The following is a 72089-nucleotide window of genomic DNA, read 5'->3' on the forward strand; positions in this document are numbered from 1 at the left end:
TTCCTTGGAGCTAAGTTTGAAGGTCTATTACGTAGCAAGCAAAAAAGGAAAATCAAACAAAATAGTCTCCCTACAATAAATGAGGATAAAAAAAATGTCATTAAATGCGCGAATGACTTTTAAATTAAGAAAAGTGATGTGGAGTGGTTAAGGAGGAAAATAAGAAGAACAAAAATTAAAAAATAAAAATCTCTTATTTAGATGATTGGCTCCCAATGTGTGAAAAATTTCCTTTGAACTCATTATTGTGGAAAGTAGAAAGCAAAAATTAAGATGAAAAATCACAAATTGATTGGAAAGGTTTAAGAGTCATTATTGGGGAATAAAAATTAAAAATTAAATAAAAAATCAGATAGAACCTATAAATAAGAGAGTAAGGGTTAAAGAAAGACAAATATTTTTTTTTTTGGGAAGAACGGAGGGAAAGAGAGAAAGATAGATAGGCATAATTTGAGTTTTATTATCTCATTTTCCAAAATAATTTCTTGTGGGAAAGGACAGTTCACCGAAGAGAGACCCTCTTACTTTTGCTTTGTTCAAAAGATCAAGCTTAGGATTCTTGCCTAGGCAATGAAAACTGTAGTTAGAGATGGAAGCATGGATCATTTAAAAACATTCGGCAAATCCTTTATTTATCGTTTGCTTATAGATTGCACTTGCCCATATTCACATTGTGTAAAGGGTATGTATTTTAGCATAGTGATTGCTATCTTGATTTAATGAGTGTTTCCTCTTCTATTTCATGAAAGGCTTGGACATCAAAGGCATGTGCTAATGATTGTGTTATATCAACAATTTTCCATGCAATACTTGTTGCATTTTTTTAAAAAAATTAATGTAGGGTGATATGATGGATTCCTAATTTCCTTTTTGTCTACGGAATGCTATGGTAATCTCATGGTAGGATTTTCTGTTTGCCTTGCCTTGTCTTGCCTTTTTCGAATAAATTGATTTTGGGCTTGTCTTCATTCATTTTTGCTTGTGATGTGTTAATATTTTTCTGCACACCTCATCTTTACTTCTTTTCTAATTTGCTTTTTTATTTAGTTGCTTGTGCAATACATGAGGTGATGCTCCAAGAGGTATGCGCTTGCTCCTCATCATCTCCTAGAATTATTCTGTGTTTATGCTGTAGTGAATTTTATTAGATATATAATAAGCATGCAATTGCTTCTTCTTTTGTTGGTTGGCTTCAAGGTTTGCATAAAGTTTCATTTCTGTTGATCTACCTTTTTGCCAACAAATAATTTTGGAAAAAGCTAAAAGCTTCTTCTTTTAAAAGAAAATTAATTAAAAAAAACTGTTTTCAAAATGATTTTATGTTGTGTGATGTTTTTAGAACTTATTTAGGAAAAATTTAGGGTTAATATGATTTTTTGGCCTTTTAAGTTTGTCTTCATTTTGTTTTTGTTTTCTCAAGTTTTTTGGTCCCTTAAGTTTCTTTTTATTTATAACATTAGTCCCTATAATCTAATAAAAACATGGACCATTTTACTCTTTGAGAAACCAAAACCTATGGTTTGAAACTTGAGAGATCAAAACCAAAAGAAAGTAAACTTAAAGGACCAAATATTATATTAACCAAAAATTAATTATTTTTTCTTGTAAGGTTATTGCAAATCTCTTTTCAGGAAGTTAATTAAAATTGTTTTAAAAAAATAAAATAGGATTTCAAAATAAATTTATGCCATATGAGGTTTTTAGAACCTCTTTAAGCAAAATTAATTATTTTTCCGTGTAAGATTATCAAAATCTCCTTGTGAAGTTTAATTCACAAATATTTCAAAAAAAAAACTTCTTTTTCAAAAGATAAAAGAACTTTTTATCAATTAAAAAAACAAACTAGTAAAAATGTTTTCCGTAAATAAATTAAATATATCTTTCTTTTAAAAGACAACACCAAGCCAAATGTATTTATATCATCAAACTATGTGGGTTTTGATCCTTTTAAAGAGTGTGTAGGTCCTAAGTTTTTATCTTAAGTCAAATTTAGCTTTGAAAATAAATAATTTTTCCCTTTTCATGAATAAACTTTATTGTTTTTAGGCTAAGTATAATATAATTTAAGGCCAGGTTAATTTGGGTACTCGACTTAGGGGCGCGTTACAAGGGATGCTGTGGGGTGTCTAAAATTTCAGTGATGACTTCTTCTTTTTTTCTTTTGTTAGACGATCGGGATTGGGACTTGACAGAAAGGAACATCAAAACATTCCATACTCCATAAGTGTCTCTTATAAAAAGGAATAGATGGAGTATAAACTTCAACTAATTACTTTAAAAATAACAAAATATCAGCCAAACTTAGTTAAAAGTAATAAATAGCTAAAAAAAAATATTTTCTGAATATACATTAATAATAAATGAGAAAAAAGATGAAAGAGAATACATGAAAAAATAGAATGAGAGGGCGCGAGGAAAAGAGGATAGAACAAATAATTAAGGATGAAATTGACAAAAAAAAAAGTATTGAATGTTAACATAAATCCAAATTAAAACCTATAAAATAAATCAGACCTCTCTCCAAATTTAAAGCTCTTAAATAGGACAATTTCGGAGCTAATTAACGAAACTCTTCTAACTAGCTAATATTTGTATTGAAGGTAATTTTGATATTTTACAATAAATAACCGATTTTAATTAACTTTATTAATTTATATAAATTTGTTAGTCGTGTTTTTAATAAGGATAAGAGGGAGAAAAATTCATAATACGTTTTTTTGACTGCTCTAAATATGGCCTAAATTGTGGATGATCATTAAGATTTGGTGCATGAAAGTTCATGAAACTATTCAAAAAAATTCATGGAGTCCTATTAATTGATAGCTCCTCCATAGTTTAATTTTCTATTCATATACTGATTTTTTTTTCTACTGCTTGATCCTTTCATTTTAAAACAAGTAAATGAACTTTTTAATATGTGTGTTTGTGTATATTATAAGTTTAGTTATAAATGGATAACTCTTCCCAAGAAAAAAAAATTATTGCACTAAATGCACCTGATTACATATAGATTTCATTTATTGAAATTATTGAAACTATATCAATATTTAATACTTTTTATTATATCTCGCTTCTTTTAATTTATATTTAATTTAATTTAATTCTAAGTATCTTGCCTTACTTTATTTTTAGATTCACCTCGAAATATAAAATTTGATAAAATTTTCTGTCACATTTTTATCACGTAAATAAAGAAAAATAATCGTCAAAAAGTTAATTACATTTTTACATACTTTAGGGAAAAAAACGAAGGAAGAACTACCACGTCACGTACCGATTTCTTATTTACATATATTATTTTCTCGTATTATTATTATAATTATTTTATAAAACAGGCATTACGTCCTGAATCAAATAAAAAAAGATTTAGTCAGATATAAATTTGTTAATGATTAAATCTTAATAATTAAAAAAATTTCAAACTTAAGTAAATGTTTCCACCTTAATCCCAGATTCTGCTAATTTGATATGATAATTAGACGAGAAATCTACAATCAATCTTCAAAACGGATATTTTTCCTATCCACCGCCTTTCTTACTTTCCAAATTTTTTTTTAACCAAATTACTTTCCTAAAATTGGCACTCGGCGGATTATAAATACAAATCGACAGATTTCATAATTAGATTTTGAGAGTTTATTTGATAGATTTGTATCCTTCTTCTCTCCTTCCCACGATGTATCATTCAGAGCTTCTATCAATTTGTTCTGAAATTTCAGAGTTCTTCAACAAAGTCAACATCGCCGCCGCTTCATACTCCAGAGCCGCTCCATTGTGGTGGTGCCCTCCCATGGAATCCGTCGCCGTCGCCGTCGTCGTCCCTTTGCAGAACCAAGACGACGTCGTTCCCAGCCGCAAGAAGCGACGCTTGAATCAGAGTCAGAGATGTCACAGAGGCTTCTCATCATCCCTTGGCGGGAATGCCGCAGTGACGACCGGTGACGTGGCACAAACAAGTGATGACACTGACAACGTGGGTGGTCCCTCCCGCCACGTAATGACCTGCAGGCGCTCCAACAGAATTAAGAGTATGCCACGTTGGATGGTTGATTACTATATATAGTTGAACTCCTGAATGGATTTACATTTTCAATCTTGTTTACAAATTGTTTTATTAGACAAATGGGTTAGGGCAAATATTGCTCTTTGCCCTCCTCAAGTAGCTCCTTCTGTATATCTCTCTCTATCTTGAACTTTTTTTTTTTTTTGGAGCAAAATCTCTCCATCTTGATTTGTACCCATAATTTTACTCCTATTACTGGAAGTTAGCTAGCTGCGGTATCATTTATAACAATTGTTATTAGCATTTTTTTTTTTAATTTGGTCGATATAGTTAGGATAGTTATAATAATGTATTGTGCCTGAACTTATTATATTCTCTCTAGTCAACTTTCTTACTAGTTGATAAGTTGGTGTTTTATCTTTTAAATTGTTAGACGTCCTTAATTTATTCATTAGTGAAATTATTATATGATATGAGTTAATACAATTTCTTGGCTCTCAAGTTTATACTCATTTTTGTTTTGATCCGTCAAATTTCAAACTCTAAGTTTTTATCCCTTATATTTCTTTTTATTTAAAATATTAGTCTATATAATTCAATAAAAACTTGAATCATTTTATTTCTTGAAAGACCAAAGCCTAAGATTTAAAACTTGCGGAATTAAAACTAAAATGATGACTGTTATTAAAAAAAAAACTAAAATGATGACAAATTTAAAAATCCAGAGATTATATTAACCTTATTAATATATTCTCCCTCGTGAACTTTCTTCTAAGTTGGTAAATAATTGGTGTATGTTGCATGGTGTGTGCTATTTATGCATCTCCTTATTAATTTTCATATAATATATTTGACTTTTTATTTACAAAAAAACTAATGGACCTGAGAATATATAAAAAAAATTTTCAAATTTTTATTTAAAACCAATAATATGCGGTACACATATATTATATAATTAAGCTAGTCCAGTGAAACTGAAAATGTGAAATTACTGGAGAATATTTTCACCATTAACAAAAAATTAATTTGGTTTAATTAGAATTAGATAATAGTTTAATATTCATAACTTTTTTTTTTATCGAATTAAATAATGAGAAAAATCGCAATATGACAAGTAGCGTTTTGCTTGGGTAAGAAGCATCCTATTCAAAACAAGTGGCCGATGAATAACAACGGGGAAAAATTTTGAATTTTGAAATAGGAAACAAGCATCATATCTATTAAATAATCACAGAAATTTGAAACAGGAAACAGTTAAGCATCATATCTATTAATCAAGGCTAAATAATTAAAGGAATCAATAATCAATGCTCGTTTCAACTTTCAAGGAGACTATTGAATGTTGATCCTCAGCGCGAATTCTGCCTATGTGCCCCTTGGACTCACGATTTCAGACATTTTTGGTTTTTTTTTTTCAGTTTTCAATTAGAACTTTATTTTTTTAATAAAAAAGATAGTTAGATAATTTATCATTATTTTATTACACATCCATATATATATATATATATATTATATATAAGGCTATGCTTACCCATTCTAAATATAAGATTTACTTCATTGTGTAATTTGCAATACAAAGTGAATATTATATTTATAGTTAGAAGTTAATAACTGAAGGTTATAATTAATCAATTTTGTTGTGCATGTTTTCTCAGAGACATTTAAATATGATATATTTATAATCTTCTCATAAATTTTTATTGAGAGCATTTTTAAAATAAATTAAAATTAAATTAAATTAAATTTTTCTCCTATATATAAATATATATGCTTTTAATAAAATTTAAAAAATATGTAATTTACTCTATTCTTATATGTAATGTGGATAAAGGCAAGTTGTCTAATTGTTTTCAATTTTGTACATCAAAATTAATCGATGAATGACAATTAAACATTTTGACTTTTCCCCGCAAATCATCCATATAAAAGAATTTCACAAGTAGGTCGCAACATTCTTACGCTATAAATGGTGCAACTTATTTTCTAAACTCCATACAAAGCATATGATTTATATCTACTTATAAATTAAAAATATGATTTTTTTTTCATATTAGTTATTCTAGCATTTATGAGTGAAAAAAATTAATTATAGGTATTTAACACACTATATATATTGAATGAGAAGCGAAATAAATTCATAACAATGAATTTTATTTCTGAGGGACCCACATTTTAAATAAACGTCTGTCTCTTTCAAATTGAGGATTTTAGGAAAGTTTAGGATTTATGGAAACTAAATTATGGGCAAATATCCTGTATAAGATTCATGCATTTAAGGGAGCGCCTCTTGATTTCTTCCAAACAACACTTCATAAAAAAGGATTACTAATATGAATCGATCACTCGGATCGGTCCAATGAAGCTGGCGAGAGAGGAAAATCCATGAAAATGGCTCTTTTGGTTTACTCTTGAGCGTTTTCCTTCTCACAAAGATCGATGATGAATCACTCACAGTTAGAGACAGTTTCATTTGGTGAAATCTCAGAGTTCTTCCATAAAGCTGCCATGGCAGATGCTTCTTATCAAGAAGCTGAAGTTTCATGGTGGTGCCCACCATTGGAATCCATCGTCACTGATTCAGAGAGCCCAACACACTTATTCCCCGCTGATGTGTTGACCCCATCTCCAACCTTTGATGATCTTCCTCAGAATATTTCTGAAAGTACTGATGAACCTTGTTTGGAGAATTACCAGCAGAATCTCTTTTACTCTGTCCTCACACCAATGTCTGTTAAACCTGTTTATGTTTTCAGTACTAGTACTGCAACCAAATCTGAGTCTTCTTCTTCTTCTTCCTCTTCAAGCCCAGATAATTGTTTTCTGGAACCAAGAGAATATTTACTGACTGCTCATGGTTTTTCCGATGGAAGTTACGAATCCTTCATCGGTTTCAGCCCCGTTCAGGTTTTCGATGCGGGCTTTCACGCAGAATCACATATATCAGTATCGTCCGTTGATGAGGAAACTAAACCCATAATTATGTCTTCTACATGGATAAACCAGCAGAATGAGAATTTTGTTGCAGGTATTCCATGGTACTCTCCGCATCAGCATGCCTCTTCCCGGCAGCATATAGAACAAGTTTCAGAAGGGTGTTCCTCATCATATTGGTTCTGAATTCTAATTACTGTTATATATATATAGAGAGAGGGCGGGGGGGGGGGGGGGGAAGGAGAGAGGGAGGTAGAGGGAGAGGGAGAGGGAGACCTTTTCTTTTCAATGCTTGTGTGTAATGTAATGCTGTAATGGGCAATGGACAAGCTGGAGTCAGTGAAATCATTTGTTCTGTTGAATGAAGAATCAGCTGTTTAAATGCTTAGCTAGACCGATCCTTTTAGCTTTCTGACTCGAACCGGTCCGGCCGCCCAACGAGCCACACCGTTTCATAAATCGAACACCCAAAAAACGTTTTAAAAAAAAAAAAAACAGAGAGAGAGAGAACAGAGAAAATTCCCATATATATGTGTGTGCATTATAAGGCGAAGCCTCTCGATCCACAGTCTCACTAATTTGGCTCTTTTCCAGTTTCCGAATTGGTGCCTCTTGATACAACCGACAGGTGGCTTTTATTCTTTCTCCTCTCATGTTCCGTATTTGATTCTCTGCTTCTCATTACTGGTTGGTTGTTGTTGTTATAAGTTAGCATTAATGCCTTTCATTTCTTAGACAAAATGTCTCTTGAGAAATTTTCTTTTTAAAGCAACAATTTCCCCCCTCTTGGGCTTGTTTAGTAGGCGATGCGTCATGAAAGAAGCTTCCATTTTCACTTCATAGTTGCTGGATTGCATGTAATGCCATCCTACTGTTTGATGAAATTCTTATACGAGAAACTCAAGCTGTTGTCACCCCCCATTTTCTTTCGATTTTAATATACTCCCTCCTGTCCTAAATATAAGATTTATTTTATAATATAATTTATACTATAAAATGAGTCTTATATTTAGGATCAGAGGAGTGTATTGCTTTTCTATTGGTCTAAAGTAATTCTGCAATGTTTCTGGTTCTATTGGTATATGTAATATCCTGATATTGATGAAACTAATATATGAAGTTTATATGGTTGATATTTTGTTGCTTGTTAAACTGTATTTTTTTCGTGGGTACAATAGTTCAGACCAATCCTTCTCCCTTTTTGAGTGGAATGGGATGGGGGGAAAAATTGACAAACTTGAAGTTATTTATTTGCAATCTCCAAGTGCCAATTATGCTGATGCGCGTCAATTATTTAGTGTAAAAAAGTTCAATGCGTCTAAATTTCAGCAACATTGACATCGCCTTCTTAACTTTAAACTTCGCGGTTGGTCTCCAATCAAATTGCTCTTGATGTAGATAGTGAATTTTATTATATTTTGTTGTGATTTTACTTAATTAAGAACTAATTCTTTCATTCTCCATAGGGCGTTTTTGTTTAGTGTACTAACCTGTAGAGAAAGCTATGGATTAATTAGCTTGTTCTAAATAAGTTTTTTTTTCATATGCAAGTATTAGTAATTAGGAGACATGTATAAGTATTCACATAGAGTTGCCTGAACTAAGAAGCTTTAATGTCAAGTCAACGGCAAATTGTTGTAATGGCAGTGTCACCCATCACGTTTAGGGTTTCAGATTCAAGCATGACATTAATATGTTTATATGCATAAGTGTGCTTGATTGCATAAAATTATTAAAAGAAAAAGAAAAGGCTTTGTCATTATATCACTGTTATGTTGGATCAAGAACTAGTCATTTAAAACAATGAGGATTGGATTTAGTTAAAAGGATTAGTTCCTCACAATGTAATGAGTCAATGTTCGAATCCCTACTAAGAAAGATATCCACATTTAGTGCCAAATAGTGTCTCAAATAGGATTGTTTTTACTAAGATGATACCTAAACATAGGAAAAAAAAAACCAATTGTTTAGGCTGAACGTAGGTCGATTCCAATATGGTCCTCATTAAACGATCCGTTTAATTGGCTGAATACAAATGCCGGTGGGTGGTTCACGATCTGGCCCGTTTTATAAACAAGTGAAGAACGAGAAAGAAATCAAAGAAATGAGTGAACCAAACGCAGGTATAAAATGATTTGCATTCCGATACTTAGTCTCATGAATCTTATCTTTTGCATATTTTTGAGGTTAGAAAAAAGAAGTTAAATACTTTTATTTCTGCAACATTTATATAGTTTCTTAGAGCCTGTCTGTTTCTGTTTATTGTTTTTTTTGTCTTCAGAATAATTTTGTAAAATTGTTTTTAATTAAAACAAGTTTTTTAAAAAAATCTGTTTGGATAATTGTTCTAAAAATTTAAATTTGACAATAAATATACTAAGATATGAGGGTGAAGCTTTGATGATAACTTAAATCCTCAAGCAGAGAAATAGCCTTTGAGTAAACAAAAAAATGTTCTCAATTTTTTTCAAACACAAAATAAAAAAAAAACGAAAAAAACAACAAAAAATTGTTTTGGTTTTTTTAGTTTTTAAGAACAGATTTCTGTTTTATTTTGTTTTAAAAACATTTGACTAAAAACAACTTGTCAAACATGTTTTTCTGTTTTTCAAAAAAAAGAAAAAAACCAAACAAGCCTGAACTTTCGTTGGTTTCCGATCTGGTTGCTGGAGATGTGTAAGAGTGAACTTTATTTTATTTCATGAAGCATTGAAATAAATTAAAAGAAAAATCACATGCCCCATTCCTGTTTCGTGCTCTCTATTTATTAAGCATTGTCCTGACGATTTTACTTGGATTCATTTATAAGTTGAAATCCATGCACTTATTTGTAAGTCAGAAAGAAAGAGAAAATAGTTTTTGGTTTTATTTATAAGTCACATAATTAAATTTTATATGAATATACAGTTTTATTCCCTCCCCTCTCTCTCTATATATATAGGTATCAATTCAATCAGAATGAAGGTCAACATTTTTTTGAGCCTTCACACCAATATAAATGTAGACAATGAATTATATTTCCTCCCATCCTTTTTGCAAGAGTAGGAAATTTGAATTGTTTTAATCTTTTTTTTTTTATAAGATTTCACTTGTAGTTGTTTAAACATTTAATATGTTTTTACTATTTTTGCCCCTAATTAATATTATATATTACATTAATTAAAATTTTTACTAGTCTTACATATTTTCTCTCTCTTTACTTGCCTCTTATAAATAAAAGCATGCTTGGGGAAAAAAAAAGTTCATTCCTTACATATTCATTAGTTTTAATTAATTTTAACTATAATCTTAAATAGCATAATTTAATTATCAAGTTCCTAAAAAAAGAAAAACCAGAGGAGTACCAATTAGTTCCACAATAAATGGGGTGCTATGACTAACTTGCACGCTTAAACACCCATTTTGGTCATCTTTAATGACTCCACCACAACCACTTTTACCATTCTCAAGTGTCGAACCATTACTTTCAGTTTGATAAATCCTTTCAAAGTTATATGTCCATTTATTACATCTAGCAACCATATATCCTAATAGATATAACCAAATAGAACAAGCCACTGGATTTTCTTTAGTGTGGTTTAACCCTACTTCATTATCTGGAGAAAGGTAAACCCATTCTAGGTAGAAGGAGATGCCACCGACTTCCAATAATCAGATGCATTGGAACAATCTCTTATTAAGTGCATGGATTGCAATTTCTTTGTTTATTAGAATTTTTACATTTTTAAAACTTTATAGTCTCTTTTTTCTTTTCGGGAGTAAAAACTTTATAATTCAACTAGAGTAATCTAGTCTCGTGAAAAAACTGAAAATCTTTTGTTTTGTTGGACTTACCTGCTGTTCAGTTGAAATTGAAGCCTGTTTTAGTACGGGCCTAATTAGACCGATCCATTTAACATGCGGATTCAAACTTCCCAATGTCCGTTAAATGAACAATGAAGGTTATGGAAGGCCTGTGAGTTCGGGTAGCAACATGAAGAACTGTATCTCCCTATGATGAGGGAAGTGATTGGCAATTAGCTCTAAAATGCTATCACTCTCATGCTTGGCTGCAATATGCAAGTATAGTATCCCCTATACATGTAACTTGTTCAACAATGAAAGATAAGTGCATTTAATTTCCCCTTTGTCCTCACCCTGAAAGAAAATTATACACGCTCTTGTTTCTGATTGTTTGATGCAATTCATGGATTTATTTCAATGCCATTTTGGATTTATTACTCATGTATTATAAATTAAGTTTAGACACTAACGCATCCATTCACACTCTTCTTTCACATCAAGCTCTTAAGGATGGTTAAAATTAAAAGACACTGTTTTGAACTAGGTTATCAGAATGTACGATTTAATTTTTATGATGGAATGTTGCATTCTTCAAATGAAGCAGCACATAATTATCATAGTGGTCAACTTAATCAAATCATGATCAAACAAACATAAAAATATCAAATAATCATCCAAGATATGATCTCCAAGGGTCAAACTTGTGCAATTCTTCGTCCCCTTTTGTTGCTATTTTTATTTGAAAAGTAGCTAAAAAGTAAATCGTCTTGCAAGAATCTCTGTTCTTATTTTTTGGGGCTGATCATTGCGTTCTTCCTTTTTTGTTTCTTCTAGTGCCTTCATCTCCTTAACTTTAACTTTCCTTGTTAAGTACCCATAAATTCCTGAAAATGGGATGATCATCTTAAAAATAAAGTCAAAGATGTGACCTAAGAAGAGAGCCTATTCTCCTAAAGGGAATGTTAGAAGACTAAATACGCCCAAAAACATCAAAAGGAAGATGACTCCAATACAAATCACAGTGTTAGCAAGCCATGAAACATTTCTCACTACTAAATGCAGTACAGCCATGAATGCAACTGACATTGTAATTAGAGCCAAACCCACTAAATATAAAGCAAAGTATGTAGCACTGGATGCCATATGAAAGTCTCCTAGGTGAGCCCATAGCAGAATGGAAGACCCCATGGTAGCGCTATACATGGCTATTGCATCACAAATTGTGAACAACTGGAACATTTTTCTTTTGAGCAAAGTGGCCGTGCCTAGTTTCATTGTGTCTTTGTCATTAGAGTTATAGACACCACCAGGCACAGTAAAACCAACAGTGAATGTTACATTGGCAACTAATATTGCTACTACTAAGATAGTGCTGACATGGTCTTTTATCTATTTAATCTGAGGTGATTCAGCATGTGAATGGCTGATTCTTCTTCCCTTTTCACTCAAGGGTGTGCCAATAGGTTTCAAGACTGTAAATGATAGAAACTGCAAATAACAAAGAGGCACTCCGTTATCTATCTGTATTATTAAATAATTCTCCTTTACTGATTAAATTAAAGAGCAAAAACGGATATTTTTGTCCAAAATTTCTTATTTTGGTAATTGTTACATGAATGAGATTTTTCATAATATTCTTAGTCAATATTTTGCGCTAATATTAAATAGTTTTTATCAAGTTATTGTAGAAGTTATGGTGTATTCTTAAAACAAGGAGTATGTTTTGTAACTAGCTATGTCATAGTAATTAGATTAGGTATTGACTCTCTATACTTTTATGAAACTACGTACTTTTTATATTATATTTGGAAAAGAAATGTATAATAGAGCATTTCAGGAAAAACCCTATTATTTCTGTTCTTCAATTTTTCTTCTGATAGCTTTCTACTAAGGAATGGTGTCAAATCTGCATTCTTCTAAGAGACCTATTAGTTGAGGGATATCTCATTGTAGATTATTTGTGAGCCAAGAGACCGAACATGTAAGCAAGAGTGAGATGGTCACCACCAATTCTGCAGGAATGTGACCTCGAATATTAGCTGGGTAAAACCTTTACCTTTGGGTAATCAAGATGAAGGCTTATTCGAAGTCTAAAGGTCAATGAGATGTGGTAGTAAATGACATTAATCTACTAAAACTTGTAGCCAATCCAACTCTGGCTCTTTTGCAAAGAAGCCAAAGGCTCTTCTTTTTCTTTGTTTTTTCCTCCATTTAGCATTAAGCCTTGTCTGATGTTATACTCACTAAGGTAATGGCATGTGAAACACAAAAGGAGGCTTGGGATAAGTTGAAGAACAAGTTTGAGGGCGATGAATGAGTAAAAATAGTAAATGTTTTAATTTCGAAAAGAGAGTTTGATATGCTGAGAATGAAAGGGAAATAGTTAAAAGGGTATTCCTTAAACTCTTTGATACTCTTCTTGGAAAAGATTTTAGTGACATGAAAGTGGTGAAAACGATGCCTATTGGTCCACCAACACAATTTGAAGCTAAAATATTTGAAGTTGATGAGTCATGTGATTCAAAATTGCTCTCAAACTAAGTTGTAGAACTTATAAGCGAGTTGTAAGCTCAAGAACAAAAAGCCAGTACAAGGGATGATAGTGCTACAGAAGGGGATTTTCTGACATTTCCAATGCAGACTATAAGTAAATCTCTTGTAAAAGAAGGAAGCAATCTGAAGTTGATAAGACAGGGAAGGGAAAAGCTACTAAAACTCCAAAAGAACCAAGGAAGCAAGAAAAGTTTCCACCTTGCAAGGTATGTATGAGAAATAGCTATCTGGAGAAAGATTAATGGTATAAGGGCCTATTCAATACCGATTTTGTAAGAAGATTGATCTCGTTAAGAAGGCTTGCAAGCTAAAGCAAAATCAAGCAAGTGATCAACAACAAGATCAATCTCAACAGCAAGTAAATCTCACAAATGAACAAGATGTGGCGGATGATATATTTTTTATGGCTTCATAGTCAATTTACGTAGATAGTGATAAAATGTGGTTTGGTGACCGCTGTTGCACTAGTCACGTGTCTAAAGATGAAAGGCATGTTTTGCTGCTTGGACTAGTTAGTAAAGTCTAGAGTTAAATTGGGAAATGAAAAGGTTGTTGTAGCTAATGGTAAAGTATAAGCTACAGTGAACACCAAACAAGGTATCAAGCACATCAATGATGTCCTATTTGTATCTAGTTTTAACTCAAAATTTACTAGGTGTTGCTCAAATGCACACAAATGGATACTCGTTGTTTAAAGACATGTTACATTTATGATTGTAATGTTTGTTTTTGTTTGGTAGCCAGAGCACATATGGTAGACAGAATATTTCCCTTAGATTGGAATTAGTGATTTGATAGTGTTAATTACGTTTTGAATGACGAGTCCTTACTTTGGTACATAAAATATGGACATTTTAACTTTATAGCTTTGAAAAATATGTCTCTGAAAGGCCTCACTAGTAACTTATCTGAAATCCCTATTGTTAACGATGTAGGTGCTTTCTGTCGTGGTAAAATGAATAAAGTGTCACTTCCAGCAAAAACAACTTGGAGAGCTTAGGAGAAAATGAAATTAGTCCACGCGGATCTATATGGCCCTATGGCTATCAAGTCTTCAAGAAACCACAAGTATTTTGTGCTTTTCATTGATGGCTTTACAAGGATGTGTAGAATAAGATGAAGTATGAAACAGTCAGCTTCTCTAGCATCCTCGAAGTCTATTGATGATTCTCCAAAGATACTGAAGATGAAGGCAATAATGGAAGATCATAGACTGAGATATATGAAAATTGCTATCATGTTGTGGTGGAACCTAGTTGCTTTGAAGAAGCAGGAAGGTATAGTGAATAAAGGAATACAGTGAAAGAGATGACAATGATAGAAAAGAATAAGACTTAGGAGCTGGTAGATAGACTGTAAATAAGACTGTTATTGGAGTCAAGTAGATCCTACTAGCTCAGCTGAACCAGATGGCTCAATAAACAAACGTAAAGCTAGGTAGGTTGTCAAGTGATATTCACAGCAAGCATGAGTGGATTATGGTGATACATTTGCACTAGTTGCTAGGCATGATGCTATCAGGTTTTTAGTGGCTTTATCAACTAAGTTGAAGTGAAAAAGATTCCATTTAGGCGTAAAGTCAGCTTTTCTAAATGGAGAGCTCCAAGAAGAGATCTTTATCAAAAAAACAAGATGATTATCAAGTTCTTTGTTGGGAGACCTTAGTTTATAATCTTTAGAAAGAGCTTTGTGGATTAAAACAAGCCCCTGGACCTTGGTATAGCGAAATTGACTATTATCTTAATCGTTTTGGTTTCAAGAGGAGTGAGAAAGAAGCTATTTTATGTGTGAGAAAGGAGGAATGAGGAAAATTGCTGCTGATGTCACCCTATGTTGATGATTTGTTAGTGACTGGAGATGATCTAGAGCAAACTAAAAATTTTAAGGAAAAGGAAAAGGAAGGGATGCTTGAAATGAATGATTAAGGGGAGATGAAGTATTTGAAAGCAAATTTCCCAAACTAAGGAAATTTTCATTTCTCACAAAGAAGATGCATTTGATATGCTAAAAAAGTTCAAAATTGAAGGATGCAAAGCCATTAACACTCCATTGGTGTACAATGAAAACTTTCAAAAGAAGAATGTGATGAAAAAACTGATGCTACAATATACAAAAGTTTAATTTGAACTCTACTATATTTAACTGTTGCTATACATAATTTTGATGCTTTTAGAAAGTTCACTATCAAGGTTCAAGCATTCTCCTATTCAAATTCATTAGGGAGTTGCAAAAAGGGTACTTAGATATGCAACAAGAACCGTAGATTATGGAATATGGTTTTTATCATTTAAAAATGGAAATTTGCTAGGCTATTTAGAGAGTGACTAGGCTTGTAGTGTTCATGACATGAAAAGCACCTCTAGTTATTTATTCTTTTTAGTATCAAGTGTCTTCTCATGGAACTCTGAGAAACAAGAAACGGTGGCACAATCTTCCACTGATGTAGAATATATTGCTGCAACAAGTGCATCAAACCAAGCTTATTTGGTGTATAAGAATGCCAAATGACTTGCACATAGAACCTTATCAAGCTACTGTGTCTGTCATCAAGGTGGGAAACAAGTTAACATTTTGTGATGATATCAGTTGTGTAGTTATCAATTTACTGTAGAAGTTATGGTACATTCTGAAAACTAGAAATATGTTTTTGTAACTAGCCATGTCATAGTAAGTTGGAGTAGGTATTGACTCTCCATAGTTTTCAGAAACTTTGTATCTTTTACATTATATATGGAAAAGAAATGTGAAGCAAAGCATTATCAGATAAAAAAAATATTTCATTTCTGTTCTTCTCTATTTTTCTTCTTATGGCTTTCTCCTAAGAGTAATTAACCATCATTAAAATAAAGCAAAGATTTGTCTGATCATACCTCTCAAAGAGTTGGTGCTCTACTTCTTTTAAGCATGACCATATCATGGGCTGTCATGCTTTTGTTATTCACTAGATTGACATTGAGTCTCTTCTTTTGAGTTAGCAATTGCAATATCTTTGGGTGCAAGTATTTGGAAGCCAAATGGAATGGTGTATTCCAATTCTTGTCCCTCTCGTTTAATAGCTTGTCAAGCGTATCTATGTTTAATAGATACTCCACCGCATCTTTTCCACACTTTGAGGCAATGTGCAATATGTTTTGACCTTTTCGATTTAACAAATCCATATGATTAAACCGTGGCTCTTGTTTTTGAAGAAATTCTTTGACCACATTGACATGGCCTTTCTTACAAGCAATATGAATAAGAAGATATCCTTTTAGATCCCACTCCAGGGCACTTAGAGGGCATGCCTTTAAATTGTACATACACCTTCAACATTTCCCATAGATGGTGCAAAATGTAGGGCTGTACGACCTTTCTAGTCTTTCAAGTATACAACTTGAGGTAACTTTTCAAATATTTTCATTGGGAGATGCATGATTTTGAAACAATTAGAGAACTTATATAGTATATTTGAATGAACAAGAGGGAAAGGAAAGTTTTTTGTCTTGTTTTAAAAAAAATTCAAATGCAAAGTCGCAGGTCTAGCAATTATTTATTGACGTATTGTGAGATTTTACCATAAACTTTAGATGTCAAAACTGAAATCAGGTTAATTAATCATACCACACTAATTTATTTCTGTTCTTGTTGGTGAACACTCGACATCTGTAGTCTTGTCTTTCTTCCAACCTTCAACCAAGGATTCGAATTTATCTTTGATTATTCGACCTGTAAGAAATGTTACAAAAATTATGGGATGGCAGAAAAATTGTTCTAAAAGGGACAAGAAAGATGGTAAACTAGTCTTCTAGGGGACACTACATTTATGATATACACTTTCAATTGGCATTATTCAAGGTTTTGTCCTTAGGTTTATAGCTGTCATCTTCATGTGCTCTTTATCTATTTGTTTCTGCTAGTGTTGCTCCCCTCCTGCTGCATGATCAGCTTCTGTCAGTGACCTGTGTGGGTGTTTTTTTATTTCTTGATGTGTATGCTATGTTCCATTATGCACACACTTCAAGCTACCAAAAATGAAAGTTTAGTTTTGTGTTGTCATTTTCCACTTATATATCTACTACTTAGCCTCTTGCTACTCATAACCCTCCATGGATAACCCACGTCTAAAGGGAGAATGCATCTGAAAGCTAACTTGTCAGATGGGAGAACTTATAAACCCCTCTCTTTCTGTTCATCCTTTCTATCAACTCAATATTTTCTCCTCACTCCGGTATAAGCCAATGTCTAGAGCTAATTCATTGAGTATTTTGTAATTATGCCACAAACTTTAGACGTTAAAATTTATAAAACTAATATAACTTGCATTGAAAGGAGAGTGATTATTTATACTGCAGCTGTTTGTTCTTGTTCTCATTGTCACAGTGTTGAAATCATAAATTCTTGATGGCAGAAACTCAAAACTTGTGGACTTGTCTGTTGCCCAACCTTCTAGCAAGGATTTATGTTTATGTTTTCTTTTTCGACCTGCGAGAAATGTTGTGCAGAAGTTTTAAGAATGGGAGGAAATTGTGTAGAAAATAAAAGGAAAAGGCTAAACTGTACCTGAACTCATAACCATAATAGCAGCATGGAGTGGGGAGGTTCCATGGTGCCTCTCCTGATTTTGTAATGAAGCTTGCAGTAAAATATCAATAATATCATCATGTCCAGTCTCAACAGCCAAGTACAATGGTGATTTACCTTCATTATTCAGATAATTCATCACATCTTTATCTGCTTCAAATAAGAGACGAGCACCCTCAAGATGAAGAGTCATCATAGTCTCATGCAATGCCGTGTTTCCAATCTCATTCTTTATCCTCATTAGGTTCAACCATGTTATCGTCATGAAATTGGCTTCCAGAAGAGAACCTTCCTTCTGCATAACAGGTTAGAATTATATCAATTAAGCCATCTTTCTTGTTTTTAACAGCAAGATAAAGAGTCGTATCTCCTGCTATGTTTGTCTTTGTGATCAATTGAGGGAAGTGATTAGCAATTAGCTGCAAAATCTCTTCCCTTCTATGTTGAATTGCTAGGTGAAGTATGGCGCTTCCTCCATGGGTGACTTGCTCCATGATGTTTGATGCATGCATGAGACCCTTCGAAGCTAGGTCCTCTAACACGGCAATGAAATTAGACGCGTTATCAAACACATTTGTTCTTTTAATAGACCAAAACAACACAGATGACATTAATTTTGATGGTTCAGCATGTGAATTCCTGATTCTTCTTCCCTTTTCGCCTAAGGGTGTGCCAATAGATTTCAAGACTACAAATGAAAGAAACTGCAAATAACAAAGAGGTACTCTGTGATCCATTTATATCATTAAATAATTCTTCTTTATTGATGAAAAGAAAGAGCAAAAATTGGAATGCATATTTGTCGAACACTTCTTATTTGGGTAATATTTAGTTGAATGAGATTTTTCCAAATATTCGTAGTCAATATTTTGTACTGATATTAGTTGCTTAGTTTTTATAAATTTTTAAGGTTTTAGGGCATATACACAGCAAACACATTGAAAAGAGGCAGAGTTCTTTGAGACTGAGGAAGAAGGAAGTTCATAAGAGCCCCTTTCATTGGGCCTAGACCCAAGTATATCAAGGGTGGACTGGGTATAGCCCAAGACAAATTATTGTAGAAGTTATGATGTATTCTGAAAAATAGGAGTATGTTTTGTAACTAGCCATGTCATAGTAATTAGAGTTGGTATTGACTCCCCATACTATTGTGTGTAACTATGTATCTTCCCTTGTATGCATGAAAAAGAAATATAAAATAGAGCTTTTTTTTTGTCAAAAAGAAAATCCATTATGTTCTTCTATTTTTCTTCTAATGCCTCTTACTAAGAAATAGTATCAAATCTTCATGCTTAAGAGACCTATCAGTTAAACCACGAGACCTAGCACAAGTGGCAGGTACTTGGGTTGCTTAAGCATCCGTCCCGGGTTCTATCTGGGGTGTGTACGTAGTAGGAATCGTGGCCAGCACCAATGCCCCTTTGGGACCTCTACAATGTGCTCCGGATTAGTCTGAACCCGTTGATGTGCCTGGATGGTCTTAGCTCAGGATACCAGGGGAAGAAATTCAAAAAAAAAAAAGAGACCTATCAGTTAAGGGATATCACATTCTAGCGTATCTATGAGCCGAGAAACCAAACATGCAAGTGGGGGGGGAGAGATGGCCAACAACAACTTTGTATGGAGGGCACCTCCAGGATTCATTGAGTAAAAGCATCACATTTCAGCAATCAAGATGAAGGCTTGTTTGAAGACTCAAACCCTATGAGATGTGGAAAATGACAATAGCCCACCTACATTTGAAGCCAATCTAACTGCGGTTTAGATGAAGAAACATGAAAAAGCTGTTGCAAAGAAGCCCAATGCTCATTTTTTCCTTTTTTACTTGTTTGTATTGAGCCTTGTCTGATGTTATATTTCACTAGGATAGTAGCATGTGAGACACCAAAGAAGGCTTGAGATAAGTTAAATGATGAGTGTGAGGGGAATTAAAGAGTAAAAATGATAAAAGTTTCAATTTCAAAATGAGAGTTTGAGATGCTGAGAATGAAGAACAGAGAAGCAATTTAAAATAGTATTCCTCAAAGCTCCTTGATACTTGTCTTGAAAAAGATTTTAATGACATGAAGATGGTGGAAAAGATGCTTATTAGTTTACCAACATGATTTGAAGCTAAAATCTCTAAAATTAAAGAGTCATGTGACTTGGAAATCACTCTCAGTTATAGAACTTGCTGGAAGCTCAAGAACAAGAGCTATTACATGGGAAGATGGTGCAACAAAAGGACATTGTCCAGCATTTCAAATGAATACTAAAAGTAAATCACCTGTAAAAGAAGAAAAGACGTCTAGAGGTAATAAAACAGGGAAGAGGTAGGTTACTAGAAATTCCAAAGAAACCAAGGAAGCAAGGAAAGTTTCCTCCATGTAAGGTATGCATGACAAATAGCAATCTCAAGAAAGAATGAATGGTATAAGGGTTTATTCAAGGGAGAATGACATTGAGGTCCCACAGAAGCCAAAATACAGCAAAAAGGTCCCCTGAAATGTCATAATTTTTCTGAAGTCCCAAAGGGACTTAGATGCAATTTTCAGAATCTGTAAATTACTCTCTTGCCCTGCCCTAAGCCATCAGAAACGAAGAAGCAGAATTTCATTTGGGTGAGAGTTCCCGCGCAATATGCTTGAGAAAGAAGACATTGGGAAAGAGGGAAGGAGCCATTGATGATGAAATATCCTCTCTATTACCATTAGTGAACTCCAAAGAGCTTCCATGTGAATCTCCACAAACTTTCAGGTGTGAAACTTTCTTTCCTCTTCTCTCCTACCTTTCTTGACAGATTGTGCTTTTGTTTGGAAATGGGAAATCAAAAAATTGGTTTTGTGTTTTTGGGTTGCTTGTGGGTGGTTTTGGAGATGGGATTCAGAAGTTACTCAATAGAAAAGCTGTGTTTTTGGTTGGTGTGTGTTGTGATTTAAGTTGGGTGTGTAGAATGATAATGGGTGCTCTGTTTTTGGGTTGTTTTTGGGTGGCTTTCCTCTGTTCTGACGTTAGTTTAGTGGCAAAGGAAGAAAAAGATGAAGGTTAGTGAGGGTAGAAACCCTTAGCACGAAATGGGATTGTGTTGTCAATCAGGCTGCGATTGTTGTCAATGTGTGCCCCTACACTTGTCCATGTAGCTCCTTAAGTTGTCAATGACAGTTGCGTGCTGGTTGATGCAGGTTTAAGTTACTGATGGCATTTCAAAGCTTTTGTTTTTGGTTTAGGATTCAGAAGTTAATGAATGGAAAAGTTGTGTTTTTGGTTGGTATGTGCTGTGATTTAAGTTGGGTGTGTAGAATGATAATAGGTGCTCTGTTTTTGGGTTGTTTTTGGGTGGTTTTCCTCTGTTCTGACATTAGTTTAGTGGCAAAGGAAGAAAAAGATGAAGGTTAGTGAGGGTAGAAACCCTTAGCACGAAATGGGATTGTGTTGTCAATCAGGCCGCGATTGTTGTCAATGTGTGCCCCTACACTTGTCAATGTAGCTCCTTAAGTTGTCAATGACAGTTGCGTGCTGGTTGATGCAGGTTTAAGTTACTGATGGCGACTACGTCTGGAAAACATCTATTTTGCTTTGTTCACATAGGGGGAAGTTTATAAATGATGGAGAAGATAATATGAGATATGTGGGAGGTAGTGTAAGAACAACCAATGTAAAGGAGGGCACAAGTTATGAAGAATTGAAGGAGATTATATCATCATTTACTGGAAAAGAAAGCAACTCATTTCTTCTGAAATTCTCTGTTGTGTTTGATAAAAAAACTTTTGTGGAGTTAGTAGATGATGATGGGGTGGAACATTTGATAAAGTTCAATGAAGAAAGCGGTCATGTGTATGTAGAAGAGACTGGAAATAAGGACCATATAGAAGCAACAAGGGATAATACAATGGAGGAGCAAGATGTGTAAGTTTAGTTTAAGAAATCTGTTATTGCCATTTCTTGGTATGTCAGTTGTTACTGTCTTGCTATCAACTTGTCAATGCATGCACCTTGACTTGTCATTTCCTGCAGGATTGATCAATCATTTGGAGATGTTAATGAATTGTCTATGTCTCCACCTACCGCATTTGATGTGATTGGGGAGCCATCATCAATTCCTTGTGCTGTTGAAATGATCCCAACACCTACACCACAAATGAATTCCACAAAATGGAAGGATTTGATTATTGGAGAAGGACAAATATTTCCAAATGCCACTGCTCTTCGAGAAACATTATACAAGTACAGCCTATCCTAGAAGTTTTCATACCTTTTTATTAAGAATAATCAGCAAAAGATCATTGTGAAGTGCAAGGTTGATGGTTGTCCATGGTATATGGGTGCATATTCAATGGGAGCACATCAAGATACTAAGTTTTTAACTATCAGAACATACAAAAGTGAACACATTCATCATGCACAGGACACCTTAATTGTTTCCCACTCAGGAAGGTCAAATTTAGCTGCTTCAATTGTCATTGATGACTTGAGGTGCAATGTTGACAAGAGTCCTAATGAAATTAGAAAGGACTTGTATAAAGAATATGGAGTGCAATCGAACTATACTCAAGCATATAGGGTCAAGAAGAGAGCACTAACAGAATTACATGGTCGAGTAGAAGATTCTTATAAGGTAATCCCTTGGATGTGTGAGAGACTCATGGAAACTGATCCTGACACAGTTGCAAGATGGGAAGGCTCAGATAGCAACCGATTTGAGAGGCTCTTCATTGCATATGGATGCTCAGTTAAAGGCTTTTTGCAAGGTTGTAGACCAATTATTTATATAGATGGATGTCATTTGAGTGGTCCTTACAAAGGAACTTTATTATCTGCTTGTGCATTTGATGCAGACAATGAGTTGTTTCCCTTAGCATATGGTATTGTTAGCGGAGAAACAATTGATGAGTGGACTTGGTTTCTACAGAATTTGAAGGAGATAACCAGATCAGCACAAGTGACAATTGTCTCAGATCGGAGTAATGCTATCATCGGTGCTGTTAGGACAGTATTTGATGGTGAGAGACATGCTTTTTGCTATCGACATGTGAAAGAAAATTATAGTGCGCAGTATGTGAAAATCAATAGAGGTGTGAGACGAACCTCAGAAAATAACAAGGAGAACGCACTTAATTTACTTGATGGAATTGCATATGCAAGGCATGACAATGAGTTTAATGTTGCAATGGGAAATTTAAGATTGTTTTGTCCACAATTGGCACAATGGGTTGAATCTGATGGGGATGTGGATAGATGGGCGCAAAGTAAATTTCCTTTTAAGAGATGGGATAACATCACCAATAATCTTGCTGAGTCTTTTAATGCATGGATGTTAAAAGAAAGGAAGCATGCCTTGCCGGTTTTGATACAAGAGCATCAAGAGAAGTTGGCCAAGAAGATGGTTGCTAGCAAAATGGGGATGAGAAGCTGGAAAAATGGTATAGGGCCTAATATTGAATCAAAGTTGTCGGAACAAATAGCAAGAGGTACGTATATGGAGGCAACATATTATGGTGATGACCATATTTCGGTGCAAACAATGCGTGAGGGACGCATCATCTATGTGACTGTTGATCTTATTTCTCATAGATGCACATGTTTGGCATGGCAAATGAGTGGAATACCTTGTCCACATGCATGTGCGGCAATCAAGCTAGTTCACCGTAGCGTGTATGATTATATAGATGACTATTATAAATTGTCCACACAGGAGAAAATATATGAAAATAGCATGAGGCCAATTGCAACGCATGATTGCCCACAGCCGGATGCGCCTACTGTGACTCATATGCTGACTCAAACATTCTTGCATCCACCCATAACTAGAAGGCCTCCAGGAAGGCCAAGGATTAATAGAATAGAATCTCAGTTTCAAAATAAGAAGGTTTATCATTGTGGAAGATGCAAAGAGCCTGGACACACTGCCAAGACATGCAAGAACCCAAATCCCATATGAGAACATAATAAAATCAGCTCTTTTTTGTATATGAATGTGAAGGGAATATTTTGTAAATGGGTGTGAAGGGAATTTTTTGTAAATGGATACACACCAATAGTTAGTTTCTCGTAATTACATGCAACCCCTGTGTTTTTTTGGGATGGGTTGTGAATTAGGTGTAGTTTCATGTATATGAAGGTGTAAATGAAAGTTGACTATGAATTGGCATGTTAGATTCTGCTGTCATTTAAGTTGTCATTACCTGCACCTTGTATTGTCATTAGACCTGTTATGACTTGTCAACGGAGCACTGTCACTTGTCAATTAATTTGCTGATGTAAGTTGTCAACAATATGAATTCGAGTTACATAACTTGTTTTAGTAACATACGATATTCTCAATCACTGTGTCATATTATATTTTTGGTTATATTGTCATATATAATCATTATTAATGAAGTGTCAATGGTAGCACTGTGACTTGTCAATGGTGGCATAGTGACTTGTCAATGGTGGCACACTGACTTGTCGTTGGTGGCACCATGGCTTGTCAATGGTGTCACACGGACTTGTCATTGGTGCCAATGTGGCTTGTCAATGGTGGCCATATGACTTGTCAATGGTGGCATACTGACTTGTCGTTCGTGGCACACTGACTTGTCGTTGGTGGCACTATGACTTGTCAATGGTGGCACTATGACTTGTCAATGATGGCACATTGACTTGTCGTTCGTGGCACACTGACTTGTCGTTGGTGACACTATGACTTGTCAATGATGGCACACTGACTTGTCAATGGTGGCACTATGACTTGTCAATGATGGCACACTGACTTGTCCTTGGTGGCACTATGACTTGTCAATGGTGGCACTATGACTTGTCAATGATGGCACACTGACTTGTCGTTGGTGGCACTATGACTTGTCAATGATGGCACTATGACTTGTCAATGGTGGCACACTGACTTGTCGTTCGTGGCACACTGACTTGTCGTTGGTGGCACTATGACTTGTCAATGATGGCACTATGACTTGTCAATGGTGGCACACTGACTTGTCGTTGTGGCACTATGACTTGTCGTTGGTGGCACACGGACTTGTCATTGGTGGCAATGTGACTTGTCAATGGTCGCACTGTGACTTGTCAATGGTAGCACACTGACTTGTCGTTGGTGGCACCATGGCTTGTCAATGGTGGCACACGGACTTGTCATTGGTGCCAATGTGAGTTGTTAATGGTTACATAACTTGTTATATCACTTGTCATTAACTCATGTTATATTACTTATTAATATTACATAAATTTATCGATATCAATAAAGATATAAAATAACAAAAATAAAAATGTGACTTGTGCCCAAGAAATTGGTATCATAACATCTAATAACAAAGGTAATAATATTATAAACATAATTTGATCAGTTTGTTACAAAAGGACCTATTGACCATTAAGGTATTGCCACTCATGGCTTACACCCTTAGGTGCCAATCATCTCACAACACATCCTGGCATAACATAACAAAAAATTAATTGACTCCTCTATCTCCTTCTCTTGCTCTTGTTATAGTCCGATAGCATTGACATCACTTCATCCCTATGTTCATTATGTGGATGGGTAACCAACCACCACAAACAGCCAACCTTCAACTCTTGCAATTCATCATTGGAGTATCGTGGCATGGTATATCCTGCAGCATCACGAGCAGTGCCATCCCACTCTTGTAGCCAAGAGAGGACATGAACTCCACATGAATCACTGCCAAGCAAATTCAATATGTAAGCAGCATGCAATTTTTATTGTGAACAAACACAACATAACACAATCAAACAGAAGAATTACACTTACGTATCATTCTGCACATAAACTTTAGCCCATTTCACTTCGTTGTCAATTTTCTCCTCATTGGCAAACAATTCTGGCTTAACAGCACGCAACATCGTATGGAAACAGTTCATCTGGAAAAAAATACACATAATCAAAAGGCTTTACTAACAACACAGCATCCAGTGACAAGGGACAGAGCATATAGTGACAAGTAATACAGCATCCAGTGACAAGGGACAGAGCATATAGTGACAAGTAATACAGCATTTAGTGACAAGGGACAGAGCATATAGTTACAAGTAATACAACATCCAGTGACAAGGGACAGAGCATATAGTGACAAGTAATACAGCATCCAGTGACAAGGGACAGAGCATATAGTGACAAGTAATACAGCATCCAGTGACAAGGGACAGAGCATCCAGTGACAAATAACAGCATCCACTAACAACTAACAGAGCATCCAGTGACAACTAACACAGCATCCAGTGACAACTAACATAGCATGCAGTGACAACTAACACAGCATCTACTAACAAGAGACAGAGCATCCACTAACAACTAACAGAGCATGCAATGACAACTAACAAAGCATCCAGTAACAACTAACAGAGCATGCAATGACAACTACGCAGGCTGCTAGTGACAACTATAAGAGTAGTCATCGACAAGTATAACAGCAACAAATAACTACACACAGTCTGTGTTGCCATAAAGTGTTTGGGATTGAAGTGGCCTTTATTTGTCCTCTTTTTCTTCTTCACATCATGTTGCTGCTCACCCCCCTTCTTCTTTGCTTCTTCTTCCTCTGCTTGTAGTCTCATAAACGTGATGCTATCAACCAAGGAGTCAAGGGCGTAGAAGGTCATGGTCTTTGTCTCCAAAACATAACAAAACCAATGATCTTCAAATAACGTAGGACCGAAAAGGAAATCGCAATCCCCTATGTTGTACCCAATATATTTAGGTAATATTTCCCTTTCATGGTCCTCCCATTTCCATCTTAAAGGATTGGCTACCATCTTTTGCATGAAATCCGCAGAAAATATATGCCGGTTCACCCTCCCCTCTTTATCCTTTTGATCTCCAACAAACGTCTTTGCCACCATAGTCATAAACTGAAATTACAATACAAAGAAATTACAACTCTTTACCATCAAATAACTCATTCTAATGTTAACTATATACATGTGACTTACCCTATCGTTAATCCATCTTCTACGTTGGAGACATTGCAGCTCACCACGGGTTAGGAAGTATCCATACATCGATACAAAGTATCTAATGCAAATAAAACAATTATGAAGTCAGTAAATTCTGCAACATAATATAAATTTGGACACCAAAACATAATACTTACTGCTTTTGCTCCTCTTCATCACACCTAGCTGTACACATGTCAAATAAAGCTTGCCTGTCATCAATTGTTCTCTTGTTCCCAGGCTTACTTTTGATTTCCAGAAATGGAGACCTAAGAGCCTTACCTTTACTTATCACCCTTGTTGATTTTCTCACATATGTTTTCCCTTCCCCTTGGTTGTACTCTTCATCCCCTTGTTCTTTTCTATTTCCTTCTTCATCATCTTTGTCCTCTTCTTGCTTTTTCTCCTCCTCATCCTCTTCTTCTCTTTTGTTTTCTTCTCCACCCATGTCCTTCTCAGATCGAATTTCTTGTTCTTCTTCTTGATTTTTATCATCTTCCGATTCAATTCCATCCTCTTCAGTTTCCTCTTCCTCTGACTCAGGTTCTTCCTCCTTATCTTTCTCCTCTTCACTTACATTATCACTGTCCTTCATTAGTCTTGACTGAAGGGACATCATTTCTTCTCCCAGCATTGACACTAATCGGGCATATGTTCTCTTGATCTCCTACACAAATTAAATTTAGAACTTCAATCTCTAAGCAACAGCCAAAAAAAAAAGTTCCATTAAGCCTCCAAGTCCACATACCGGGTGAGTTAAATTTTCTGGATCAAAACTGGTGGCTTGACTAGCTGGATGCAATAATCCTTGATCACTCTCCTTCTCCATGTTAACTCTTTCCTGCACTTTCTTTTCATCCCAAAATGCAAGAGCATCCTTAATATGTGAAGCTTTTGTTTCCCCCAATGGAAACTTTTGTAGACAATATATCTGCATGTGACATGAATGATAAGTTAACAACAGCCATTGACAACATTCAGACCATAAAATGACAATAGAAATATACAAATTATAATAGCACTTACTTGTAGGAAGTATAGACAGCCTGGAATATTCTTCTTCTTCTCAGTCAACTTGCCTTTTTCCAATTGTTTCTTGTACACTCTAATGCCCTTGTATAGTTCATTTAACACATAAGATGACCAATCAAACTTACCCAATCTATCCTTTGTTGATAGTATTACCTTCAACAAATAATCACTAACACAAATACTTGCATTAGGACACAGCAACGTTCCCAATGCATACATCACAAACAGCATCTCAAAATTTTCATCTTGTTTCTCCTCGGTCAACAATGAAGCTATCTTCTTGTATGGAATATTGCCATACACAGTCCTCCATTGCTTGAACACTTCATCTTCACTACTCACAGCTGCTTTAATCTCTTCCCCCTCAAATGGTAGCCCCATAAAGTCATGCACATCATTTGCCCCCATTTTCCTTCTCTTCCCTCTTATGGAAATGCTTTTTGTTGGAATGTCGAATGCACACATAAACTCTCCACACAATTCTCTTTGAATTGTGTGGCAACATAATTCAACCAACTTGTCAAAACCTATCTTTTTTAGCCTATCCATCAGGTCCTTCCTTTCTTTGACATGCTTGCAAACTTGTACAAATTGTTTAGGTGCACATCTTGTGTAGAAAGGAACTATATACTTCTTGGACTTTGTAGGAGCTCTTTGTTCCCTAGCCCTTTGACAATATTTCTCTTTTTGCTTTTCAGATAATTTATCCCAGGCCTTCCTCACATGTGGATTCCCTGATTCAAGGGATTTATACTTTCTCGAGGTTTTTTTATAAAATTCCTCTGTGAACAAGGCATAACCAGAAAAATTAGAGCTCCTTTGTCCACTTGCATTGCTTCCATCCTTCCCCATTTTCTTAACCTACCAAAAAAGACAATAGCATCACATAACTTGCCCAATACAGCAGCTCCCAACTCTGTCTTAATTATTATCTAAGTTGGTTTCTTTACTACATCAAGCTCAATGTACTTAGTAATTTCTAAAAAAAGGAATTCTGATTAATAGCATTCAGTAATGGGAAGCAACACAATCTGGGAGATTACTAGGACCCAAATAACTCAGCAGAAGGGGAAGAATACCAAGTTGGTAAAGGTTTCCAAATGGAAAAGCACTTCTAATGTCCGTGCCACTTTCAAAATTGCGTTGAAGAAGCATACTGTATCACAAGTATTAAAAAGTTCTTCTACTATTAACACTAGTTCGAGAAAACTATCCAGACCATTAAAATCAGCAAAGGCAGGAGGGATACACGTTAAAAAATCTGTAAGATCTTCCAATGCATGTCATCACGCCGTACAAAACTATCAATTATGTGCAAGTTTCTTTTTTAATCATATTTTTGCTCAATGCATCTTCTCCAAATCCATTTCGTGTTGTCACCAAACTGACTTAAATTACTACATTTATGATTTTATCCACGCTCAAGCACTACTCATTCCCTCATTAGTATTCGGTAATGGGAATTGCAATTGGATTATACTTTAAACAACAAACTGGAAGCAGAGAATGAAAGGGAAAAATGCTGGAAAAACAAACCATGATTCGTAATCTCTGCCTCCGTCGTTCAATGAATTTATGTTCCAAGAAATCAGCCTCTCTGCCTCCGTTGTTCACTCAAATTTCGTTCCCAGAAATCAACGTCTTTGCCTCGGTCGTTCAGTCCCTTTTCCTTCCCAGAAATCAGCATCTCCTCTCCATCGTTCAGTGGCTTTTTGTTCCCAGAAATCACCGTCTCTGCCCCGCCATTCAGTGACTTTCCGTTCCCGATCAATCAGTGTCTCTGCCTCGGTCGTTCAATGACTTTCCATTCTCAGAAAATAGCATCTCTGCCTTTGTCGTTCAGCTACCTCTGTTCTCAGAAATTGCCGTCTCTGCCTCCGTCGTCCAGCGCCCTCTATTCCCAAAAGTCGACTTCTCTGCTTCCGTCCTTCAAAACTCGCCTCGTCTCACTCCGTCGTTCAGCGCCCTCTGTTCCCAGAACTCAACTTCTTTGTTTGCGTCCTTCAAAACTCGCCTCCTCTCACTCCGTTGCTCTCAGCACTTAGGTCTCCACAGCTTTTCTCCCTTCAACGCTGCGTTTTCCAACTTCTCCAACATAGCCGGCCGTGTGTGGCTTCCCAGTGGAGAGCTCCAACGGATTTCACTTTAGGGGTAAGAGAGTAATTTGTGGATTATTAAAATTGCATCTAAGTCCCTTTGGGACTTCAGAAAAATTATGACATTTCAGGGGACTTTTTTGCTGTATTTTGGCTTCTGTGGGACCTCAATGTCATTCTCCCTTTATTCAATGCTGATTTTGCAAGAAGATAGGTTACATTAAGAAGGCTTGCAAGCAAAATCAAGCTAGTGATCAACAAGAAGAATAACCTCAATAGTAAGTAAATTTCACAAACAAACAAGATGTACTGGATGGTATATTTTTTTATGGCTTCTCAGTCAATTCATTTACTTGGTAATAAAATCTAGTTTGTTGACAGTTGTTGCATGAATCACATGTCTAAGGATGAAAGCTTGTTTTATTGCTTGGATGAGTCAGTAAAGTTCAAAGTTAAATTGGGAAAATGGAAAGATTGTTCATTTTGATGAAAAGGTTGAGCTATAACGCACAACAAAGAAGGTATCAAACACATCAATAATATGTTGTCTGTACCTTGTTTAACACAAAAATCTACCACTTGTTGCACAAATGAACACAAAGGGATGCTCATTATTGCTTAAAGACATGTCATATTTATGGTTCTAATGATTGTTTGGTTGCCAAAGCACCTATGATAGACAGAGATAACCCTTAGATTAGAATGAGTCATTTGATATTGCTAATTACGTTTCAAGTGATGAGTCCTGTCACATCTCACTAATTTTAATCTTGAGAATATGAATAATAAATTAGACAGAAGGTCAAGCAATAAAGTAGACTCAGAAACAAAACAACTTTTGAGTCGAGATCCAGCTCTTGTCGGGACTGATATTTTTGAAATTATCGATCCAAGAAGGGCAAAATAGAAAAATTGGAAACAAATTTCAGAAAATTTTCAAAAAATAGTAAAAAGATAAATGAGAGGTTTTGGAATCCTATTTGAGGCTCTAGAAGTAGAAATGGCATAAAAATAAATTATTACATAATTTTTTGTAAACAAAGGTTTTTCTAAAAAACAGGGAACAATTAGCTGGAAAAAATTATTTTAAATATATAGAGACCTCAATAAGTCTGAAAGATATAAAAAATTATTTGAGGATTTATTTGATTTTATAAAATTATTTTCAGGCCGTAGGAGTGAAAGAATTAATTTTAGGATATTTATTACCAAAATTTTATCGGTAAAGCCTGATTTCAGAGAAAATTCAAAATAAATAGTTAGAGATTGGGATAAATTTTAGAAAAATTCAGGAGACCTTCCTATGTTAAAATATGATTTTAGATGGGTAGAAATGAATTTTTTTAGGTCCAAAAATATTATTGAAAATTAGAAACAAATTTTAGCCGATACGATGAAATCAGGTAAAAAAAATGTTTAGAGATGCAAGGTAATACTTCTTCTTTCTTTCTCTAGCCCATTGGACTTCATTTTGGACCAGGAATGAACAGTAAATTTGTGGCCCAAGTGGTGCACATGGTTATAAAATAAAATAATGCATAATATCACATGATTTTATCCAAAACATTATTACATAAGGAACACTTGTACTCTCCCAATTTTCTGCAACTCCTCAAGGTCTACACATGGCCTTTAGCTCCAGATTTTTAAGAGACACTTAGAAGGAAGATGAGGCTACAGTGAGGTATATAAATACCCCCTCTTACACTTTCAATTTTTGGTTTTTAGACACTCAAAAGTGGGGGAGGTTTTGCTGTAGACAAAGCTGAGTTTGGGAGACAAGAACATGCTAAAAATAGCCTAGAATTTTCAAGCAAGAATCAAGGATCAATCAAGGTATGTTCAAGTTTTAATTTGACTATGACTCTAGCTTGAGTGAAATTTGGTGACAATATCCAAGGTGTTCTGCTGTCCAATTTTTGAAATGATGAGAAATGATTAGGCAAGGATAAAAGCCATGATTTAGAGCTTGGAATAGCTTGCTTAGTTGATGTTTGGATTGATTTTTGGAAGAAATTTCAAGTTCCCTATTAAAAACCATGATTTAGAGCTTGGAATAGCTTGCTTGGTTGATGTTTGGATTAATTTTTGGAAGAAATTTCAAGTTCCCTATTTAAGGGGGCATTTCAGCCACTATGTGTTCAGGGGTTTAGAAATTGTTTCGGTTTAATTTGATAATTCTAATAAGTTTAGAATGTGTTTTTGTGTGGGAATATACCAAGAAAAAGTGTTTGAAAGCATTAGAATTAAAAATGAAAATTCTAACCCTAAACTACCTTCAATTCGGCCATTGCTTGTTCTTAATGTTAGAGATTGTTTCAATATGATTTGATGATTCCAATAGGTTTAAAAGGTATTTTTGTGTGAGGGAACACCAAGGAAAAGTGTTTCAAATTATTGGAATCAAAAATGAAAATTTTGGATCCCCAAAGCATACTATTCGGCCAACTCAAGTTCAAGAGGAAGAAGTTTGATTTTGTTAAATATGATTTGATGATTGGATTCTATATAAAAAATAGTGTGGGAATAAACCAAGAGATTGATTGAAACAAAGAAGAAATAATTATTTCAAAAATCAAGAAAAAAGGGGTTTAATTGAGTATATTGTTGAGTAATGGTGTTTATGCTCCAATTATTGGTAATTTGGAATGTGTTTATCCTTGGATTGATAGCCATTGTGTGAGAAAACAAAGAGGAGCACCAAATACCTAAGGAGGCTGAATTGTGTATCTGAGTAAGAGGTAGCATTGAACTCATAATTTGATTGCTTTCTTATTTGTTTAAATGTGTTTATGTTAGTTGATTTATGTTGCCATGATGTGATTGAGCAAACTATGTGATTATGTGTGAATTTCTATGTCAAGTATGCTTTGGCAATATGTAATGTGGAATGGCATCATGGTTGATTTATGGGTCTCTTTCCATGGCAAATCAAATATACATAAAATGTTGCATAATAATTCTAGTTTTGTGGTAACATATCACATTTTAACATAGTAATGATAAGCATGATGATTGTAATTTATTGCTATTGAGATTTTCTATGAAATATCATTCTTTTATGTTCAAATATCTACCGAGTAGGGTTGTACCAAGCAAGGAGAAAGGCAAAGAGATTATCTTTGGAGATAATCGAGTTTAATGCCTCTTGATGAATATTTTGTAATTTTGATGAATTATTGTGAATTATTGAGAATTATTGTAATGATAATCAAGAATGTTATGCATGTGGATATTTGATGAAGAAATCATATATAAACATGTGATATGTGGCTGAATCATATTGGAATAGTTATTGTTTATTTTGGGCAAGTTTTGCATGAAAAGGGTAAAGGTTGACCAAGTTAAGGGTAAAGTTTGACCATGTGAAATTTTGAGTAAATGATGGGGTTTGGATCTGAAATTTGACATTCCAATAGATTATATTTTTAGCTTTAAAATGAGTAGTATTTCATGAAATTTGAAGTTTTTTACAAAAAGTTATACCCTTTCAAAGTTGGGCATAAATTCTGAAAAATTAAAAAAATGACCAAATGAACAGTATATCTTGACGTGGAAACTGGGCACACATGAATTGGATTCATACTCTAAATGTATTTTTTTCCCCTTAAAGAGCTTATTGCAAGCTTGAAGTAGGATTTGGAACCATATTGTTTTGATTTTTCTAGAATTAGTTATGATTTTTCAAAGTTTAGAGAAATCTAAGGTTATAATAAATAGTAACCCAAGAAAATAAATTTAAAAATTCAAAATTCTCCAACTTAATGACTTGTGAAATGGTTCCAAATGCTCCCACTTTATGTAAAATTGGGTAATAAAGTAAGGTGTGACAAGTCCTTGTTCTGGCATAGAAGATATGGGCATTTTAACTTTGTACCTTGTAGCTTTAAAGAACATGTCTGTGAAGTGCCTCAGTAGCAATTTACTTATATGAAATCTCTATTGTCAATGATATATGTGCTTCTTGTCAACATGCTAAAATGCATAGGGTGTAACTTCCAGCAAGAGCAACTTGGAGAGCCAAGAAGAAATTGAAATTAGTCCACAGGGATCTATAACGCCCTGTGACCATCAAGCCTTCAAGTACTTTGTGCTTTCCATTTATGGCTTTACAAGGATGGAAGGGGTATTTTCTTAACCAACAAGGCTCAAAGTGGATATTCCTGAAATGTGATGAGATCTGACAACGGAAAGGAGTATACCTTCATCAATTTGATGGTTTTCATACTGATATGGGAATTGAACATCAACTTATGACAGATATTCACATCAGCAAAATGGGATTTCAAAGGAAGTCGTGGGCTGAGGCTATTTGTATAGATATTTATTTGCTAAATAGGCGACCAACTAAACCTATCGAACGGAAACTTCCCTGTAGAAGTTTGGAGCGATATTAAGCCTTCTATTAAGCACTTGAAGACCTTTGGTTCAGTCTGCTATATTCATGTTTCAATTGAAAAAAGGTCCAAAATAGATCAAAAGGAAGGAGATCTTTTTAGGTTATGCAGAAATGTCTAAAGGGTATAGTAATATTAGTTGATGAATTCTCTCAGTAGAATTGGGGCAATGGATGTAGAGAACGAGATGAAGTGCAGAAACAGCCAACTTCTCCACCATAGAGACTATCGATGATTCCTCACAGCTTAATGAAGATAAAGGCAATAACGAAGAATCTTCACCTTAGACTACAGTTCTCAAGACAAAACCATGGTAAGGCGTATTGAATGGAGGAATGCAGTGAAGGAGATAAGGATGATAGAAAAGAATAAGACCTGACAACTATACAAAGACTAGAAAACAAAACTGTTATTGGAGTATTGGAGTCAAGTGAATTCTCATTGCTCAGTTGAATCCAAATGTCTCAATAAACAAACCTAAGGCCAGGCTGGCTGCTAAGGAATATTCACAGTAAGCATGAGTGGGCAATGGTGATACATTTGGACCGGTTGCTTGGCATGATCCTACCAAGCTTTTAGTGGCTTTCTCAGCTCAAATGAAGTGGAAAATATTTCATTCAGATGCAAAGTTAGCTTTCTAAAATGGAGAGTTACAATAAGAGATCTTTGTTGGGCAATCAGAGGTAATCAAGTTTTTGGTAAGAAAGAGACAGTTTATAAGCTTCACAAAGGTCTTTATGGTTTCAAACAAGTTCCTTAAGCTTGCTACAGCAAAATTGATGGTTATCTTAATCATTTTGAGTTTCAAGAGGAGTGAAAATGAAGCTACTTTACATGTGAGAAAGGAGGAACATACGAAATTTCTGTTAATGTTACTCTGTTGATTTGTTAGTGAATTAAAAATTTTAAGAAGGAAAAGAAATGAGTGATCTACGGGAAATGAAGCATGTTTTGGGAATCCAAACTAAGGGAACGGTCATTTCTTACTAAGAAGATACTGTTGATATTCTTAAAAGGTTTAAAACTGAAAGACGCAGATTTGTTGACACTCCATTGGCTTTCAAAAGAAGAATGTGGTAAAACAACTAATGTTACAACACACAGAAGTTTAATTAAAAGTCTACTATATTTAACGACTAATAGTCATAGGCCTAAGTTTGATGTTTCCCACAAGTCTGCTATCAAGGTTCATCCATTCTCTAATTCAGGTTCCTTTGAGAGTTACAAAAATGGCTTTATCCTTAGAGTAATTAATCATCATTAAAATAAGGTAGAGATTTGTCTGATCATACCTCTCGAATAGTTAGCGGTGTACTTCTTTTAGGTACGATAATATCACGGGCTGTAAGGGCTTCGTTATTCACTAGGTTGACATTGAGTCTCTTATCTTGCGTTAGCAACTACAATATCTTCTGGTGCAAGTACTATTAGGAAGCCAAATGCAACGGGCTATTCCTGTTCTTGTCCCCCTCGTTTAATAGCTTCTCAAGCTTCTCTTGTACAAAAATTTTAAGGGGAGTAGATTGTGTTAAAAACAAAGAGGCTAAACTATACCTAAACTCATGACCATAATAGCAGCAAGGAGTAGGGAGGTTCCTTGGTGCTTCTCCCGATTTTGTATTGCAGCTTCCAGTAAGAGATCAATAGTACCAACCTGTTTAGTCTCAACAGCCAAGTATAATGGCGATTTACCTTCATTATTCAGATAATTGGGCACATCTTTATCTGCTTCAAATATGAGACGAGTAATCTCAAGATCACGTGTCCTCACAGCGTCATGCAAATGCCATGTTTCCAAACTCATTCTTTATCCTCAGCAGGTTTTTCTCTTCATCATCATCATGAAATTGAGCTGCATAACGGTAAATAATTGTAGAGGTTAATCCAACCCCCTCCATTCTAGGGACTCGGAACCTCTCCACTTCTTTACTGTCTATTTCCCCTCCACTTTCCTGATCTTGACCGTTCATCAAATCAAGAGGCCCCCCGGGGTGGAGTTTGCAGTGTGTTGTGAAAACATGAGCCATGAGATTCAATAAATGGTCAAGATTGGGGAAATAGAGGGAAAATGGATAGTAAGAAAAAGGAGAGGTTCCGAGTCCAAATTCTAATAGCAAAATGAAGACCCATATCTCCTGCCATGTTTGTCCTTGTGATTAATGGAGGGAAGTGATCAGCCATTAGTCTCAGAACAAATCCGTTTGGATTAACAGTAGAAAAAGTAACTTATTTTCAATTTAATTTTTAGAAAAGTGAGATGAAATAAAAGTTAGATTGAACAGTGTGATTTATGTTTGAATTGACTTTTATAAAAATTAGTTTGTGAAGTGAAAAAATTGTTTAGATTATAACGGAATAAATAAGTTTAGTTTACAGAATGATTAAAATGGATATGACTTTTATTAAATAATAAAAAATAATTAAAAATATGAATTTACAAAATATAATAATTTTAAATTATTATAATATGAAAAAGTTGTATTTAATTAATAAAATATATTTAAATTAGAAATGCAAATTTTTGAACCACATAATATTAAATAATTAATTAGATGATATACTCTATACAATTTATGTAAATATACAATAAAAATAATATTAAAAATTTAAAATATTATAACTACTATTAAAAATTATTTTAGAATATTAAAAATAAATAACTAAAAACTGATTGGAAATTACAAGGAATATATAGAGAGAAGTACAAGAACAATATAGATAAAAGGGCAAAAATATATTTTAATTCTAAAAAGCTACTTTTGCACAAGTCATAAGTAAGTTTTAAGTGTTTTTACAATTGTGCTTAAAAAAGCAGCTTCTAGCCCATATATAAGTCAAATTGGCCAAAAACTGTGACAAACAATTCTCAAATTTACAAACTAACTTATCACACCTATAAGCTACTTTTCCCCCTCCAAAGCACTACACCAAATAGACTGAATATCTCTTCTTTGCCTTTTAATCACATGGTGAAGTCACTACAAAAGAAACATGCTCTTAGTGATGAAATTTAATGACATAATTTTTTATTTAGTGACGGAATTTGTTCCGATGCTAATTCCTTCGTTGCTAATTGATTAGCGATGGAAAATTTTGTCGCTAATTACCAACATAAATTTTTTGTTGCTAATCTATCACTAATTCTTGACAGAAATTTCCTTCACTAATCCGTCACTAACCTAATTTTTTAAAAAATAAAACAAAATACCACGTGGCACCTCTACCAATTGCCACGTCATCACTAGGAACCACCTCCACATGTCACTGCCACCTCACCTTTGCCTGCCACGTGTGCTGCCCACCTCGCCTCTGCCTACCACGTGTGCTACCACGTGTCGTCATCACATAATTCCCTCCTCAAAGTGACTTCTCCATGGCTTGAACCCAGGATCTCCTCTGTGCGCGTGTATAGCTTTGCCAGTTGAGTTGCGATGAACCTGTTGACTTATTATATAAAATTAAATATATATAATATTATTTTACACAACAATTATATATATTATTAAAAAACTAAAAATATACTATATGATAATTTTAATCATAACTATTTTAATGAAAAAATAAATATATTTTTTTACTATTTGTTTTATAATGTTTTATTTTTTAAAAAATATTTTTAATATAATTTTAATTTCTAACGACACTAATTTTGAATTTTAAATCATAAATAATTTTTTATAAATAATTTTTAATTAAGATTGATAAGATATACAATTTAATTATATATGTATTATATTGTATTATATTATATTATCTATATGTGTTTTATATATTTGAAGAAAATCATTTATAATTAGTCAAAAAATTTTGTTATTCAAAAAATAACTACTATAATAAAATCTAATTAATTATTCTATATAAAAAATTAAATGATTTGAATAGATTATGATAAACAGTATTCTCTTACTTGTATATATATCCTATGTAATTTATTTTCTTAAAATTCTTTATATATCATTTGTTTTTGTATTGAAGACCAAAACCAATCTATATTATGGGTATTAATTATATCATGATTAAATTTTATTATTTGATGATTGAAATATAAAATTCACTTCAATATTAGTTTGCACTCATATAAATTCCTTTTTTGGTTTTGAATTTCTATCATATATTATATATTTCAATATATTTTACATATAATAAAATTATTTCTTTCTTATATTAGTTTGTATAAGAAAGTTATTAATATTCTTATTATATTTTTTAATTATTATTAATAATCAAGAGGAATTTATTTTAACAAAATATAAGCAAGTTTTCTAAGAAATTGTCTTTTTATTTTCAGTGTATACATAATGATAACAATATCTTCATTAACACTAACTCCACAAATATATCAATTTATTTTATAATTGAAAATGTTTTTAAATCATTATGTTCTTTATTGTTATTATATAAATTTTTGTAAGATTATAATTTAAAATAACAAAATTTAAAATTAGTGACGGAATTGCGATGGAATAGAATTAACGACGGAATTAGTGACAAAAACTTTCATGACAAAACAATTTAGCGACTGAACTTGCTGACAGAAAAAATTCCGTTGCTAATTCCGTCGCTAAATATTTATTGATGGATTTTTCAATAGATTAGCAACGAACAGAAATTCCGTCACTAATCCGTCACTAATATTAGAGACGAAAAAATTCTCTCTCTAATCCATCAAAAAAAATTAGTTACAGAATTTCCGTCACAATTCCGTCGGAAATTAGCAACAAAATTTTTTTCCATCACAAATTCCGTCACTAATCAGCTATTTTGTTGTTGTGAGTATAGTACTATTTCCAATTCTTAATATAAAACCTAATTTGACAGTCAATTTGGTCCTAAATATAAAACCTCCAATTTACTTTATCTCTCATATTAAGCCATTTTTTCCCAAGTTGTATATGTTAAAAGTTTTATCAAATAATAATTTCAGTTAACACATATGATTAGTAAGGGTACTTTACAAAAAAAAACAACACCTATGTATTACAAATAACTAAATTAATTTTCTTAATTCACTTAAATTAGTTAACATCTTCCCTTTCTGAGGGTGTGAACAATTTTATAATATATGATAACCTCTTAAAATAATTTTTCCATATTTTTTTCTGGAATCATGGAGGCCTCTATGTATTTTAAATAATTAATTTTGGCTAACTTTACATTGTTTAGCCAAAAATATCCTAAAATATAGAGAATTCTATAATAATTTATTTTTACTTTTTTAATGGGGCGATTTAGGTGAGATTCAATGTAGATCTAATTTTCTATTCACTCGTGGGTTAGTGAACGTGTCACAGTATGTTATCTTATTATTAATAAAAAATTTCATATATAGCTTGAACGACCCTCACAAATTGCAAATACTAATTTTGTAAGAATTAATCAGATTAAAGCTATAGCATCATAAAGAATAAGGGCATAATCTTTTGGCTTTTTAATTTTGAAATAGAATTTCCCCTGCTCCCCAAATTATATTTTTTAATGGTTTTTCAGGATTTTTTTTTGGAATTTTGGGCATAAATTCCTAGTTTGCACTTTCTTGACCGGATATTTTGAAAATGACAGTCCGGTCCCTACTCAGGTTTCAATTAAAAAATTGTTCTATCTATCTATTTACTATACTGCCTAACCCTTCATCTATTTTTATTCCTTATTCTTAGAATTAAAATTAACAAGATGTGATAAATTCTAGCAGCAAAATGAAGAGCCATATCTCCTGCCATGTTTGTCCTTGTGATTAATGGAGGTAGTGATCAGCCATTAGTTGAACAATATCCACGCTTTGCTTTTTAACCACACGGTTGTTAGGATCAAGGTTTTGATGATAACAAAGTAAGAAATATGTGTTTTAGTATGTTGATCGATCAAGAACTTATCAATAACTTGATAGATAATATTTCTATACAATCAGTAACTTAGCAGTAACATTGATCGATAACCTTATAGATAATGTGTTGATCGATCAATTGATCGATCATTGTTAACTTAGTTATGTATAAAAGTTTGCAGTAAATTATCGATCACTTGATCGATAATCAAAATGATAGAATATCAGTAAGATGAAGTGATGCAAATCTGATAGGCATTTATCGATCACATGATCGATAAATGATTTATCGATGAGAAGACAGATAAATCGTAATGCGCTCTGTTCACTCTATGTCTTGCTTTAGTCACCATTTATCGATCACTTTAGCGGTCAGTGATTTATTGATAATGTGATCGAACATTGCTTTATAAACCAGTCTACATGCAGGTTGTTACCCAAGTGGCTTATTGATCATTTGATCAATCAGTGGATTATAGATCAATTGATCGATCATGAGTATCTCGTCTTCAACTAATGGTCTTTTCGATCACCGGATCTATGATCGATCATGGCACTTACTTGTATGCCTTGTTTTTCACATAATGTGATCGATAAATAAGTTCTTTGACTTTACAAGATTAAATCTCTTTGTTCTATTTTATCGATCATTTGATCGATCATCCATTAATCGATCACCTATTCGATAATTTACAAAGTCTGTGTTTTCACTAAATATACTTCTCGTTATTGTTTATCGATAAGTTTATCCATCATCTATTTATCGATAATGTGTTTGATCATTCTTGCTCTAAAATCTGTTTCTATAACACCTTGTTTATCGATAGCCTGATCGATCAACAGGTGTTCGATCACTTGCTCGATCATGGAGCGATTTCAGTTTAAAGTTCAATCAGTCACGATGTTTGTCAAAATTTATCATCTATTTCATTCAAGCTTTTCTCATCCTTTATGTTTATCTTAATTTTCTATTTAAAGAGATTCAAAATCAAAAGTGACCTTGATCTTCATTTTCTCTGCATACTAGTATGAAGTCACTGTTTTCCCTTATCGATTACTTGATCGATAAATCATTAATGTATCACTTGATCGATAAACTTAGTTATCTATTTCAAACGCTCTCACTCTAAAGAATTGATAGCCTGTTCGAGCAACTGGGAAAACACGCAACCAAACTCTCAACGGCTAGAAGCTCTTCTATCTAACAGTTACTAAACTACCTTAACTATAAAAGGCACGAAGAAGCATTAAATGAATAGATTGAATACAGAACTACCCTCTGTTGATTATTTACTGTTATATTCAATACTCTGTTCTTCCATACACCGAGCGTCAGTGATTCTCATTTATTCACTCTATAAGAGAGGTTGTATCTATCATCATTAATCACGTTCTGTGTGAAACTCAAGAGTGTGGATTGTAACCTTACAGGTAGTAAGGGGGAGTGATTGAGAGTATCAATTGTTGTACTATGGCACCAAGAGCCTGATTAATCTTGGAACATAGTGGAATACTCAGAGGTATTCTGAGCACTGGACGTAGGTCAAGTGGCTGAGACCGAACCAGTATAAGTTCTGTGTCCACTTTCTACAGTGAAATCTCTCCAACTCACACTCTCTGTTTCTGTTAACTTATTGTTTTAAATTCTCAAAATTTTTATAACTCACCCAATTCACCCCTCTCTTGGGTGAGACTGCCACTAACATTTGTATCAGAGCATGTCTCTTCTGTAAAGACTTAACAATCTGAAGAGAGATCCCATGGCAGGATTCGGAGACAGCATGCTATCTGAAAGGTGTTCAACATCAAAATCGCCTAGCTTCAACGGAGAAAACTATACCTTTTGGAAGATGAGGATGAAGATCTTCATCAAGGCTACTGAGTATAGATTATGGGATGTGATTGAGCATGGTAACTACGTTCCTATGAAAACCATAGATGGACAGCAAGTACGTAAGAGCCCCAACGAGTTCGATGAAGAAGATAGAAAGTTGGTGACTCTAAACGACAAAGCCATCAACATACTTACCTGTGTACTAAGCTAAAGAGAATACTTCTGAGTTTCCAGTCTGGAAAATGTGAAAGAAATGTGGGAAGCACTAGAGATAGCTCACGAAGGAACCACTGATGTAAAATAGAGCAGAATCAACACTCTCACCACAAAATTCAAGTTACTCAGAATGAAGGATGGAGAGAGTATCCGAGACATAGGGCAATGCTATTTGGAAGATGTAAAATAGAGCAGAATCAACACTCTCACCACTGTTTATAAGATTCTCGCATCTTATAAACCACCTCACTGCACTCGGGAAGAAGTATACTCAGGAAAACCAAGTGAGGAAAATCTTAAGTGGTCTTACAAAAGAATGGGAGCCAAAAGTAACAGCCAATAAGGAAACGAAGGGAGAATCAATTGGCTCGGTTGCAATGCTATTTGGAAGCCTTCTAGAATATGAGAGCAAGCAAAGATATAAAAAGGAGATGAATGAGAAAAACCGTAAAAGTATTGCTCTCAGAACTCAAGAGAGCGAAGATGACAATGAAGAAGACCTGGAGATAACGAAATGGGTCTTATTGTCAGAAGATTCAAGAAATTCTACAAGAACAAGGCTCCCAGGAAGTTTCAGTCAAAACGCAGAGTCTTAACATCACAGAATGAGCCAAAAGAACAAATTATTTTCTTTGAGTATAAAAAGCTGGGACACATCAAAGCAGAGTGTCCCTAGCTATCTAAAATGAAGGACAAAGAAACGAAGAAAGAAAGGTTCAGAAAGAAGAAAGCCTTTGTCACGTCAATTTGGGGAGATAGTTCTTCAGAAGAAGAAGAAGAAAGTGATGATGAAGAAACCGCCAACATCTGTCTTGTGGCTCAGGAAGATGAAGAATCAGAGACAGATGAGGTAATCACTTCTGAACCCTCCTATGATGAATTATAATCTGAATACAAAGCATTACATTTAGAATTAGTAAGAATTGTAAAGGAGTTGGTTAGCTCTAAGAAAAGAATAAATTTCTGGAGGAACAGCAAACAAAGCTGAAAGACAATGAAGTTCCACCTCCAGTATGTACGGAATGTGAACAGAAAAAAAAAAGAAAGCCAAGGATCTCACAAAAACCTTAGAGAAATTCACTAAGGGTAGTGAAATGCTCAAAGTGATTTTGGGAGCTCAACGATGTTCAATGGATAAAAATAGAATAGGATATGATCCTATTCAAGATAAGACGAAGGGAAAGAAGAAGAGTAGTGGTCGATCATATCTTACCTTCTTTAGAAATATTATTCATTCCTCTAATCCTTTTGTAATATGTTCTTATTGCAATCGTAAAGGTTATACAATCTCTTCTTGTTATCACAGAAAGAAAGGAATTTACGGGACATTAAAATGGGTGCCCAAAGGTACTTATGTGCCTAGGACAACTCATACTAACCAAAAAGGACCCAAGAAGGTATGGGTACCTAAAACATGATTATGTTGTTGCAGGTATGCCTCAAAGTGTCCAGAACGAATAAATGGTACATCGATAGTGGATGCTCCAGACATATGACAGGTGATATTGAGAAATTCACATCACTCAAACCAAGAGAAGGAGGCAAAGTAAGCTTCGGTGGTAATCAATTTGGAAGAATTGCTGGAATCGGAGAGATAGGAAGTGACAAAGGAATGAAGGTTGAAGATGTGTACTACGTAGAAGGTCTGTGTCACAATCTGCTCAGTGTCAGTCAAAGTACCGACAAAAACAACTGGGGGATCTTCGATTTAGAAGAATGCTTAGTCATAAGTAAAGACGACCTGCCTTTAAAGAAAGAAGAGTTGAATATAAAGCTGAGAACTCCAAGGGACGGTAATTGTTATACGCTCCAAATTGACTCATCTTCTGAAAACTGTTTTATTAGCAAAAAGGAGGAAAGTTGGGTTTGGCATAAACGTCTTGCACATGTTAACATGAATCAACTTTCAAAATTAACAAAAAGGGATTTGGTTATTGGTTTACCAAAAATTCAGTACGAACATGATATTATTTGTGATGTCTGTCATAAGGGTAAACAAACAAAGTCTTCGTTTAAATTAAAGAAGACAGTCTCAACCGAAAGGCCACTCCAAATGCTTCATATGGATTTGGTTGGTCCATCAAGAGTGAAAAGTTTCGATGGAAATCTGTACACTCTTGTGATAGTTGATGACTATTCAAGATTCACTTGGACTCTGTTTCTTTCCTCTAAAGACGAAATGTTTAATGCATTTATTGTTTTTGCCAAGAAGGTCCAAAATGAGAAAGGTATTTCCATTATGTCAATCAGATCTAATCATGGAGGAGAATTTGAAAACAACAAATTCGCAGACTACTGTGACGAGCACAGAATTGATCACAACTTTTCAGCACTAAGAACTCCTCAACAAAACAGTGTTGCTAAGCGAAAGAACAAAGTGCTCATTGAAATGGCAAGGGCAATGCTGAATGAGAAAGGAATTTCACAAGTATTCTGTGCAAAAGCAATGAGTACTGCGTGCTACATGTCCAATAGAGCTTACATTAGAACATTGCTCGGAAAAACACCATATGAGCTGTACAAAGGAAGAAAGCCTAACCTGGCTCATCTAAAGATCTTCGGAAGTAAGTGCTACATTCACAACAACAACAAAGAGAATCTCGGTAAATTCGATCCTAAAGCTGATGAAGGTTTATTTCTTGGTTACTCTAATCACAGTAAAGCTTATAGAGTTTTCAACAAACGTACTTTCACAATTGAAAAATCAATACATGTTATGTTTGCTGAAACTGAGCCGATTTCAAAACCTCTAGATGATGATGCTGAAATCGTTCAAAATTTTCAAAAACTGGATTTAAACAAATTTTCAAATAAATTACCTTTAGAGGAATGTTTAGAAAACAAAAATGATTTAAATGAACCTTCTTCACAAGAAAATTTAGAACAGCCTAAGGCTTGGAGACATAACCGAGACCATCCTCTGGAACAAGTCATTGGTAAAGTCAATAAAGGGGTCAAAACCCAGAGACAAGTGTTCAATAAAATGTGCTTCTCTGCGTTCATCTCACATATTAAACCCACCAATGTTGACGAGACTCTATCTGATGAATTCTGGATAGTTGCAATGCAGGAAGAGCTGAACCAATTTGAGAGGAATCAAGTTTGGGAATTGGTACCCAGACCTAATAGTCATCCAGTCATAGGCACCAAATAGGTATTCAAAAATAAGCTCGATGAATCTGCATAAATCGTCATAAACAAAGCCAGATTAGTAGCTAAAGGCTATAATCAGGAAAAAGGTATTGATTATGAGGAAACATATGCTCAGTAGCTAGATTGGAAGCCATACGAGTACTTTTAGCATTTGCTTGCATAACAGATTTCAAATTATATCAAATGAATGTTAAAAAAGCATTTTTGAATGGTTATATTTTATGAAAAGTTTTTATTGAACAGCTCCTAGTTTCAAAGATTCAGACTTTCCTAATCATGTTTACAAACTAAAAAAGGCTCTATATGGTTTAAAACAAGCTCTTAGAGCTTGGTACGAATGCCTTAGCAATTTTCTGATAGAAAAAGGTTTTGAAAGAGGCAAAGTGGATGCTACACTTTTCATTAAAAGAAGTAGAAAGGAACTTTTGATTGTTCAAATCTATGTGGATGATATTATTTTCAGAGCTACTAATGAGGATCTTTGTCAAGAGTTTGCTAAGCTAATACACGGGGAGTTCGAAATGTCGATGATAGGAGAACTAAATTTCTCCCTGGGCTTACAAATCAAGTAGAAGAAAAATGGCATATTTATATCCCAGATGAAGTATTTGAAGGAGTTACTAAAGAAATATGGACTAGAAAATGCTAAAAGTATAAAAGCTCCTATGAGCTCAACCATCTCGTTAGATGCAGACGAAACGGGTAAGGACGTGAATCTGACCAGATATAGAGGAATGATTGGTTCATTACTCTACCTCACTGCTAGTAGGCCAGATATTCAATTCAGTGTGAGAATGTGCGCAAGATATCAATCAGCCCCCAAAGAATCACATGAAGAAGCTGTCAAGCGAATCCTCAGATACCTTGTCAGAACACAGAATTTAGGAATCTGGTATCTAAAGAAGGGAGCAGAATATCTAATGGGATATTCAGATGCAAATCATGGAGGATATAAGACAGACAGAAAGAGTACCACTAGGCAATGTCAATTCTTCAAAGGGCACCTTATCTCATGGTCAAGCAAAAAGCAGAATACTGTAGCAATTTCCTCCACATAATCATAATATGTTGCCACTACCAATTGTTGTGCTCAGATTCTATGGTTAAGATAACAACTACAGGTTCTAGGAATCAACTTGAGAGAAATTCCAATCCTGTGTGACAACACAAGTACGATAAGCCTATCGAAGAATCCAGTTCATCATGCCTGAACTAAGCATATTGACGTTCGACATCATTTTATTTAGGATCATGTTCAAAAGAAAGTCGTAAAAGTAGAATTTATCTCTACTGAGTATCAAATAGCAGATATTTTTACGAAGCCTCATGATCAACAAAAGTTCAACTACTTTAGAAGAGAACTGGGAATGGTAAATCCCAATGAGTTGTAAGAAATCTCATTTTATCTCTCAAATTTGAATCTTTAGATTTAATGTTTTGATGATTAAAAGACTAACATAAGCATTGGAGTAGATAGAAATTTGTTTTGCAAAAAGCTCTATTTTGTCAAAGAAAAATAGAGGTAAACAGAGTATGGAATGATCAATAAAGACATTGATAATCATGATGCCATGAAGGGATCATTTATCGATCAACTGATCGATAAATGAAGCATGTGAGGAGAAAGAAGAAAATCAGAACAAGGATTATCGATAAGCTGATCGATAAGATGATTATCGATCAAGACATCAATCAGGAGCAACAAGGATTTGAGACACTTCATTCAATTTTGGTAAGCATTATCGATAAGCTGATCAATAAACTGTTAATCGATCAAATGATCGATAAAACAGACCAGGTATGTGTTTCCTATATCTATGTTTATCGATAACATGATCGATAATTGCTTGTTCGATAACTTGATCGATAATTGCTTGTTCGATAACTTGATCGATAATTGTCTTAAGTATTCTTATGTGTTCTTCATATTTATTGAACACGTGATCGATCACCCATTGATCGATAACATGATCAATAATTCTGGTGTTTTATAACGTTCAATTTTTTGAAAACCCCTGTCAGTTATCGAACCCTAACTCGAAAGAAAAAAAACTGATCCCCTGTTTCCACACAATGGTCCAAAATCACTATTCCATTAAATTTTCGACCCCTTTCCACTCGAATCCAACTTTGAAGGTTGCTCGATCTACATCGCACTCAACAAACACTTCCTTAACTGATTAAATCCTCAGAATTCTTTGGCCCTACAAAAATGGTAAGAGTTAAGCAGCCCAATGTTGAGCCGGAAGAGAGCACTGAGAAACGAACCCAACCTAGCGACACTACTCCCTTGGGCACAAAGAAGAGGTATAGACTGAAAGTGAGGGAAGAATTGTCAAAGAAAAGAGGAGTCCTCAAAATTCGAGAGAGTCGAGCTGAAGAGCAACCCACTCCTCAAAGAAAATCTCCCCGGTCTAAATTCAAGCTACCAGTGGTCACTGAGGAATCTGAAACAGAATCTAATAAGGGAGCATCAGTTCAGAAAGCTGTGGAAGCTGCCTTGAGAGTTTCCATTCCCAAGCAATCGAGACAGAGAAAGCAAAGAGCCAGTGAAGGCGTGTCATGCCAAATTCCTAATGAAGGTATCCCTTCTAATTTTTCTATGCTGTTGATTGGAAATCTTGATAGTAAAGTAAATTTGGCTAAGTTTAAGACAGATTTTGCAAACCAAAAATTCTATCATGTGGTTTCTGTAGATATTGAGAGCCTGAAGAAAAACAAACAGATTAATCTAGATTTAAGTGACCCATTGCAATATTACTCAAATTGGTTGATTATTGGCGGAGAGTATTGTCTTGAGGTAATTAAGAGGTTCTACTGTAATATGGAATCAGTAGAAGAATATGATGAGCAGGATAATCTGATAAATGATTATCTACAGGTTAAACTTAGAGGTCGAACCTTCCATATTACTGGTGCTAAGCTGAATGAATTGTTGGGAACCCAAGAATCTGTGAGGGGGGATATGAATGACATCAAAGCTTACAAGATTTTGATGCAAAGTGATGACTACCCCGGTGAGCTAAACTTTCCACCTAAGCAAATGTGTGATTATTATAGAATCATCCACTTTATCTACTCGAGGAGCATGATCAACAAGTCCAGGAGCTTTTCACATCTAACTCTGGATGATTATTTGCTATTGGCAAGGATAATTAGTGGGGAAAAGATCAACATAAGGGCTTTGATCTTTAATGAGATGAAGGATTTTATTCTTAACAAATCCAAGTCTACACCAATTCCCTATCCTCAGTTGGCCACCTACATCCTTTAAGCAAATAACATCGCCTCTTTTGAGCCTGGAGAACCCAAGACAAAAGTTCCTGCTTTTGGCATCACCCAGCTCAACAAAATGAGGATCCTTGTACCCTTTAGACCCTCACAAAAGATGACTTAGAAAAATAAAGGGAAACAACCAGCTGTCAGCACTTCTAGAACCCAAGATGAGGCCAAATCCACTGCAGCTCCCTCTCATACCCCTAGACCATCATTTCTGGAAAGATCAATCAGGGAGACGTTTCAAGCAGAACTTCAAGACTTTGAGAGAAGAGTTTATGCCACTGCAAGAGACTATAGGGAAGTCTTTGACAGAAAATTTGAGGGCATTTCCAAAATTTTGGATCTTCACCGACAAGCAATGATAGTTTTGGAAAAGGAAGTCTCTCAAAGATTTGATCATGTTGACAGAGAGATCAAAGAGCTCAAAGGGATGGTGGCCTTTCTCTGCAACAACTTCTCTGCACCCAGCACCTCTTTTAGTTTTGAGGATCTACCTTCTCATCCGCCTTCTCCTCCTCACCATGAGCCTGCACCATCTACCTCAACCATACCCTCTTCTCCTATTTCCCCTTCCCCATCTATACCACCTACCTCTCCCACTCATCCTATTACTTTGGCTCTTATCACTGTTCTACAGCCACTCCCTTCTCTGCATTTTCCACCTTTCTCTCCACTTTCTCAACTTCCACCTCTTCCTATTCCTCTTCCCATGCTTGTTGTTTCTACTCCTTCCCCTTCTTCTTCTAATGCTGACAAAAAAGGGGAGAAGGATTCTACTGTTTAGTTGCTCTTTCTACTGTTTAGTTGTTTTTTTCCTCTACTGTTTAGTTGATTTTTTTATCTTGATTTCTAACAATTATGTATTTAATTTTCTTACTAATATGTACTCTGATAGTTCATGTTTATAAGTTAATTTTTCCCTTATGTTGCCTTTCTGTCTCACTTTGATCTGTCAAAAGCCTTTGCTGTTTTGATTTTACCGTTATCTTATGCTACTTAGTCAATATCCCTCACCTATGTTTTGTCATCATCAAAAAAGGGGAGAATGTTAGGATTAAAGTTTTGATGATAACAAAGTAAGGAATATGTGTTTTAGCATGTTGATCGATCATCTGATCAATCAAGAACTTATTGATAACTTGATAGATAATATTTCTATACAATCAATAACTTAGCAGAAACATTGATCGATAACCTTATAAATAATGTGTTGATTGATCAATTGATCGATCATTGTTGACTTAGTTATATATAAAAGTCTGCAGTAAGTTATCGATCACTTGATCGATAATCAAAATGATCGAATATCAGTAAGATGAAGCAATACAAATCTAATAGGCACTTATCGATCACATGATCGATAAATGATTTATTGATGAGAAAACAAATAAATGGTAATGCCCTCTATTCACTCTATGTTTTGCTTTAGTCACCATTTATCGATCACTTTAGCGGTTAGTGATTTATTGATAATGTGATCGAACATTGCTTTATAAACCACTCTACATGCAGGTTGTTACCTAAGTGGCTTGTCGATCATTTGATCGATCAGTGGATTATCGATCAACTGATCGATCATCAGTATCTCATCTTCAACTAATGGTCTTTTCGATCATCGGATCGATAATCAAATTATCGATAATATGATCGATCACTGTACTTACCTATATGCCTTGTTTTTCACATAACGTGATTGATAAATCAGCTCTTTAACTTTACAGGATTAAATCTCTCTGTTTTATTTTATCAATCACTTGATCGATCATCTATTAATCGATCACCTATTTGATAATTTACAAAGTCTATGTTTTCACTAAATATACTTCTCGTTATTGTTTATTGATAAGTTTATCCATCATCTATTTATTGATAATGTGTTCAATCATTCTTGCTCTAAAATCTGTTTCTATAACACCTTGTTTATCGATAGCCTGATCCATCAACAAGTGTTCGATCACTTGTTCGATTATGGAGCGATTTCAGTTTAAACTTCAACCAGTCATGATGTTTGTCAAAATTTATCATCTATTTCATTCAAGCTTTTCTCAACCTTTATGTTTATCTTAATTCTCTATTTAAAGAGATTCAAAATCAAAAGTGACCTTGATCTTCATTTTCTCTGCATACGAGTATGAAGTCACTGTTTTCCCTTATCGATCACTTGATGGATAAATCATTAATCCATCACTTGATCGATAAACTTAGTTATCTGTTTCAAAAGCTCTCACTCTAAATAATCGATAACCTGATCAATCAACTAGTCATCGATCATTACTTTGATCAAGGATGTATGGTTATTATTCAACACATTTAACAACTGATTGATTCTACTTGTAAACTATGAATGTTCATTTTATCATTTGTTCGGTTTTGATCTTACTCTGCAAAGAAAAACTTATTGAATTAAAGTATTATTACAGATTATGAAGAAAAACCCAATGGCTCTTCAATGGTTGTCTAAGTAGCTTGTAACCTACCTTGTCCGACACAATGCTCCTGGGCATGCCATGTAAACTGAGCCACATGTTGAAGAAATGCCTCTGCCACGTGACTGGCACTAAAGTTCACAGGCAATGGAATGAAATGGCTGTATTTAAATAAGCAATCGATGACCACCATTATCATGCTGAGTCCTTTAATAACCGTTAATGACATGATAAAATCCATTGCAATGTCCTCCCAAATTTTGTCAGGAATAGGTAACGAGTTAAGTAACTCAACCGGGTAGAGCTGTGAGGTCTTGGCTTGTTGGCACACCACACGCTATCGAATATAATCCCTAATGTCTAGCTGTATTTGTGGCTAAAAAAATAGACTAGCCACTTGGTGGAAGGTACGAAGGAAACTAGAGTGTCCCCTGATAATAGAAGAATGAAAATAATCCAAAAGCTTGATGATTAATTCATGTTGGTCCCACAGAACCACTAGTCTACCTTTTCAGTACAGATGATCGTGCTTCAAATGGTACCCTCGTGACGATACTGGTTCGGAGTTTAACTAAGACCAAACGGTTTCCAATACAAGGGACGTCATGGCGTGCTGAAAAACCTCATTCATCAACTCATCCTGAGTACTCAATAAAGATATATAGGTGGCTCGTACAATACATCTGTAGCTTGGTTCAGATTACCTGGCTTGTATTCAACCGTGAAACGGTATCCTAACAATTTAGGAAGGCGAGCTTCCTGTTCAGGGGTTTGAATGGTCTGTTCATCAAGATGCTTCAGATTGGCATGATTAGTTTGAATCACGAAAGTGTGACTGAATAAATAATGTTGAAATTTCACTACGGCCTTAGTGATTGCATATAGTTCCAGCACATAAGCTGACTGTGCCTGCCAACATGGAGATAGCTTCTTCAAAAAATAAGCTATCAGGTGGTTGTGTTTACTTAAGATGGTGCTAATGCCTATTCCTGACAAGCCTGTTTCCAAGACAAAAGGTTCAGCAAAATCGGGTAAAGCCAACACAGGAGCTTGGACCAAAGCATGTTTTAGCTTGCCAAAGGCTTCTTGGACTTCTGAATTCCAATAGAACCCATCTTTCGTTAATAACTAAGTCAATGGGCCTGCTAGTTGGGCATATCCCTGAATAAACCTGTAATAGTACCCACTCAATCTGAGAAATCCCTTAAACTGCAAGACGGTGGTCGGCAGTGGCCAGTCCTGAACTGCTTACACTTTCAAAGGGTCCATCTCTACCCCCTTGCTAATACAATGTGTCCCAAATATTCTATTTGTCACTGACCGAACGCACATTTCGATCGCTTTGCAAACAGGTGGTGTTTCTGTAATGTCACCAAAAGCTCCCTAAGATACGCCGAATGTTACTCCCAGGAGCTACTATAGACCAATATGTTGTTAAAGAATATCAACACAAATTGTCATAGGAATGGTTGAAAAATTGAATTCATTAGTGCCTGGAAGGTTGTTGGGGCATTTGTTAGTCTGAAGGGCATCACCTTCCACTCATATAGACCTTAATGGGTGCGGAAAGCCGTTTTCTCTCAGTCCTCTTCATGCATCAGGATCTGGTGGTACCCAGATCGCAAGTCTAGCTTGGAATAAATAGGAGAGCCATGCGATTCATCTAATAATTCATCCACTGTGGGCATGGGAAAAGCATCCTTGACCGTAGCATTGCTCAAGGCGCGATAATCTATAGAAAACTGCCAAGTACCATCTTTCTTTTTAACTAAAATCACAAGTGCAGACAATGGGCTGTGACTATGTTGAATAAGCCCTTCATCCAGTAGTTCTATCACCAGTCATTCAATCTCTGCCTTCTGGGATACTGGGTAGCGATAGGGTTGAACCTTGATCAGTTTGACCCCTGGTAATAGCTCTATTTGGTGTTTGTGGCCTCTGTCTGGGGGCAAGCCACTGGGTTTGTCAAAGACGATTTTGAATTGCTCTAAGACTACATTCAAATCATCTGGAATGGCACCCTCTGGTGTCGTTACTATTGCATTCATTGGTTCAATCATGAAACATTCCGTAATCGAGTCCATACTGCAGATTCTGGTTAAATGATACAGCTATGCTTGAATCACCGGTGGTCCTTAGAATCCCTTTAAGGTTACAAAACTGCTATTCTTAAGAAATTTGATGGTAGATGAGATATAATCTGTGACGTGTGGTCCCAAGGTTTTCAACCAGTCTACTCCTATGATCATATCCACTCCTACCACCAGCAGCACGTACATTAGTAATGGCCAAAGTGTGCCCACAAATCTATACTGGTACCTTCACTACTGTTTCATTGGTTCTGAGTATCCTGCCGAATCCCCCTAGCACGTGAATTTCCTTGCTATCTCAATAGGTAGCTTAAGATGATGTACCATCCTGGGGTGTATGAACATGTTTGAGCTCCCTCCATCTAGCAGGATCTGCATGTTGGTGCCTAATATAGATCTATTAAAGCGAATCATGGCAGGACCTTGCATCCCTCTCAGTGCCTATAGAGATAAACGATGCAGGGCTGCTTCTGCCTCTCCCTGTTTCTCCCTCACAACATATTAGAATCTTCCTGTGCCTCTTATTCAGACTGCAGCATCATCAGTTGCTTATTTGGGCAATGATGAGTTGGAGAGAACTTTTCATCACATGTGTAACATAATCCCTTCTCCCTTTTGACTTGTATCTCTACTAGTGTGGTTTTCTTGATAGGTGGCATATTTGGTATAGGTAATAGGGGGTGGCAAATTGGATTTCCCCCTATGTAGTTCGTGGAGGCTCCTGTCGATGACGCGCTAAAATTCCTAGATAAATTACTCCCCGCGCTTGAGGTAGTCTTCGTTTTGGATTGTGTAAACCTGAAGACTGTCGCATCATTGAATAGTCTAGCCAGATCCATGGCCTTATGCACCGTGGTGGGTCTTTGCACGAGCACATCTTTCTTCAGCTCAAGTTTTAACCCCCCAGATAACAATCCAATAGCGCGGCTTCTGGTATTTCCTCTATTCGGTTTGATAAGGTGATAAACTTGTTATTATAATCTTCTAATGGACCCTGCTGTGTCAGTTTGAATAACTGACCCTGCACACTACCAAATTGCGATGGTCTGAATTGCTCTTCAATAGCTTGCACCAAAGCATTCCAGGTAGGCACCCGATGTGACCTTTCTAGCATCTGAAACTAAGGTAGAACGTCTCCATCAAAATGTATTGTGGCTATGATTAATCATTGTGATTCCTAGATCTCATAATATCTGAAAAATCACTCTGCCCTGAAGATCCAGTCCAGAGTATCCTTCCCATCGAACCGAGGAAAATCTAGCTTCATTTGCTTACCAGTGACCATTGTAAAGGTGTGAATCGAATGGTTTGCAGAGGGTTCATGAGTTGCTGAAGGTTCGTGCATTGATGTCGAACCTGACCCAACCTGATTGTTTTTTCATTTTAGCTCATCCAAAGATTGTAATACTATCTCCAACAGACTTTCCATTTGCGTGAAGTTCCCCTTAGCTTCTTCCATGAACTCGCTAGCTTTCTTCTGTTCAGCTTGTATCTCTTTCATTCTCGTATTCTCTGCTATTCTCTTAACGAAAGAACCAAATGGTATGTAAATAATCTGTGAAAACGTCAAATGCAATGCATGAACTAACAGATGGTACGATGGAATTTACTCTGTATATTCAACTGATAAATTTGGTAAAAATCATAGAGTTACAATAGCAAATGGAAAACGATACTTAGCAATGAAACAGTAAGAAAAACTCCAGACAGGAGAGAGAAAGGATGAGAGAGAAAGTGAATCAATAGAGAGAGCAATCCCGAAGATATTCCACACCCTCATCTAACTGAATTTGTCTTATTATATTGCCTTCATTTCCTCGATTTCCCTCAATTTCCACATTTTCCTTTTCACCCTCACACTACGTCTCACTGGTCTTCCTCATAACAATTGACTAATTTGAAGAGATTAAAAAAAAAAAGCTAAGTTAGTTATTTGTAATAGGTATTATTTTCCCTAAAATACACTTGTTAATTATGTGTATTAGCTAAAATTACTACTTGATAAAATATTTAATATGTATAACTACTACAAGGACTAGTTTGGGTCTTGTATTTAGAATCAAATTGAAAGTTAAACTAGCTCTTATATGGACTAGAGGTAATATGATGGAATGTGGAGGCAAATTCTAACATAAAGTTCCTCGAAATGAGCGAAAGGAGGAAGGTAATTAATGTCCATTAAACTGCTGGGAAATCCAGTTACACAAGACAACAAATGTGGAGGCGTACAAGTCATATGCATTGCTTCCAAACTTGAATGACACTATCACCTCGACGGTGAGTCAATTCGGCACTTTGCTCATTTTGCTCTCAAGAGGAAACATCCGTTACGTTGCTGGGAAATTCAACCACGCAAGACAATAAACACGGGGTCATACATTTTACACTAACGTGCATTATTTTCCAAAATTGATCTACACCACTGTTTTATTCGATAAAGAAAATTGATTAATAGCTTTATTATTTGATTCGGGTAGCTTAAAAAAGCAATTATGTTGAACTATATACATCCATCAAAGCATAATATCAATTTGATTAAAAATTGATTGAACAAAGTGAATCGATGCATGAGTTTCTCGCTTTAATTCCGTAAGTTTCTGGTTTGATAGGCTCAGGCAATTTGTCAGTACATGAAACACTTAAAAAGTTGGTCTTTTGTTGCATGTTGAGCTGATTGTTCTTTTATACTAATTAAAGTTTAGACTAGCTTTTCTCCCATTTTGGGTCAAATGGCATTGAGAAAATTAAATCCCAGATTTAAACTTACATTTTTGCAATCTCTGAGTGCCAAGTTTGCTGATGCTATCTATTCAAATATAAAAGATTTCTTTTATATGTGCTTGTTATGCAGTAAAGGAAGTTAACTGCTCTGCACCATTTACGTTGTCTTCCGAACTTTTTAACTTTTTTTTTTAAGTTATTCCCAATCAGATTTCCTTAGATGTTCTCCCTCTTGTCCATATTATAAGATGTCCTCCAGAACAAATTTTTGGTCCATTTTATAAGGAGTTTTTATAATTTCAATGAGCATCAATATTTTTCCCATAGCCGTTCATATTTAATAACGATAGTAGAAATTAATACTCCTTCCCTCACTTTTTATAAGAAACATTATCTCTTATACTAATATCCCTAAATATATGAAACAAATCTTTTGTCTAAAATTTTAAAGGCTAAGATAGGCATGACTCATGAATTTTGAGTCAATTGCATATAACTATCCTGAACTTCTAAAGTTTAAATTTCACACCCTCACCTTTAACATTTTGACCACCAACCTTCTTCTGTTAATGATTTTATAAATACGATGTGTGAATGATTTCATAAGCTTCATCACGTTAGTCACAATCTGTCAAATTTACATGAGTTTAATAAAGTTAAATTAGATCCATATACTGACAAATTGGAAAAGCCTATTTTTTTATATCTATCAATTTTTTTCAAATCGCCCCTATTGATACTCCATCAATCATAATCAAGTTGAGAGGGAGGAAGGATATAATGAAGATGATTAAGGTATTTTAGGAAAAACATGTCATATTTATCATAGTTAACTAACTTACCTAACTTTCTTAATCTAATCAAATTAGTTAAATAGGTCTTATATTAAGGACTGGAGGAGTACCTTCTATCCTTAATATAAAAACTAGTCTAACTTTTAATTTGGTCTTAAATATAAGATTCAAATTCACTTTGTCTATCATATTTATTCACTTTTGCCAAGATAATCCTTGGAATAGTTGCATGTGTTAAAGGTTTCATCAAACAGTAGTTCTAACTAGTATACTTGATTAGTAAGAGTATTTTAGAGAAGACAGCACCTATTTATTTTAAATAACTAACTTAATTAATTTTTTTTTATCTACAAATTAGTTAGCTAGCTCTTCTATCACATCTTATTACTTGTTTGTCCCCACAATTGTCGAACTCTATTTATCCCCAAAGCAACATGCCTGGAAACTTGACTAAACATTTTTGGAAGCTTCGGTGGTAAACTTTAAAGTCTTCTAAGTAAAGAGCAGTATTACTAAATTCCGTTGCATGGACTCGATTAGGTGCCAGTTTCTTGTCTAGCTAATGGGTAGTTCTACAACAGCAAACTCATGGGATCAGAAAATATCGCATGTCAGTGTAGAACAGATGCATGTAGTGGCAAACACATTTAATTTGTTGTGTCCAAGTTTAGTTTAGGGAGCAAAATATTTTTAGTTAACTTTCAATCCCTATTGTTTCCAATGTAATGAGGTAATTAATTTGTAAGAATAAAAAATATTTGAAAAATGTGTAATGATTAGGAACAACTTTTAATAATTTATATTAGAAAATGCTTAAAAATTCTAGTATGTGCAATGATTAGGAACAACTTTTAAAAATATAACTTAGAGAAATAAAGGAGATTGATATTATATTTTATATTAAATTATAAAAACATTGTTCAGTCTTTGTTGGCTTTAAGGCAGAGTTGGTGTTATTTACTCAGGACTTAAAATCCAAATCCTGTAATATGCTAAGCCTTAAAAAAAATTAGTCTCAAAGTTCAAAGTAGTAACGATACCATTGGTAATTCACTAAAAGAATTCAATAGCCCCTTTAGTACAAAATGGGCATATTTAGTAAATATGCCCATTTTGTAAATATGGAAATATTTTTTTTCTTCCTTTCCCAACAAAGCCACTACTTTATGTGCTAACTATAATGAAAATACATTGGCTTATACTTCCTCTTTATTAACTGATGATGCCTCTGTCGTCAAAGCACTCAATTAAACTAGGTCCTAATTAATTTGTAATTTAGGATTGACCTAGGTCATTACTTCCAAGGAGCAAGTTATGGGTTTCTTTAGGTAAAAATTTAGGTGACAAAAAAATGCAATAAATTAGACCTAAACTAAAATGCAAAATTCTAATTCTAAATGCAAGATGCAAATGTCCTAAAATCTATATGAAAATTAAATTAAACTTAAATGAATGCAATACAATTTTTGGGGGGATTTTTAAAAAAAATTAAAATGATAAATGAAGAAAATTGACTACAGAGTAAAGAAAATTAACAAGTGAAAATTGAGAAGTTCTCTTCGGTAAGGTAGAGGGGACAACTTAGGATTCGCATGGATTTAACCTTCATAACCTTAATCAATTAATTAGACCAAAGGGAAGTGAAAAGAGAGTGGAATCAATAAACTTAATTACCTACTTGAAACAAAGGGAACCCTCAATCTTAAAAACCCTTAAACTATTAGAGAACTCATAACAGAATAAGGTTGGTTAATTAAGCTTATTAAAACCAATGAAAATAATTCAAATTAATTCTGAAAATTATGTTTGAAATTATCCAATTAGACAATCAGATAATCAACCAACTTAATTAAATAATTAAGAGGCAAAAAAACCAAATTTTGCAATTCAAACCACTTTGATAATTAAATTTATAATGAAAACTCAATTATAAATTCAATTAACAATGCAAAGGTTCTAAACATAAATTCCAACAAGTATCTCGGCATAAATAAGATCCAAATATCAATCTAATCCAAGGATAAAATTGACAATCTAGAACTAAATTGTCTCAACAAAAATACAACTTAAAATTATTTAAAACTAAATAATTTCAAGTCCTAGAATTAAAAAGATAAATGGTATATTACTCCCTTGTGGTCTTCAAGTGCTAGCCCAAGGCTCCAATCTCCTCCATGCTCCTCCCAAGTTGCCTCCCTAACAAGCTTAAGCTTCCATCAAAACAATCTTCCCTCCAAGCTTAATGACGCGGAGCACAGCCATGTGACGCAGAGTGGATGTTGCTGTGTGACCATGGAATGAAGCAAATATGAGGTGAAGCGTCCGGTGGGTGGTTGCTGTTGGAAGCAAATCAACTGACGTGATAGTTGGCAAGTGCGATTGATGAGGTCACGGCTATGGAAGGAAGGATGGTATGGTGCAATCCGTGAAGGGAGAAAAATATTGATATTAGGCGTGACTTTTCTATATGGAATGAGGAGAATATTTTAATGGGAGAAAAGAAAATTTTATGGATCCAAAGCTCAAGCCCATTAATAATTAATTGGCCCACTTAATATTAGCTATTGGATTGTGCTTAAATTCCAAGAAACAATCTTGCACCATTGGATTTCCTATATGCTCTTTTTTGACCTACAAGAATTTAAGTGCATCCATTAATGTAGATTATATCCAAATATAATAAAAAATTAAATATCAGATATGCAAAAAAAATTAGGCAAGAGATTGTAAAACTTTCTAAAAGTAATCTTTCTAAAAATATGAGACTTGTTTCCAAAGAAATAGAAAAATTAATTCCAAGTCAAAAATAGGAAATCACAAAATATTTATATTTTTAATCCAAAATCTCAATTTTTATGCAAAATCCAAAAATCAACCAATTAATCTAATAATGCATAAAAATCCAATTAAGCTCAAAATTATCATTTAAATCCTAAATTAATGTGGGATAAAATTTATAAAAATTGGGCTTTATCATTAGCCAAGGGGCATAGTAGACAAAACACGGTCAGCCTATATATTTCTAGCACAAACAATAAAGTAGTTACATGAAATTGGATGTGATTTCAATTTTTAAAACCATCACTTTTATGTTTTATAAATATTTGGAAGTCATTTTTCACGGACATAATTTTTAAATCTGTATACAATATGAACTCTAAATATAATCAAGCTTCTTTATAAATCATAAATAATCAATATGACTATTATGTGCAAATTTTAAAATAATAAAAACAGGCCCATAATCTGACTTCGTCTTTATATGTGAATTCCACACTGTAATTACTCAGCAGGAGGGCAAAGGAAAAGGACAGCTGGGACGCTGTGGGGACTTCGTTTTGCTTTTTACATTATATATGTAATAAACAAAGAGAAGAGTGACCCAACATATCATACTTTGATCCAAAGTCATCTCTGAACTGTGAGTGAAGATGAGTTGCCATCCTGCCGTCGAGCATATCTCCCAATGGTTCATCAAACCCCACCTTCCGCCCAATGACTCTAAGCCCATCTGCCATCTATCTCCATGGGATATTCTTATGCTGTCTATTCAATACATTCAGAAAGGCCTCCTCTTCCTCAAGCCTTCTCCTCCTCACAATCCTCCCTTTTCCATCGATTCTCTTCTCGGCCGCCTCAAGCACTCTCTTTCTCTCACCCTCCTCCATTTTTATCCCCTCGCCGGTCGCCTGGTCACGGCTTGTCCCCCTTCCTACTCCGTCTTTGTCGATTGCGACAACAGCGAGGGAGCTAGATTCATTTACGCCAAATTAGACATGACCGTCTCCGACATCCTCTCCCCCATCGATGTCCCCTCTGTCGTCCAATCGTTCTTTGACCATGACAGGGCGGTCAACCACGACGGCCACACCTTACCTTTGTTGTCCGTTCAGGTCACTGAATTGACAGATGGCGTTTTCGTTGGCTGTTCCATGAACCATTGCCTCGCCGACGGCACTTCCTTTTGGAGATTCTTCAGGGCGTGGTCTGAAATCTTTCGAGCACAAGGTGATAACTATGGCAGCGACCATGTTTGCATTCCCATCTCACACCCACCGATCCACAATCGGTGGTTCCCGGAGGGTTGTGTTCCCCCAATCAATCTCCCCTTCAAACATCACGACGAGTTCATAAGCAGATTCGAAGCACCCCCTCTTAGGGAAAGAATATTCCATTTCACGGCCGAGTCTATTGCGAAACTGAAAGCAAAGGCCAACCAAGAGTCCAACACCACTGAAATATCGTCCTTCCAATCATTATCGGCACTCGTCTGGAGGTGCATAACACACGCGCGGAGTCCCTCCCGTGATCAGAGAACAATCTGCAGTGTGGCAGCAGATAACAGATCAAGAATGGAATCGCCTTTGCCAGAAGAGTATTTCGGGAACTCTGTCAGCACGGTGGCTGCGGAAACGACATCGGGGGAGTTGCTAGAGCACGAACTTGGATGAGCGGCGTGGAAGATACACGTGGCTGTCGCAAACCACAACGACAAAGCGGTGCGTGAGCTTATGAAGAAGTGGTTGGAGAGTCCGACGGTGTTTCAACCGGATCGGTTCTTTGACCCGTACGGCGTGATGATGGGTAGCTCACCCAGATTTTTCATGTATGGTAACGAATTCGGAATGGGGAAAGCGGTGGGTGTTCGCAGTGGTTATGCCAACATGTTTGATGGGAAAGTGATGTCATATCCGGGTCGTGAAGGAGGGGGAAGCATAGATTTGGAGATATGTCTTTCGCCGGCTACGATGACGGCACTGGAATCTGATGACGAGTTTGTGAATTCTGTGTCTCTGCAAAGTGTTTCGGCATTTGGGTCTGTTTGATGTTAAAAGACAGGCTTTCAAGTAATAGTGGCGGTTGGGTTCTATCTACTTGTGGACCATCTGTTAAAGCGTATGAAAACACTTATAACCACATTTTAATATTTTATACGAGTTGAGGTAAAACACCTCTAATATATTTATCTTATATTCTGTAAAACATGATTAAAAAGCTACTTATAAGTTATTATAAATAGGTTCTGTTTACACTTAATTAATTTTGTTGTAACCAATTTTTTTATCTGTATTTTTTATCTTTTAATAAATTGTTTTTTGATAAAACAAAATGTTAAAAGATTGATTTTTTTTCATTTAGTATTGCTAGCTCCTCATTATTAATCGATTTATTAATTGAATTTTCTTAAACAAATTATTAAGGATAAGGATGCTTAATTAGAAATTTTGGATGGGAAGAATGCTTTAGTAAATCAATCAAAAGATACACTTGTCATAGTTTACATGTGTCAGCACCTTTGCTCAGAAGTCAGAATGCGTTTTAGGAGTAATTAAGGTGCTTATATTTTGGTGTATTAGCAAAATAATCACACTCTTTACAGCTAGTAGCAATGATGCCGACATTGCTGTTTATACATTTGCTTGCGATCGATTCACAGCATCTATCCAAAGTTACACTCGTCATATTTTAATTAGAAAATTATATTGCTGTTATGGTTTGATATAAAAAATTCATAAAAGAAAACGATATGCACAAAGTGGGTTTAAATAGTCTAATGGGGTGTCACTTTTTCAACTCAAGAATCATCCGTTAAGGTGGCATAACCCACTATAGTATAAAATTTCAATTAATTAATCATTCTATGGAGAAATTAAATTTTTTCCCACCATCTCTAAATTATTATTTTAATTAATAAATAGTAGGTCAATCCTTGACGGTACAAAGCTGCTTTTTTTTTTTAATTTACTTTTTATTTCCCTAATTATATTCCTCTTCATTCCACAATCCTGGAGTTGAACATGAAATTAAAGTATGGTATATTCAATGACACGATAGGTGTGAATGATTTCATAAGCTTCATCGCATTAGTCACAGTCTGTCAGATTTACATGATTTTAATAAAGTTAAATTAGATCCATATACTTACACATTGGAAAAGCCTATGGAACCAGAAACATTACCGAGTTAAAACAACAAAGGGTTAATACAATTTTGGGTCCATCTAGTTTATCCTAATTTTAGTTTTGGTCTCTGAAATTTCTTTTCATCTAAAATATCAAACCCTATAATTTAAAAAAAATTTAGACCATTTTGCCTATTGAGGAACCAAAACCTATAATTTGAAATTTAAGGAATCAAAACCAAAATTAGGACAAATTTAAAAGACAAAAGACTATATTAATTAAAAAAAGCAATCACACCTCGTTTCACTTTTTTCAATCAATTTTTAATCAAATTGATTATGTTTTGATGGATAGTTAAACATGGTTGCCTTCTTAAGCTAACCGAATCAAATAATAAAGCTACTAATCAATTTTCTTGATCGAATAGATCAGATGTAGACCGATCAAGAAAATATTGCCTGTGAGTCCAACATGTTTGACCCTATATGTGTTGTCTTATGTAGTTGAATTTCACAGCAATTTAACGTATGCCCCACATTTGTTTGTCTTGTGTAACTGAATTTCCTAGCAATAATGTAACGAACATTTCCTTCCTCCCGAGACTCTTCACAAAGTCCTAAGTGAGAGAGCCTTTGCTCATTTCGAGGAATTTCATGTTAGAAAGTGGGCTCGGAATGTCTCCACTACAGCTTCTCTCCATTTTGCCTCCACCAAAAAGAAACGACGTCGTTCTTTTAAAAACCATGTTACTCGTTTGTTTATTTCGAAACTCAGTCTCTCAGCGTCCTACTCCAGCACGGGAAATCCATCCATCTCTTTGCTTCCAGAAAACACTATGCATCAGGCTCAGTGTGGGAAGAGATTGTTGAGGAAGGAGGAGCATTTGCAGGCTTTCATCACTAAGATTTTCTGGTTACCTCCTTTATTGTTTATTGTTTCTTTTTTTTTTTTTTTGTCTTTTAGTCTCTACATATGCTCATACAGACACACGTATATATCCCTTTTCTTTTTTCTTTTGTAATTTTTGTTGAATTTTATATGTATTGTCATGTTATTCTGGTGGCCATATGTATTTGTTCGCTCAATTTGTATCTTAGTTAATAAAAAACTCCATTTGAGTCAGTGTGTGAATTCCTCATTTATATATATATAGTTTGTCGTCATTTTTCTGAAATGATTATTTTTATTTGTTATAAAATGTATGAAATTTATAGTGTTTTATTATTTATTTCAGTTATTTACTCTGTTGTTGTTGTTTTTTTTAGGCATCTCTTTTTTCAATTTATCTTCTATCTTTAAGCAATGGATACAAATATGACTCACATCCTTGGTCTTGAATTTGATAATATAGAAGAGGCATGACAATATTGGGTTGGCTATGGTAGAAAGATTGGATTTGGTGTTAGAAAAGAAAACTCCAATAGGAGTAGGAAAGATGGTTCTGTCATATATTACAAATATGTTTGTAACAAGGAGGGAGTGAGAAAACCAGATAAAAGAGATTTTAAAACCAAGAACCCTCAACAAGAAACAAGAACAAGATGTGAAGTTAGAATGATAGTCAAAAAAGTGAATGGCAGATATAGAGTCACATAACTTTTCTTGGAGCATAATCATCTTTTGGAGACTTAGGAAACTGTTCATATGCTGGCATCACAAAGGAGATTACCGAAAGCACAAGGCTATGCTTTAGAAGTTGCAGAAGATGTTGGTATTAAGCAAAAAGCCTCTTTTAATTTAATGAGTAAATATGCAGGAGGGAGAGCTAATTTGGGGTTCACCCAAGATGATGTTAAGAGTTACCTAGCATCAAGGAGGCAATGAAAAATTGTTTATAGTGAAGCTAGGTGTCTACTTCGTTACTTTCAACGACAATTGGTAGAAAATCCTTCATTTTTTGATGCTTATCAAGTGGATTCAGAAGACTGAATAACTAATGTGTTTTGGACTAATGCACGTATGCTGATAGATTATGCTTGTTTTGGAGATGTCATTTCATTTGATACAACATATTCTACAAATCGTGACAATTAGACCACTTGCCGTTTTCTCAGGTTTCAATCATTATAGAGAAGTAGTTATATTTGGTGCTGCTTTATTGTATGATGAGACTATTGAGTCTTTTGAATAGCTTTTTGACATGTTGTTGGAAGCACATAAGAAAAAAAATGTAATTTACTATGTTTACTGACCAAGATGCTACAATGACATGAGCCTTAAAAGAATTAATGCCAAATGTAAAGCATGGCTTGTGCACATTCCATATCAACAGAAATGCAGCGAAACATCTTAGGAACCTAATGAAAGATGATTCTCATTTTTTGGGTAAGTTTAATTGGTGCATGTATCATTGTGAAAAAGAAACTGTTTGAGGAATCTTGGAAAGCATTATTATCAAAACACAATGTAGGAGATAATCCATGGTTAATGTCTATTTACGAGTTAAAAGAAAAATGGGCAGCATGTTATATGAAGGAATCAAAGACACTTGGTATGAGAAGCACACAACTCAGTGAAAGTATCAATGCATTCATTAAAAAAAAAAAAGAAGCACAAATCCTAAATTGGATATCAATAAATTCTTTGAAGTCTTTGAACAAGTTGTTGTGGATAAATGGTATAATGAGTTGATGAGTGATTTTAATTCACGATAAAAGCTGTTGAGATTGATTTTGAAAAGTTCAGCTATGCTTCAACAACTTTCTCAAGTTTATACTCCACCAATTTTTAACTTGTTTCAATAGAAATATGATTTACATGATGCTACATGTATAAAAGAGAGAAAAGTAAGAAAGATGAATGAATATGATGATGCTATCGTATTTGATTGTGTTATCAACAGGGTTGATGAGAAAGGAGAGTGGAGATTGACATTTAAGCCATCAAGAGAAGAAAATGAGGCTACAATTACTTGTAGTTGTAAGAAGTTTGAAAAATGGGGAATATTATGTTGTCATGCCTTGAGGATATTGTACGATCATGATGTCAAGTTGCTTCCACATAAATATATTTTAAAGAGGTGGACAAGACAAGCAAGGTGTGGTGTGGTGTATGATAACAAGGGAATGGAGATTGATGTTGATCCTAAGCTAGAATGCTCAAATCGATACAGGCAATTGTGTCCAATGCGTATAAAACTAGCCAGTGATGCATCTGAATGTCTAAAGACTTTCTTTATGGTTCAAAAAGCGGTGGAAAAACTTAGTAAGAAAGTGTTCGAACTTCTTATCAAGCAGTCATCAGATGCTGTTGATAGTGAATGTGGTGTTGATAGTGAATGATGACAAGAATGATGGTGAAGGCATTGGCTTTAAAAAGAGAGAAAGAAAAAAGATCAACAAAAGTTGGGTTGATGACCTTAATAAAAAGGAAAGAAAGGTCAAAATGTCAAGAAAACCTGCTAACAAGCCTTCAAAATGTTCAAAGGTATAAAATTTTAACATTGATTTTTTTTAAAGCACATGCCATTATGTTTTGTGTTGATGAGATTTTATTGTTGATGATGCAGGAAACCCAAAACATGTTGGAAGTAGTTAGCTCGTCAACTCCAGTGCAACATAATCTCCTTGTATCAATTATACTAGTGTCAAGGCAATATGGTCTCCCTCTCTCAAATGGACTAGTACTGGTGCAATATGACCCCCCTGTGTCATCTACACCATTGCCTGTGCACTATGGGCCCCTTATGTCAAATATATCAATGCTAATGCAATATGGTCTCCCTATACCAAATACTCTGGTATCTATGCAAGATGGTGTTCCTGTGCCAAATACACTGATGTAAATGCAATATGGCCTCCCAGTGTCAAATACAATAATTCCAATACAACATGATCTACCAATCTCAAATACACAAGAACCAAGTCAAATGCCTTTTACACCATTAATTATGGTGAGGCCACTTAAGTTCTTGATCATTTTATTTTAAATATATCATGTCATTGATATTTCTTTTTTTTTTTTATGCTTTTAGGCACCATTGGACTATGATGTGAATTCACTCGGAGCATCACAATCTAGTAACGTATTTACAAAAGATAAACCATATCATCACTTGAAATCATATTGAAAAAGAATACAATTTTATTCACATAAAGAAACTTCTATTGCAATAAAATTACATTACATTATCCACAGTGCATGAACAGTATTATAATATGTTATATATACAGGTTCACAAATGAACTTAGATCCTCCTCAATGATTTACCACAGTGTGTTGTGTTAGAACTGCAATATATGACATATTGAAAAGTTTTAGTATATTCATTTTATCTATCCCAATTCCAAAGAATACAGAACTCCCTTTGAAGTGAAATATAACAATACTCTTTATCCTGACAAAAAGCAAGAACAAAAATACTAATGCTTCATTTCGTTTCTTCTCTTGAGAAAAAAAAAAAAAAAGCCCAACAAGAGCATAATATTACTCAAATAAATGACCATCATAGTAACCTTTGAAAAAAAAAGTTATTTTACTTTGATCAGTTTGTCCTCTTCCTCTGTTATTATTCATCCATTGATTGTCCAAATGCCATTTGTTCCAAGTTCAAACATTTCATTTTGAATGAGACAACACTTTACAGACCATTTAATATCCTATACTTTAACATTCCTTCATAAATGGAAGTTTATCAATTGATCAAAAAAATTGAAATTTTATCAATATTGTTTATGTGCTTAGCCAGTTTGATTTTTGATGATATCGGTTATTTAGAAATGGGTTTTACTACTACAATCCAAATTCTGCACTTTGATAGCAGGAAGCTGAATTTACAGGGAGAGGTCTTTCAAAGAAAATTTGTAAAGCTGTATTTACAGATTTAAATCTAAAAACAATATTTCATGAACCTAAGATAAGTTGAGGTCCATCACCTCCACTAACATTGTACAATTCTAAAAAACCATCAAATAGTAAAGAAATAACATGTATATATCTATTTTTTTTTATGCTTACCCATGAACATACGGTCTGGTGGAAATCGAACCATACTATCAATATGAAATTAATGGCTTAAAATATTCTCACATGGCAATTAGTAATTAAACTGAGTGAATGATAAAGAGTGTTAAACTCAGATTTCAAAACCCAGAAGCCAAAAAATTATTCTCATATGGCAATTAGTAACCAAACCTGAGTGAATGATAAAGGGTGTTAAACTCATATTTCAAAACCCATAAGCCAAACTCTGTTGAGTGTTTGCAAAAGCTGATCTCTAATGCAGATTCCAAACCCATAAGCCAAAGTCTGCTGATGTTTGCGCATGCTGATTTGCAAAGTTCTGGATGATGATCAAAGATTAAGACGCTGAAGAAAGCCTTCAAATATTCAAAACTCTTTGTCGAGGGTGAAGGCTGACGATAAATCTTGATGTTCACAGTTGAAAACACTGAAGATGAACATCCATAGAGTGGCAAAATGGCAGAGGCATGGAGAGGGCAGAGTCTCTTCTCTCCAGGTTACCCAGCAACAGCCCAGATTAAACTTCAAAATCAATTATTGAGACTTTGTTTTTTTTTAAGAGAATGACATCGTTTCTTTAGTAGAGGCAAAATGGAGAGGAGTTGTAGTGGAGAGGTTCGGAGCCCGTTAGAAAGTACCCCCACTTGCCCCCATGTTATTGGAGACAAATAGACTACACATGTCCTCGTCCTCGTGTGTATTTGGATTAGCGGCAGCAGAAGTAATTTTTTCTCAATTGGACTTTTACAGAAGTCAGATTGGGTAAAAATCAAATAGTGTAATGTGATTTATGTTTGGATTGAGTTTGGTAACAAAATAGTTTGAGAAGTTGAAATATGTTTGGATGATTAGTTAAAAAGTAAATTTAGATGCAAAATGACTTAAAAGGACATGAATTTTATGAAGTAATACTCTTCTGGTTCTTAATATAAGACCTAATTATTAAGTTAATTTTGGTCCTAAATATAAGTCCTATTTCTTATATTTGTCAGTTTTTCCTAAATTACCCCTATGGATACTCCATCAACCATAATCAAGTGGGTGAGAGAGGGAGGATATTAAGAAAGATGATTATAATGTTTTAGAAAAAGTAGTTCATATTTTTTATAATTAACTAACTTACCTAACTTCTTTAATCTAATCAAATTAGTTAAATATGTGTTATACTACAGGCCGGAGGAGTACATATCTAATATTATATGTATATAATGTGACCATTTTAAAAGAAGCATTAAAAATAAAATTATTAAAAATAAAGGAATTAAATTTATTATTAGGAAGACATCTCTGTTCTTTCTTTTTTTCAGATTTTTTTAGCCCCAAATGAGAGAAAATATGCATACAAGAGAGGGTCAGGGTGCGAAGTGGGTATGCCAACATGTCTGATGGGAACGTGATTTCGTATCCGGGTCGTGAAGGAGGGGGAAGCATAGATTTGGAGATGGGGCTTCCGCTAGGCATTGATGACAGTGCTGGAATCCGATGATGAGTTTGTGAATTATGTGTCTCTGCAAAGTGTTTTGGCATTTTGATCTGTTTGATGTTAAAAGACAAGATTTCAAGTAACAGTGTTCAATAAACCATTGTTCAGTAGGTTTATTCAATGTTGATGTTAAAGGATTTACATGGGATCGGGTTCTGTCTACTGATAGTTTGTACTTTACTTGCGTAAGTTTTCTGTGACAGAAAATTTTGTCTGTATTTTTTTTATCTTTTAATAAATTGTATTTTAATAAAAAAATGTTAAAAGATTGATTTTTTTTCATTTAATGTTGCTAGCCCCTCATTATTAATCAATAAAGATTTCATTTATTTAAATTATATCAATATTTTAATACTTTTTATCATATATTGTTCCTTTTAATTTATATTTAATTTAATTTAATTTAAGTATCTTGCCTTACTTTATTTTTAGATTCACCTCAAAATTTAAAATTTGATAAAAGTTCCTATATATTATGAATATTGCATGAGTGGATGTCCATAACCCCTAACCCTTAGAATTCTCATAAGATTCCTTACCTTCAAGTGTCATAAATTACATACTTTCCTAATGAATGACTTGGGAGGAGTTTCTTATTGTTAATGCCATTATGATATTCTTTATTCATTTGTAACCTTAGTGTAGGATTTCAATGCTTGGATGCCTATAAATAGAGGGCATATATAAGGCATTTGTACCATAGAACAAAGTGAATGAGAAAAAGGCCATTGTCTTCTCTATCCCTTGCTTCCTTTTCTATTCTCTAGTCTCCTTATTTATTGTAGTTTTACGATACGTTATCAGGACAACCTTGCTCTGAAAATTTGAGATATAAACCCTTGTAAGATGATGTATTCTGCTTATTGTCTAATTATCTCCTTACTCAATCATCATCATATATATCTATGTATTGACTACATATTAACTTTATATTATCTCCTTTCTTAATTATCATGTTTTATATAATGTTATTCTATTGTTCTTTTCTTTACATTTTAATTTTGTCATTATGTTATATATATTTTTTATTTTATGTTAACATTATGTTATTTTATTTTTCTCCTTTTTGTGCTTTATATCATGTTAACATTCTGTTTTTATTTTAAGTCATTTTATTTTGTTGTCAAATCTCCATTTGGTATCTATGGTGTTTTATATTATTTTATCTGTGTTGTACTAACTCTCATATACGTACATATATATATATAATTTATACTGTCTCATGTTATTTTATCTATATTGTACTAACTCTCATATACATATATAATTTATACTATTTATATTTTCTTTTCTCTCATAATATTTGTTTGTATTTATTTATGTTGTTCATATATGTTGTTTATATAATTTATTTATAATAATGCCTAATAATATTATATGTGATTATATAATGTAATTTATATAATTATAGCTTTATTTATCATTTATAATTTTATATTTATTTTGTTTATTTCACTATAGCGTTATCTTTCTTTTTAATTTAAATTGTTATTATATAATAGTTAGTCTATTGTAATATTTATATATTTATTTATATTACTGCTTCTCCCCCTTCCTCTATATATACTTATGTACATTGTCCCTATATTATGTATTGTAACTAACTATTTGTGTTGTTTATCTTTCCCTTTTTTTTTATTCTCATATATGTTTATTTGTTATTGTTTATTTATTTATTTATTTTTGTTTATAATTTCAAAGGAATAATTTATTTATGGGTGACTTTTGAATCTTAATATTTTATTTATTATGTTTCAGTGTGCATCAATTTTATTATAATTCTAATTTTTGTTATGATCATTTTAGTTTGATCCATGGCCAATCTTACCAAACTCGAGTTTACAGCTCTTGATATCACGGGAAAAAATTATTTGTCTTGGGTCTTAAATGCTAAAATCCACCTAGATGTCAAAGGTCTAGGAGGTGCTATTTTACCTAAAAATAAAGCAACTAGCCAAGACAAGGCTAAGGCTATGATTTTCCTATGCCACCATTTGCATGAAGGGTTGAAAGCTGAATACCTAACGGTAAAAGACCCGTTAGAATTGTGGAATAATTTAAAAGAAAGATATGATCATCAAAAAACGGTAATTTTACGTAAAGCTCATTCTAAATGGATGCATTTGAGTTTCTAAGATTTTAAAACTGTGACTGAATATAATTCAACGGTTCTCAAAATAAGTTTTCAATTGAAATTGTGTGGTGAGAAAATAACAGATGAGGATTTATTAGAAAAAACCTTTTTCAACTTTTCATGCTTCAAATGTGCTCCTGCAGTAGTAATATCGTGAAAAGGGTTTTAAGAAATATTCTAAATTGATCTCATGTCTTCTTGTGGCTGAACAAAATAATGAGCTATTAATGAAAATCCATGAGATTCGTCCCACTGGATCAGCTCCATTCTCTGAAGCGAATGTGACTGTACGCAATAATTATCATGTGCGTGTATACGGTTATGGTCGTGGCTGAAGCTGTGGTTGTGGTAGGGGACACATAAATACCGTTATTATGTTGGTGGAAGTAACAATTATAACCCAAATACCCACCAAAAGAAGAAACTTGGTGATGGACAGAAAAAAGACAAGAATGTCTATTCAAGAGTTGTTGAAAATCAATGTTATCGGTATGGCATAAAAAGGCATTGGTCACGTACCTGTCATACGCCTGGGCATCTAGCAAAACTTTATCAGGCCTCCATGAAAAGAAGGTCAAATAATGTTGAAGCAAATTTGACTCTGTGGAGGCAAATTTTGTATACAAAAATGATGTTAATGAGCTAGATGATGTTAATGGCCTTGATGCTATAGCACATTTGGATGTGGCTGATTTCTTTGAGAATCATGATTAGAAGAGTTTAAATAATTTTAATTTGCTTTATTTATGCTTTTTAATTTAGTTTATGTTTATTTCTTTCTTTTCTTGTAAGAGCATTATTAATCATGATGTACTTTGAACTTATGTTAATGAATGTTTTTTTTCTTTTGGTGAAGAATATAGATGTTTCTCTTCTTTTTGTTGGGCACAAGAATGAAGATATAAGCCTCATAGATAGTGCTACAACACACACCATACTCAAAGATAGAAAATATTTTTCTCATCTTACGATAAATAGTGCAAGCATCAATAC

At 34.4% G+C, this 72089-nt stretch overlaps 2 protein-coding genes and 1 pseudogene across 2 annotated transcripts; 2 read left to right on the forward strand and 1 right to left on the reverse strand.

Moving 5' to 3' along the window:
* Nucleotides 1-25101: 25101 nt before the first annotated feature.
* Nucleotides 25102-28195, reverse strand: LOC114747576 (uncharacterized). The gene is made up of 8 exons (XM_028935928.1): nucleotides 27782-28195; nucleotides 27504-27686; nucleotides 27200-27422; nucleotides 26914-27037; nucleotides 26753-26834; nucleotides 26252-26671; nucleotides 25575-25684; nucleotides 25102-25484 (listed from the first exon to the last, which is right to left on the reverse strand). Exons 1-8 carry the CDS (start codon nucleotides 28193-28195, stop codon nucleotides 25268-25270), a joined length of 1773 nt encoding a protein of 590 aa, XP_028791761.1. The 3' UTR covers nucleotides 25102-25267.
* A 31781-nt stretch (nucleotides 28196-59976) lies between these two features.
* LOC114747573 (uncharacterized acetyltransferase At3g50280-like) lies at nucleotides 59977-61575 on the forward strand (annotated as a pseudogene).
* Nucleotides 61576-65312: 3737 nt separating this feature from the next.
* LOC114747577 (protein FAR1-RELATED SEQUENCE 3-like) lies at nucleotides 65313-65798 on the forward strand. Its single transcript, XM_028935929.1, has one exon. The coding sequence runs from the start codon at nucleotides 65313-65315 to the stop codon at nucleotides 65796-65798; it is 486 nt and encodes a 161-aa protein (XP_028791762.1).
* The last annotated feature ends 6291 nt before the right edge of the window (nucleotides 65799-72089 follow it).

Source organism: Neltuma alba, unplaced genomic scaffold (assembly GCF_004799145.2).
Source record: "Neltuma alba isolate B1F8T4 unplaced genomic scaffold, ASM479914v2 tig00005370_pilon, whole genome shotgun sequence".
NCBI lineage: Eukaryota > Viridiplantae > Streptophyta > Magnoliopsida > Fabales > Fabaceae > Neltuma > Neltuma alba.

Coding starts and splice junctions, on each gene's coding strand:
- LOC114747576 (XM_028935928.1), bottom strand. CDS start 28,195: ATGGGGGCAAATGATGTGCATGACTTTATGGGGCTACCATTTGAGGGG. Junction 27,687..27,781: donor GCTGTCTATACTTCCTACAA/GTAAGTGCTATT, acceptor TGTCACATGCAG/ATATATTGTCTACAAAAGTT. Junction 25,685..26,251: donor ACTTTATGGCAACACAGACT/GTGTGTAGTTAT, acceptor ATTTTTTTCCAG/ATGAACTGTTTCCATACGAT.
- LOC114747577 (XM_028935929.1), top strand. CDS start 65,313: ATGAATGAATATGATGATGCTATCGTATTTGATTGTGTTATCAACAGG.